Source organism: Camelus ferus, chromosome 3 (genome assembly GCF_009834535.1).
Source record: "Camelus ferus isolate YT-003-E chromosome 3, BCGSAC_Cfer_1.0, whole genome shotgun sequence".
Lineage (NCBI taxonomy): Eukaryota > Metazoa > Chordata > Mammalia > Artiodactyla > Camelidae > Camelus > Camelus ferus.
This window is the reverse complement of record NC_045698.1, coordinates 13,508,261-13,580,349: the sequence shown is the minus strand read 5'-3', so window position 1 is coordinate 13,580,349 and position 72,089 is coordinate 13,508,261.

Genomic DNA, 72,089 nt, shown 5'->3' with positions numbered 1-72,089 from the left:
ATCACTGTATTATCATGATGTCGGGCTGACAGTGTGGATTTCATGGAAAGGAGTAGGGGGAGAAGGGAACTTCTGAACTGGAACCATTTATGGCTCAGATGAATGTCACCATTTGATAATAAATGTGCAGCCATCAACAGAAAGATATTCTTGATCACAATATCTTATCTTCATTCATATTTATTGTCAAATGCTGACTGAAAATTAATATTGCATATTTTTCTTGTGTTGCTCATTACATGATATTATTTTTCCTTAGTACTAAAATAATAGTCCTTTAAAAAGGCATAGGGAAAGACTATGCACACACACACACGCAAACACACACAAAAAATAAAAACAAAAATTGATGACTTTACTATAAGGAAACAGACTTCATTTTACACATTCATTGTTATAATGAACAATTGAATTTATTGAAATAAAAAATGTTCACTAAAATGCTTAAGAAAAATAATTATTCATCATTGTAATGGGTTAACATCCTGTAAATGTATATGCATAAAAAGCTGTCAAATTCTCATGGTTATTTCTCCTTAAAGGCATTTTAAATACACAAAGGATTTCTTTGTAGTTTACTTTTGATTTCTCTTTATAGAAGCATGAGTATGAAAAAGGTTATGACAGCATAATAGATTTTTTAAAAGAAATAGTGAATATGAAACTTTCATGAAGAAACCTATTAGTTAAGATAGTCTAGTGTTGCCACTAGTGTGAATTTTATTTGAATAACTACAGACATTTATGACCTAAGAATTATAAATTTAACATCAGATATATTAATATACTTAAAACTGTCAGTGTCAAAGATCAGCCAAATGTTGTCATCAGGATAAGTAGAGTCAGTTAATTTATCAGTATTTGTTTAATCCATCTACTATATTACCTCTACTTATGACATATTGGTACAACTCATTGGAAGGTTTCTTATGTACACAAGTAACTTATAAGAATTAAAGCAGATTAAAAAAACAGTAAAAACTTTTACCCTGGAATTTTCATTTTTGTAAAAGTTGTGTCACACTGACTCCTTTTCTGCTTCATTTAGACATTCAGATGTGACAGTGACATTTTATATCATATGAAGCAATATTTCATCTTTAGGACAGGTCAAAGGATAGTAATGATAGATTTATGGCTGTGCCAAGATCATTATATGGGATAAAAATACAGCAGAATTTCAAGAAGTCCTTAGTCAGCTCTTTGCATAGCCAGAACCTTACATCTTTGGAGGTGACTTTGATCTTAATCCCTGTTCAGAGCATTTCACATCACAGCTACATTTGTCTTATTTCATATAGAGCAGTTTCAGGACTGAGAAATTTTGCAAAACCTTTCTGGAAAAAAAAAAATTGCCTTGAAGATTACACCAGGGACAGACAAATGAACCATTTGTTTCTTTGTCCCATTTAAGGGTAAAGACCATGCAATGGGCACCAAGGGAGAAATAAGCAGACAGGACAGTCCAAACTGGGAAGCACTATGGTATGAAGCAGTGGCCGAAACCCATTTTCCCCTGAAACAATTTAGTGTTAATTGTCTTGCAATTATAAACTAGTTTCGATAAGTCTATTTTTATTTTTATGTGTAATTTCTAAATGATTCGTTAATATTATATAACATTCATATTCTCTAATGTGCATTGTATGAGTGGGCATATTTTCTGGAAAATAATACCTAAATATACTGATCTGTGAGCATAAAGTATAACGACCAGTAAATTATATTAGATATTCACACAGATTCACAGAGGAAAGCATTTCTGCTTATTTATGGGCTGCTTGTTAGTTTTCTTGCATCACTGTAAACAATCTAAATTTATGAAACGAGTATTATTTGGGAAATGTTTATTCATTTTATATACATAAATATGTATACGTTTATCCATGCAATGTGATCCTAATAGACATATATGTCACAAAAAAGCAGTGAATATGGATCTTGTACTTGGAATTTAATCAGCAAGCATGATAGGGCATGCCAATAAAAAGACACAATTAAATAGAAGAGCGATACCTGTCCTAAGATTTTCAAAAGTAAATACATGTAAATTTTATTCTGTTATCATCTCATTTTGATTGTCCTTATTTCTCCCCAATATCCTACATAAAATGGACATTTTCTACCAATTAAGTAAAAATATCTGCATAATTAATACATACTAGTTGGGATGCATTCAGTGTTTGCAAGGAATTAAAAAATATGAGGCTAATTTTTTTAAAAGGAGGGGATTATTAGTCATCAGACAAGAAAGGTTCTCAGGACCAAAGACTTAGGGAGGCTCTTGCTCTGTTAAGGAACTGGAGGCTGGGCCGAAACGCTGACAACAATGCCCTGCAGGCTCACTCACTGTTCTGCATTTGATTTTTCTCCTTGAATCTGAGTTGCATCTCTCTTTCTCTTCTCCATTTGCTCCCTCCCTTCTCTGATCATTGTAGCTTTTTTGGAAAGAATATTGGAAAAGGTGCCTATTGAAACATTGGAAGGAATATGATAAGTCTGTGTCGCATGATTTGGCTGGGACCAGGTGCTTGGATCAAGAAGGAACACTTGTACCTGGGATGGCTGGGACATTAGAATGATATTTTATAAAATTACCCTATTTAGGAACTTTTAGAAGCTTGTCTTTTTTGCTACTGCTTTTAATCAAGGTCATTTTAAAAATCATTTTTTATTATTGCTGTTATTATTTAAGCAGTAATAATAATATTTCATGTAGTAATGGTGTACGCATTATACACAATTCCAATTCTATGGAAGGATATATAATGAGTTACAGTCCCCACGTGACCACTACCAACCACTAAGTTTCCTTGGCTGGAGCAAAGACGTTTAAGTATTTTGAGTGTCTTTCAAGTGTATTATAGGTTATTATGAACTGAATGTGTCCACCCAACATTCCTATGTAGATGCCATTGTACCCACTGTGATGGTGTTTGGAGGTGGGGCCTCTGGGGACTACTTAGGTCTAGATGAAGTGGGAACCCCATGAAGGGATTGGTGTCTATATAAGAAAAGGAAGAGAGGCCAGAGCTTTCTCGTTTTGATTTTTGCATAAAGAGCGGAACACGATAATCATTTTCCTTTTCCTTGCTTGTTATCCATTTTCCAATAAAGGTTGAAAGTATTTCTTATCACTTCATAAGATGTTGCCTTATTCTTTTTAAAGGCTTTTGTGTTTCATTGCATAGATAAATATGAATTTAGAAAAATCACCTATCAACTTACCTTTCCATTTTAACAAATAATGTTATCACCAACATTAAAATTACTTCTGTGTTCTTATGTATTTTTCACATATCTGAACATATCTCTAGGATAATTCATATCAATTGAAATGTTATGATTAAGGGTAGTCAATTTAAATAGATGCATATTGTCAAATCGCTTTTGATAGAGAAAATAATATTTCTCTTATGAGAAAATAATATTTCCCCAAACCTTCACCAGGACAGTGTGCTATCTGTTTTATCTTTACCAATTAGTGAAAAATATTTATTACATTTATTTTATAACAGATTATTGGTGAGTTTTCATATGTTTGAAGAGATATTTCCTTTTTTGATAATTGCTCATATTATCTCTTTTTGCTATCATGTTACATTTTTATAGTTTTGTATTATTTCCACTTTAAAGAAACTAGTTTTTTTTTTTTTCCTGTGGTATACATATCACGCACATGTATTCCCCCTAATTTGACACTTTTCTTTTGGATTTGTTAGTGATAGTTTGAATTTTGCCATGCAGAATATTTGTATTTATATAGCAGGTGTATCTATTCTAATTTTTAAGATTTTTAGAATTTTTTATACACAAATTCTTTCTCAACTCAAAGTATTTTTAAAGACAATCACATGTTTCTTTTATCATTTCTAATTATAATATTCAATAGCTTTCATTTAGATATGGTGTGAGAGATGAGAAAGGGTTCCAGGTTTCACTTTAAAATTTTTTTTGATTACTTAAGTTTGTTACAAAATAACTTAGTATATGAATCATCTATACTGATTTGAAATCATGTATTTCCATCAGAATCTATTTCTATTTTTAGAGTTTTATGTTCTTTGGGTGATTTTTAAGTCAAGATATTTCTATTGAACATTTAAATATATAATTTATAATACCGGATCATATCTTTTGGGTTTACTGCCTGTCTGCATCTTCTTCTTATTATTATTATGATTATTACTACTTTTTCTCATTATTCTTAGTTTATTTTTATTTCCACAAGGTCTTTAGAGTCAGCTTGTCATTTTCCCCAGCCCCAGGTATGTATTTATCAGGAACAAATTAAATTCATGCATTAATATAGAAGGCTTTTTAAGTATAAAAATTCATTTCTTGCTAACAGCAGTATTTTGTTTTCTCTGTAGTTGTGCTGCAAAATCATTGTTTAGTTTCTCCTGCAACATTTAAAAATTTATCTTCAGTTTGTCAATATATTTTTGTTCATACCTTATATGTTAAACATTTGGTAGCGCATCGTTCTCACTTGAGTTGTAGAAACATTAACAAACATAAAACAAACTATAAGAGTAATATATTTATTATGTCTATACTTTGAGTCAATCAGTTTGTATCTGTCATTTTTTAGCCCCACAATAGTCAGTAATGTATAACTTTACTGGGCTTTGATCTCTATGCATCTTTCTTGGGGAATTAATTGGAGTGACTATTGATAGTGGACCAGTGCTTAGAATAATCTTAGACCTTAGTTCAATATCTTTGCAAAGGGTTCTCAGACCCCCATTCCTAAGTTCTTCATTTTCTGACATTTATGTATCTTTAAAACATATCTACAGAATTCTTTAAAAAATCCATGGGCTCTACCTACTTCTGCTCATTAGTAGCCCTTGTTCCATTAGTGTCTTTTACACAAAAAAACCCAAACACAATAAAGGGTGAAAGAGACTAATAAAATATTACCTTACTTTTCAGAAATGGGAAAAATTTCAAACTTACCATCAATAAGCACATTCAAATAGAAGCATTACACACCAGAAATGTTAGTTTCTGTCAAAATATTCAAGTTCTATGATGATTACCATATATAGGTATTCAGCAAAATCATCTTTCACTATGGATTCATATCTTTAAAATATCCTTTTCTTCATATAATGGTTTGAGTTTTTTTAACACTTTTTCCTTTTTTATTGAAATATAGTCAGTTTATAATATCAATTTCTGGTGCACAGTATAATGTTTCAGTCATACATATGTATACATATATTCCTTTTCATATTCTTTTTCATAATAGGTTACTACAAGACATTGAATATAATTCCCTGTACTATACAGTAGAAACTTATTGTTTATCTATTTATACTTAGCAGTTAGTATCTGCACATATTGAACTTCCAATTTATCCCTTCCCACTCACTTCCCTCCCTGGTGGTTTGAGATTTTGATTTAATTGTCTATTAAATAAATTATGTTACTATACAGCCAAGCTAGCTTAGGTTTATTTTATTCATGGATTAAATAAGCTAACAAGTAAAACTAAATTTCCAAAAGGACAATAATTGTTCCTCCTTCCCAAGATAACATGCTAAGCGTCTATATATTGGCTGATATGAATGAGATGATTGGAGAAATCTGAGGAAAAGGAATGACACCAAACCTAACTTAACTTGAGATATTTCTGATTTATAATTATTGATGGCATAAAATGTTAATATCTGGAAACAGACAACTGAAAATAATCAAACATAACTGTGGTCTTGTAATTTATTTATACATTGTAATTTATTCAATAATGAAGTCAAATTGTGGTCAAATAATAGCCACTGGTGAATCAAAGCAGAATGTCATGATTACACTTAAAGAATATATTTATACGATTCTCTCTGGTAGATGAGTTTCTGCCATATATGAATAGAAACAAAAGCAATATGCATATATCATTGTGTATGTACTGGAAACATCCTTATTTGATTTCATTTTTTCTTCTAATTATAGACAAAAAGGAAACCTGAAAAATTATATTTAGTAAGAATAACATCAGGAGACATTTTAAAATGGATTTTTAAAGTAAATTCATTTAAATTAAAGCTTGTAACAATTCTTAACATTAATTTATTTCACAAAATATGGATTGACAAGCTGATGTCTGACAGAATAAGTAACACGCTGAATTTAACTTGATGGCCAAATATAACAGCAAGTGTAAGCTTGTCAATTGGGGTAGAAGAAACTATATTTCTGACAACCTTTCACAAGGATGAAAACACATGAAACACCTTAAGAAAATAATGCATACCTAGAGTAAATAGCTTCATCTAAAAAACAAATGCAGCTTTTCTATTAGAGTCTAGCATATTTATTTTCTTAAGGTTGGGATTGATTCAAAATTTTAAAATATTTTATTATCCACCAAAAGACTTTTCAGAAACAGTTAAGCTGTATCACTATAAAATTTGCTCTGAAAACTCATTTTGAAACAAGAAAGCATAATTTTGGATAAAGCTGAAAAGAACATACTGCCTCCTATTACTTAATGAAATGAAGGAAAAAAACAAAAAATATATTAAATTAAAAAAATTTTAAAAAGAAAAAATAGCAGGCTTTTTCATGAAATTTGTGTTTCCAGGGATACAGGAAAAATTTAAGACATATTCAAAGCCAAGTCATATCTCCATAGGAATTTTTTACAAAGTTGGGGTAAAAACATACACACAGACATACAAAAAAAAAAACACAACAAAAAATCCCAAAATAAAACAAAATCGGAAGTGATGTCAGAGTCTTGAGTTTGTAATGAAGATGAGTTATAGCCTCAGTGAAATTCCTCACCTTCCACCACCAAATCACATGAAGCTTAAAAAAAAAAAAAAGTGAATATCAAGTAAGGATGCCAGGGAAATGTATTCTTAAGAAAAAGTGTTAAATGAGACAATAAATGAAAGATAATAAATAGAATGACATAAATCGTAGACAACAAGCCTCAGGAAACAAGTTTAGTGATCAAGAACATTAATTCCAGATATCCTTAAAAATTAAGAACCTTAAAGGTCAGAAGAAATACAATAGAAGAATGAATTTCAGACACAGAGCTAAAGCTTGATATAAATAGAAAAGATTCTGATAAAAAGAAAATATGATCATGTATAAGTATATACATTTATGTACATATGTACAAATATATACATAAAATAATTGTGCAGAAACTATCACAGCATTGTAGATCAACTATACTTTGATAAAACGTTTTTAAAAATGAAAATAAAATTGTGAATAAAAGATGAGGGATAACAACCGTAAGTAACGTCCATTAACAAGAAAAGAAAAACTTTAAATATACTAAAACAAGACTATGCTACTTTCAGGAATGTTTGGCTAGAAACACTCTTCTTCCCTGACATATAATGATAAAATACGGAAATTCAAAGGTAATTTAAAAAATTAGATATCCAGTTAGCCAAAAGATCTAAAACATATCACATGCAAGTGAGGAAAAAGTAGTCACATATCAGAATTTCCTCTACAACACAAATACAGGAGAAAATAGTACAACAACTAAGAAGTTTAAAGAAAAAAAAACATCTATTAAATGCTAAGGTTACATGTATTCAGATGAGAATATATATATTTGAAGCTGGAAGTGGGCTTTGAAGAAACAAGATGCAAAGCCTGAAGTTAAGACAGAATATTCTGCTGATACCCAGAGCTCTTCCTTTTAAGGTCTAGTGGCAGAGTGAAATGCCATGTCCAAAAATAATATATTGAATCAGATCAGTCGTGACAACTATGTGTTATCCTCTATTGAATATACACGTGCATATAAAAATAACAATTCTTAGGACCTTGCTCTACTGCTGGGAAGACTACTGTCAGATTTTCAATTCAGAAAGAGAATTACAACATTTGATGGAAAAAGAACAGAAAGACCACTTTCCTGCAGAGGTTAAGTCAAGAAAAAAAGATGAGTTAAAAAGGGCCACGTCCTCTGACTTGAATTTTTCTTCCCTTGGCTAACACTGTGTTGCAATTTTTTTTTTCACATTTCTGGAAGGTTTTCTTTTTCTTTCTCCTTCTAGCTGCTAAAACCATGGATTCCTGGTAACATTTTGGGTCTATTTTTCTTCTGCTTCAGGAAGAAAACAGATCCTCTTCGGGAAGGAAAAAGATCCTAAGTGTGATTCTCTATAGTTTTAAAATCTTTACATCTTGGTAGATTATTATATAGATGTTTTTGCATCTGCATGCTATTGATTACAATGAAAAAATTGTTTTCTGGTAAGAGAGAGAGTAGGAGAGTGGGCAGATAACATTGAATAAGCAATGCTTCCAAAGCTTGTCACAAGGGTACCATATTGATGATTGGTTCCATACCTATACATGTGAAGTATATTAAATTAATTTGAAATGAAAACATTATTCTAAATCATTGGTAAACCAGTATTAGGTCATAAACAAAAATTATCCTTGTAATTAACCAAAGTTATATTTCATTCCATGTCTATAAACCATCCAAAATAATCTTATAAGCAGTTAATTATCCCATAGTATGGAAAATTCAGCTTAAGTAATTGGGTGGAGTTTAACTGAAGCAACACCTGGCAGATCTCTTCAATGAACTGAAGAGGAATTTATTTGTGTATTTTTCCATTTATAATTCCTTGAAGGAGAAAAATAAAATGAATAATAAAAGCTAATAGGATGAGATTTTTACCATACCATAAAAACCCTAAGAGTAATAAAGAAAGAATTGCCTCTTTTCCCCCCATTTAAGCCCCTATACTAACTACAAAGGGTAACTAATGCCCCACTTTACAGGTGAAGGAATTAAAGCTAGAAATTACCATTTGCCTAGTATTCAAAGGCTCAGATTGATAATGCGCATACACAGAGCCTAGGTTGGACTAATAGAAAACCCAAGCATTTGCTAATGGCTTTGTTTGTTTGTTTGTTTGTTTTTTAACATCCTTCCTTTCCAAGAGCTAATCCATAATGTCTAAACACTTGACAAAGATGGATAGACACCAATATGTAGGAGACTGGATCAAATAACCTTTCCAGATCCCTTCCAAACTGAAGATTCTATAGAAAAGTTACAGATCAGGACCAGCTCTCTATGGAGTTGTCAAAGAGAGCCAAAAGACTGAAAACTAAAAGGAAGAAATAGCCAGAGATGGCAGAAATATTGTCTTGCTTTGTTTTTTTTTTTTTTCTTAACAAACATAAGACATGCAAATAAAGCCAAGAATAGATGTACTCTGCTTCACTATCTGTCTGATGGCCAGCTGTGCAAACTCTTCCCATGATGATGTGGTTGTTAGAGGAAATGTAAGCAATGACAATGCATTATTTGCACATGGCCAGTATTTCCATCCCTTTCATGCTGTGTATCGTAAAATTCCAAAAGCCATTGTGCAACGGTTACTTTATTATCTTATTGCTCCCATAATGTTGGTGATCAATATCTAATATCTGCCCCTTGGATTGCCTCTGCATCTATTATCAGCTTTTTGATATATTGGTCTGACTGGTGTTGGATTAATTTACTGGGTCTCCTTTTGACAATCTTCAAATTCCTGAATGATCTGAATGGTCATCATAATTCCACCTCTTTATGCAGCACCACCCAGTATGTGAATATAAAACAGGTTTTTAAGAAGCCTTCTTACATTTCAGGCAATTACTCTAAACCTGAAATTTACAATATATGGTAACTTTGTCACACATTTCTAACTTTTGTCTGTTTTAAATGCCATTTTATAATGAATCTGGGGTAATAATATCAGGAGGGAGAGTAAGCTTGAGGCAGTGTCACAAAACATATTCTTGGATATCAACAAAAATAAGTAAATGTGTTGGCAGACTTGATTTAGAGGTCAACCTGTAAAAGTACAACAACAACAAAAGAACAAAACAGTGTATTTGGTCAGACCAGAAAGTGAAATAAAATAATGAATTTCAACACCACTTTAATGTGCCCAGTGCTCAATCGAACGTCATCCTGTTAGTCAATGAACTAGGATGCATTCATTAATTACTGTGATGTGTGGGATTCACTACTAATCTGATACCAAAAAGTAAAGACTGAGTAAGAACTTGAATAACCTAAAATAACCAAACCAGGGTGACTCAGCCATGTTAAAGTTGTCATGTTTAAGTTGCAATCATAACTTAAAAAAAAAAAAATCAGTGTTTAGAAATACGTTATGATGATGGTACAGTTTGGATAAAAGTGAACATAAAGGTAATTGAATTTGTCGTGCACTTTCACATTACGATATCATTACATTAATTTTTAAATATTTGATGGTTTTACAACTAAAAACCTATGAACCTGCTTGCTATAAAATTTTTTCTTACTATAAACTGATGATATTTGTATCTATAATTGTATCTATAATTTTATTAAGTATATGAAAAATGAGATAAAACTAATATCTTTATATTTGATGGACTCTGACTGTGCTCTTAGATGGAAAGTCAGCATACACATCTTTGATCAATGCAGATTCTATCTATTCTTCACTTTTGTTCTTCTGTGACCTCATACACTTTGGAAAACCTTCATCATTTTGCTTTCCTGACTGCTGAGGGTAAGATGTATGACAACAGATTTTGAGCAACGGTAGAATATCTTTTCCTCTATCATTGTCAGATGGAAATTTCATGTCGTTAGCATTAATAAAAATGACTTGAGTTTTTCTACCCAAGAACACAGAATGTCTCTCTAATCTTTTGTCTTCTTTCATGTTGTTTACTAAAGTTTTACAATTTTGTGACAAAAAAGACTGAAAAATTTACTCCTAGGCACTGTGTGTTTTCTATCTGTTGGTGATTTATAAAAATGCAATGGACTCTTGTGTATTTATCTTATCTACCTCTGATGAATATAATTTTTGTTCATCTTTAAATATATATTTGTTAACTTTAAGATCTCCCTCTTACTAGGTTTGCATTTAGACAATCAATCGAATGATTTTCAAATAAAGAAAGTTCAGTTTCTTCCTTTCCAACAGTTATTCTTCTATTTATTTAGGTTCTAATTTTCTCACTGGCATATATTTCCAGTTAGATTGCTGTATGGATAATAGCAGACTGCCATGACACATTCCCTGATTTAAAGACTATGCATTTAACGTTCTACCTTTACAATTTATGTTTGACGTAGGTTCTGATGAGTATAATTTATCAAGTTAAAGATTCATTTGATCCTATTCCAAGCTTGTTAAGGATTATTATCATAAAAGACTTTGAATATCATTTATTTTTTGTATTTATGAAAATTATAATATTTTATCTCATATTAAAATTCACTGGAGGATGTCCTACTGGTGAAGAAAGTTGCATTCCTGAAAGATCTAACAGTAGGATTTGTTAACTTCTTTATCTGCTCAGGATTGTGCATCTATGTTTATGAGGCTAGGACTTGAATAATTCTGGCTGGGATCAGAAGACCATGTCCTTAATCATTGAATCATGGTGCCTCTCAATGACTCAGGGGATACACTAGTATGTGTGTAGCAGGAGATGCTTGTCTGACATATAAATTATTAAAGTTAATGCAACTATAAATAAAGAGGGTAATGAATATACTGAAATCTTATCATAAATACGTTTTATAATATTGGACCCCAATTAAAGAAAATATTTCTATACATTTACATATATGTCTACCTCTGTATCTTTCCACATATACCTACATCTTTATATATAGATATATATGTATATATGTATCTATTTATATCTATATTAGCAGGGGTATGACTCAAGCATATAAGGAGAAATGCTACAGAAAACATAAATATGTGGATAATAACACTAATGGATATTGAAGCATTCATGTATAATTACTATATGTTTCATAAATATACATATATAAATGCACATTTAAAAACAGAATCCTGATGCTTGTCCCTGGAGAACAAAGTAATGGAGTGCAGCAGGGAAAGCTAACAAAAGGGTTATAATTTTATACGTATTTTTATTATATATGCATGTGTATAAATACATAAAATGAGAAGATGATTTATGTCAACAATGGGTAAATGATAGGTGTACAGATATACCCACTTAAGTAGTAACATTTTGTAATCTAAATAAAGATATAAAATAAGTAGAACATTATGAAACATGAGCTTATGAGACAATTATGATTTCATCTGTCTGCTATCCTTTAATAACCTCTTAATTACGACTTCATCCTCAATGTCAGGAGAGGAAAGGTTAATAATTCAGACATCTTAAAAATTAGTGATGACCATTATTTAATTGTCTCAGGTGGACTGTGTGTAAATTGAAAAAATTGTTCCATATTTCAGTTTACTATCTTTTCTATTTTCTTGCCTCTTATACAACACTTTAAACATTGAAAAAAATGTGTTTTAAATTAATAAAATCATTAGTTCTTCCCTAACTCAAAATAGTCTCCTTATTCATGGATATGATTCAGATTCATTTTACATTTAATTTAGACACTTTAAGGTTCCTGAGTTTGTTTTTAACATGGATGAAAAGAAAAACATAAGTAGAGGTGTTCTCTTACACATACAGCCCTCCTTATTTGGACTTCTGTATCCCACTCCTTTGGCCAAAACTAAAACAGCCTCCTGGAAGCCAGCTGGAGTAGTTCAGTACATTTCTTCCTGTGCAACAGAGGAGAATTGTGAAGAATCTGTAGGAAAAAAGAATAACAAACATTTATCCAATGGAGACATGCAAATGGCCAATAGGCACATGAAAAAATGCTCAATATCACTAATTATCAAAGAAATGCAAATCAAAAGTACAATGAATATATGTATGTTCATGTATAACTGAAAAATTGTGCTCTACACTGGAAATTGACACAACATTGTAAACTGACTATAACTCAATAAAATTAAATTTAAAAAAAGTACAATGAGGTATCACCTTACACCAGTTAGAATGACCATCATTAAAATGTTCACAAACAATAAATGCTAGAGAGGGTGTGGAGAAAGGGACCCCTCCTACACTGTTGGGGGGAATGTGGTCTGGTGCAGCCATTAAGGAAAACAGCATGGAGATTCCTTACAAACCTGAAAATAGCCTTACCCTATAATCCAGCAATCCCACTCCTGGACATATATCCAGAGGAAGCTCTAGTTTGAAAAGATAAGTGCACCCCAATGCCCATAGCAGCATTATATACAATAGCTAAGATATGGAAACAACCTAAATGTCCATGGACAGATGACTGGATAAAGAAGTTGTGGTGGGTGTGTGTGTATATATATATATATATTCCATTTTATATATACCGGAATGGAATACTACTCAGTTATAAAAATGGATAAATAATGCCATTTTCAGCAACATGGATGGACCTGGAGATTGTCATTCTAACTGAAGTAAGCCAGAAGGAGAAAGAAAAATATCATAAGATATCACTTATATGTGGAATCTAAAAAAATGACACAAATGAACTTATTTACAAAACAGAAACAGATTCACAGACATGGAAAACAAAATGGCTACCAGGGAGGAAAGGGGGTGGGGAGGGATAAATTGGGGGTTTGAGGAATTGCAGATACACACTATTATATATAAAATATGCAAACAACAAGGTCCTTCTGCATAGCAGAGGGAAATATATTCAATATCTTGTAATAAACTATAATGAAAAAGAGTATCAGAAAGAATGTATATATATATGTATATATATGCATAGATGAATCACTAGGATGTACATCAGGAATTAACACAACATTGTAAATCAACTATAATTCAATAAAAAGAAAAGGAGGGGCACTGCAGGTGACTTTCAGGATAAATGGCTGAGCCACTGAAACTGAAATAAATGAATTCTTTGCCTCACATTATTTCAATTTCAATCTGCCTGAATACAAATAAAACACTGAAATTGAATATGTTCTTGGAGAATGTACATTTGGATATTTTACTTCTAGTCAGTTGAATTTAATTCTACTTATGGTTTAAAAATTCCAACTGAAATATGAAGCGTGGTGATAATAGCAAAGTGGTCCCTAACTTGCTGATGAGGTACATTCTCACATTCTTCTGCTTCATTTGCAAACTCTGTGCAATGAGTTCAATTCTCCGACAGGTCACTTGTCATTCTTTCCCATTTTATTAAGATGCAGAGCAGTCCAACTTAGCACCAGGAATAATGCAGCTCTCTTATTTTATGTTACTTCTTTGGATTTGGTATTTTATATGACAAGGATCTAATCTACAATCCTTTTTAGCGTGTCACTATTTGAATGATAAAGGGCTACCTCACGAGCATTAATATAGTTGCAGCTGGTAATTGGGAAGCACAGGGCTTAAATGGGGAGCCAAGAGATACGAAATGAAACCGTTATTCACTGCAAGTTGGTAATCATACATGGTGTACACTATTCATTTTCAGATTTAATTTAAATCAGCAACAGTGGAGCTTCATGAAATCACACTTCAGAAACAGGTGAGCTCTTATAATAATATAATTATTTTGTTTTAAAAAATGGGAATATTAAAACTTCTGTAAAAGCTTATTAACCTTCTCAAGGCCATTCACATAGCTACTCATGGTAATATATTATAATGAATAACATGCTTTTTATGTTATAATATCTATATTTATATAGCTATATACTAACAATAAAGTAAAGTAAATTGTGTAAAGTCTCAGTTTGCTTAAGCCTTGAGAGGAGACTCCCCTTTGAGTAGGCTATGTTATTCTCAATACAAATTTGAAAAGTAAAATTTCCAGTTAAAGCATAGGACACCCAGTTAAATTCAAATTTCAGATAATCAATGACTTTTTTATGAGTAAGTATGCCCCATATAATATTTGTGAGATAGTTATGCCAAAAAACATATTAACCATTTATCTGAAGTTCAAATTTAACTGAATATTTTTATTTTCTAAATCTGGCAACCCTACCTCCAAGGTACAGAATGGAATGATCAGAATGGAAAATCTTCTAATTCACAAGACAGTCTGTAGGTTTTATTCATCTGTAGTTCTTTATGTATCATACCTGCTAATTCCTTGTTGGTTTCTGTATCATGAATATATCCTCCCATATTGTAACTTTCCTTCCATTTACTTAAAGTTGTGACTTGATGAACAAAGTTTCAAATTTGAATATAGTTAAATTTAATTAGTCATTTATTTTATACTTAATAATCCTTCTCTTCATCAAAATCTAAAAAATCTGCATTTCTTTTCTACTAAAATTTTGAAAGTTGATTTTTTAAGATTTAAGTCACAATCTAAATGGCATTGATTTCCATATAGAATGTGAAGTAGAAATCTAACTTCTTGTTTTACATAAGATAATCATTTTTCCCAGCTCACCTGTACCCTGGAGTGAGACCCCACATCTCTCACAGGCCAAAGATCCACACATGCACACGTGTGCTTCTAAGCTCTAATTCAAGCAAGTTTCATTTTCACTCCCAGATTTATGCAAAAACTGAGATTCAAGCACTGTGGAAATAAATGCTTCCCTCAGAAACCTCCACATAAAGTGAAACATTTATCCAAGATATCTGTTGTAGCAGGAAGTAGGAAATGTTTTATTATAAAAGGTAGTAAATGGAGTTGGGAGCTAGCTGGAGACATAAGAACAGAAAATATACGATACAGAGCTGCTTTGTTAAAATGTAGTTATTTGGTCATGTCATAAATAGCACAGGGCAGGTAAGACCACACCTTCTCTGATAACCCCTACCTGCCATTTATTGTTGTTCTCTGCAGCTTCTGGGATGCCTCTCAGCAGTGCCCATCAGCACTGTCACAATATTTTTTGGGGTGAGGAGACAGCAACTTTGAATTATAAATATAAATATCTTACATGTAAATATATAATATAAAATTTTATAAAACGTGTTATTGCTTCAATTGGCAAAGAATGTGACGGTAGTAGGCCAAAGAATAGTTATTCAACAGGTGCTAGAGTTCAGCACGAGAGCAGGTGTTACCAGGTCATACAACAGAAGGCATACAATGTCTGTGGGAAAAGTAGCCACTAAAAAAAGTGCAGGAAAAGTTCAGCCTCGCACAGTTTGGTGCACATGCCCCCAAATATCTGTTGATGATGGCCGTAGGGTCTGGGGGCAGCGGACTGCTCATTTTTTCACCTTGCAGTAATCCATATTTGATGATGCAGATTGAGCAGTTCATAGCAAAATCAGTCCTACTAGAAAATTGTGGTCATTGTCTTTATCTTTCTTATAAAACAAGGTTAGGAATGCAGTACCTGGGGTGTCCCTTAAAAAAAAATATAAGAAACTTGAATATACTAAAAAGTAAAATCTATAAATGTGGGGAGAAATCAGAGCTATCATCAGATGACCTAGCAGTGGCATGTGAGAGGTGAAGCTGTCATGGTGGGTATGATGCTGGAAGGACAAAATAATCACTTATTTCTGGTATAACAAGCCCAGAAGTTATACACAGATAGCTTGCATCATTCACCTATTTTAAATTTGCATTTAGATTTCAGGTAAAATTTATGCTCCCAAAAAAGTTGTGCATGTTTAGATTCTTAGATGCCCATGATTATACACTTGAAATAAAATGTTTTAAAAATAGATGATGAACAACCACTGGGCACTGAACTTAACCTTTTATTTATTTCAATTGCTTCAGGATTGCTTTTAATTAGAGGTTAACATTGAGACTAAAAGGGGCAGAATGAAACTCATCAGTCTTCATCAAGAGTCACTATGAGCACCAACAGCACAAACAACAAACAGAAAAAAATAATCAATTGAATTTAACCAAAATTTGAACTTCTGTGCCTCAAAAAATACCATTAACAAAGTGGAGACAACCTACAGCATATGAAGAAAATTTATGCAAATCACATGGTAACAGCCTTGTATCCAAAATATAAATAAAAAACAATTCAATAATAAAGAGTTAATCCTATTTAATAATAGACAATGTATTTGAACAGATATTTTTTCCAAATAGATACAGGTAAGAATATGGAGAAATTGGAACCCTTATAAAGTGCTGATGGAAATATAAAATAATGGAGTCATTTTGACAAATTCCAGCAGTTTCTCAAAGGCTGAACATAGTTACCATATGACCCAAGAGAAATAAAAATATATGTCCAAACAAAAACTTGTATACAAATGTTCAGAGCAGTATTGCTCAAAATAGCTAAAAATTAGAAATAACCCAAATGCCCATCAGCAGATGAATGGATAATGTGGTGTATATCCATTCAGTGAAATATTATTTGGCAATAAAAAGAAAGAAGGCATAACATGTACTACCATGTGGATGAACCCTGAAAACAGGGTACTAAAGAACTAGTCACAAAAGACAATGTATGTATAATTTCATTTACCTGGAAGGCTCATATTAGACAAATCTATAGAGACAGAATAGATTAGTGGTTGGCCGGTGGCAGTGAGGTTGGAGGAAACTGAAAAGTGACTAAAAATGGGCAAAGAGTATTTTGAAGAGAAGGTGGTGATGAGTGTTTTGAAATTGATTCTGGTCATGATTACACAATTTTATGAATGTATGAAAAACCACTGAATTTACATCCTCAGTGGGTGAATCCTATGGTACGTGAATTCCATCTCGAGTAATGGGTTACCAAAAAACAAAAAGATCACTATGAGCCTATGGAAGGTGCTCAGGGGCTCAGCGGAGCCCCGAGTCAGAGGCTTTGGGCTCACCTCCATCAGCTGGGAGAGAAGCACTCTCAGATACACCCCACTCAGTTGTAGCAAAGTGTGGGATGGGATGATGGGAACTTGCCCCTTTATTTCAGGCAATGGCTGTGGTGCAGAGAAACCATATTCAAATTCTCTTGAGGGACAAGCTAGAGCATTGGGGGCCTATCTTGACTGGTGTGGGAGATTAGTCAGAACTGGTTTTTGGCTTGTATGGTGAGACAGATGTGAATTGTCATTATGCAACGTTGCAATTGACTGTACTTCAATTAAAAAAAAAGCAAAATTTTGCAATTAAAACAGTCCACTGAAAAGTCAAGAGTCCATAAAATGCAACAAAGAATCAAGAAATCCATAGGAAGTGGTGCTTTGGTATGCTAATCTGTCCCAGATTGAGACAAAGAGTTAACAAGATCTGCAGAGAGGGACAAAGAACTGCCACAGCTAGTCTGGAAACCAGTGTATTCTCACCAGTAGCAAGGAAGGGGGCCTGGAATCCTGGCCCTGTGTTCTCCCAGCCACAGCTGCAAACCCCCAGACAGACCTGTCAGAGCAGCCTGACCCCCGTGCCTGCAACCGTTGATAACTGAAAAGAGCAGCCTGGGTTATTAGCCTGGGTGGAGAAACAGCACCCACTCTGTTATCAGGTGGAAGCATTTCCCCAGCCACAGTCAATACAAGTCTCCATAGTTAACTCTGCTTTCAGATGTTTTTCCTCTGTTCGATATTTTGCTTTAACAAAAAAAATTCTTTACTGTAGCAAAACAAACAGGCAGTTAGAATGCTAACTACGCTTCTCAAAGCAAAAATATTTTATTTGCTGAAGGTTTACTACACGAAATGGGTTTCTCCTCCTAGTGGAATAGCCGTTTTCACAAGGTCTGTAGGAACTCAAACTGGTGATGTCTGAGATTATTGATGAATTCATTTCAAACAATAAGATTTGGGGCAAAGTGTTTTATTTCTGATACATTCCACACAGCAACAACAAAAAATACCTTCTTGGTTTAAATGTGTATTGATGGATTCAGTGATTGGTAGGATGGTTGTATAAACTGAAATGTGTTAGTAATTATTTTTTAAATGAATTTATGGACTGAGTGACAAGAATGGAACAAAATAAAATTTTAAATAAATAAAAATGTTATCTTTGCACTTTTGTGATCTCAAAGCTGATGAATATTTGTGAATCAGAACTTGAGTAGCAAAACGTCTGCCTCACTTTCCTTTAATAGTAACAATTTTGTATTTCCTAAATTCCACTTTAGGAATAAGGGTGATACAAGATGAGGAAGGGAAAGAAAAGAAAAGGAAAAAGGAAACAATAAATAAATAAAAGCCGCCTTTCATGCAGCTTTAAAGACACTCATAAACTCTATGGCACTTTTCTGTATTTATTTTTCTCAGATCCTTGTTTCTAGTTCACCTTAAATATGAGAAACCATTTTGCCTGTAAAATTCAACTTGAGTAGAAGTTTTCTCACTTACCGTTACCATTCTATGAGCTTACAAAGTGCAAATGTGAAGAAAAGCTTCTCCATCACTAAAGAAAAACTGCTATTTCCTAAACATAATTACAAGCATTTTAGAGCCTGCCTAATCATGTCACTGATGAACAGCTTGACTATTTCACTTGTACTCGTAGAACAGATAAGCAGCGCGTTCATAAACCTCCGATGAGAGTGATCGTTTAACATTTTAGGGAGTCTACTCAAGCTAAACCACTTCAATAAACAACATTTATTAGCAGTGAATGTGTGATATGTTTGTATTCTTAAAACAGCCTGCCATTTGAAGTCAGAACTTGTGGACAATATCTACAGTACAGTTTTAAAGGAGGGGGTTTCAACTTTCTCTGTGAATCAACAATGTATCATTATGAATCTCCATACCAGGATTGTTCCATTCATATCCAGGGATACAATTTCAAGAGGAAAATATTGTCAAAATTTTAAAGAATTCTCCTGAGGGAAGGAACCGCTTCTTTATTCAGAAAACAAAATAAAACAAAAGAAAGAAACTCCCCACCAAACGTTAGTGAGGCTCCATCGAGCATAGCATAACTGGGAAATGTATAAACCAAGAGAAGTTAAATTTTTGTTTTGTTTTTAAATAAAGTAATAGATAATATGGAGTTGCCTACTGATAACACCTGTAAGGAGGTAGGGAAAAGCATCTAGAGAGAGGATGATCAAGAGAATGATGACCAAAAAATTATAAAGCAGCTTGGGATATTACAACTTCAATGGCCAGGAAGCCATAACTGGTTGGGGAAAACAGCCAATGAATTTCTGAAACAGTATGCAATATGACACTCTGATAATTCTAAATCTTCAGTAAACAAACTTTACATGCATAATCACATGATACAAGAGGGTTGAGGCAAAGCATTTGATGATAGCTCAGTGACCATGGTCCTTGATCTTGGGTAGAAGATCTTTAAAATAAATCCTTGAATTCCATTCCTTCTCGATATCTTCATTTTCAAGGTAAGATCAAGCCTGTATCCAGCAGGGTAGAGAAGAAATGAAGACAAAACATTCTTGATCACATACTTCACTCCAGAAACTTTCCTCCAAGTTTACCTCTTTTTTATTGGGGGTAGATTAGATAGATAGATAGATAGATACATAGATCGATCGATCGATCGATCGATCATAAAGGTTGAATGTGTGATAGTTATTGTATTTGTTTCATTGTTTCCAGTTGTGTGTGTCATTAATATTCTAGTAATTGGTTGACACAATAAATTTAACAATAAAACTAGGCTCTTAGCAGCACTCCACGAACCTAAGATGAATTTCATTCAATTTAAGACAAATTTGTCTCTCTACAAAAATAATACATAACTTCAACCCACGGCCCTCATTTGCAATAGCACAAGCTGTTGACAATCTACTGTCATTATGGAGGATGGGGGTGCCATGTGTGAACTTTGCTTTATTATCAGATGACAAATCTCCCAAAAGAGAGCTAAAGTGAACCAGTGGTTTAGGTAAACAGCAGATGAGACCAGAGTATGGATTCCCATGGCTTTTTGTCAAGTTAGTTAAAGTCTTAGGGGCATAGCTTCGCATTTGAATAGACAATCTATTTCCATTTCACAAGGGAATTGTCTCGGTCTTCCCACAACTTGGGAAACATTGATTTCATTGCAGGATATACATTTTGGGTTGAATAGCCAAATGTACCCTTTGTTGAGATTGTCTGTCTGTATTAGGGATCAGTAATTTTCTAGAAATGATGGCTAACTCTGTATTTGTGGCATTCAGTACCTGTAGAAAGTCTTTGTCCAACGCCCAGAGACCATAAATTACTAGCAGAATCTTACTGACAAAGGTTTCACATTTGGTATTAAGATACCTGTTATTTATGGCACCTGAGGAGAAAGCAGCCCGAATTTAAGGATTGCTTTCTGGTTGCTTAAACTGTGTTCAAACTTTCTTATTGCAGACAACCTCATTTAAGTTTGACAAATGTTAAATAATTTTGTATAGGCACTTTAATAGTATTCCCAGGGGTAGAATATGCTTCTTCCAATAACCAAAAAGCCCAATTATCTACTGGGTCTCCTTATCTGAAGTCAATGGTGATAAAGCCAGCTCTTTATCCCTTAAAACTGCTGATGATCTTTTGGGGATGCTAACACATAACTTCCAAGAAGTCACTAAAGTAACAGAACACAGAATTTTGCCCTCATTCAATGTGTTTTAACCTTTGATGAGCTAAGTTTGGATAGGAAAAAAAAAATCTAAATGGAAAACTTCTAAAGGCAATAGAAAAGAGATACAATTCAAATGTTTAGTTGCTTACTCTTTATATTTCTTTCCTATGAAATTTATTCAATTAGTGAGAGACTTCTGGATTTTATCACCTCAGAAAATTGAGTGAGTTATTTGATTAGAAAATCATAGAAAAATAAACTGCGTACTCTTGACTCAACAATTTCAACAAATAAGGAGATTATGAAACACTTTAGAGAGATGATTCTTATCATCTTTTTAATAGTTATTTGAAATTGAATAATTATAATCATTATAATTATTCTCTTTAACTTAGTTATAATGGCAAAAAAACATTTGAGAGAAATCAGATAGATATAATCAACTTAGAACTCATTCAGAAATAGGAAAAATAGTCAACAATTTAATCATTCCAGAAATATTAATCAATGGTCTATTGTATACTGAGTTTTGTTCACAGGGAATACAGATGTACTACACTAATGGAACTTAATTTCCAGTAGTAGGAGACATTAAAGAAAAGAAACCTAGACAGAAATAAGTATTTTCTGAAAGTATAAAATAGTGATGAGGTAAATTATAGGCTTAAGACATTAAAACAAAGACAAAATATGTGGCGAAGATGGAGCCATATTGTGGGGGTGGAAAGGTAGTAACTTGCAGAAGGAGCTTTAGAGAAAACGTGACTTTCTTGTGTAAAGAATGTCCTAAAAGCCCACGTTGCTACAGCACAGTGAGTAGAAGGAAGAGGGTAGAAACTACCCGTCCACTGAGGAACTACTCAGCCAGCATGGAGGTGGCTGGGACCAAACTGAAATGGATGAGTGGACCCAAGTCGCCATATATTAAATCACTCATTTTTTTTTCATATTTTGTAATGTGTTCTTTGATCATTGATTAAACCAGAATAACTCATTCTAAATCAGAGTGGGGGTTTTTGTTTGTTTATTTTTAACTCTGTATAGTTTCTTCTGCAATCTTCTTCTGGCTACTTAATTTACTTATAATCTCTGTAATTCACATGTGTGGAAATACAGTGTAACACAGAACCTTTATTAGGGTTATCTGTGAAATGGTCATTTGGCACTAAACAGTGTATTTTAAGGAATCTGGTAAAATCTCTCTTGGGCTGTCTCTTAGCCAACTGGGATAACTAATGTCATCCATCCTTTTTGGAAAATATTCATATAGGAGCATAGATAATCTCTCCAAGGTCTTGGTTCCAACTACAGAGTTATTTACAATGACAAAGGTATGGAAACAACCTGAGTGTCTGTCAATGGATCAATGGATAAAAAATGTGGAATAGACATGCAATGTAGTATTATTCAGCCTTAAAAAAGAAGGAAATCTTCCCACAGGCAACATATAGATAAACCTGGAAGGCATTATGCTAAGTGAAATAAGCCAGTCACAGAAGGACAGATGCTACATGATCCAATTTATATGGAATGTCTAACATAGTCAAATTCCTGGAAGCAGAGAGCAGAATAGTGGTTGTCAGGGGCTGGGGGTGAGTGTTAATGGGGAACTGCTATGCAATGGGTATACAGTTAAAGCTACACAAAATGACTTAAGTTCTAGAGGTACACGGTACAGCATTGTACCAATAGGTGAAATCACTGTATTGCATTTAGATCCCATAATAAGTGTTCTTAATACAGAAGAAAAAAGAAAGAAAGAAAGAATGGAAAAAGAGAGAGAAAAATGCTCACGAACGCCCACTGCACAATGGACCCTCGTGGCAGGCAGACCACTTCCTACAGCTGGCTGCATACTTTTGCTTTCTCCAATTGAGCTGTTTAATTAACAGCAGTCAGTTGTGCTGCTGTCATACCTGTTTATGTCAGTTGTACTTTTTATCGTAATAATTTTTGTTTAATTTTTTTACATTCTATTCCAGACAAAGTGCTTTGACTACACGTCAGATTGCTACTGAATAGATGTACATTTACAAGTTTAAAACAAATAAATGTTTAAAGTGTTGACCTGAGACAAATAGACTGACAGTTATTTCTTCAGGAAAAAAAAAGGAGGGGGCATTATTTGGAATCCGCAGAGAATTGCAATTCAGGGTTTGCAACTCTGGCAAATGAAGTGCAATTCTTGCATAAATGGAGGGAGAACAATTTATAGAAGTGAAAAGGAATGTGGTAGGACTATAATAACCATGCTTTTTCACTGGCTAAGTAAGTCCTTACCTGGAAAGAAGAGGAGTTTTATTCCTATTGGGTTGTGCTGTTAACTCAGGCCATGAGAGCTCCCTCTTCAGACCTCCCAACTCTATTTAATTGAAGTTTCTATTTATCATTTTTTTTTTTTTTGCATTTTTCCCTTTTGATCAAGATATTTCTCTGAAAGCATTGACAAGCAAGAGTCAGGTTTTCCTGTTTCAGGACTTTTTGTCCTTCAATACCAATAAGGACCTTTTCTGGGTGTACTGTCCCACACTGAAGGGAAATTGCACAGACTGGAAAACTATTGAGATCACATTCAAGTAACAAGTTGGGTAAGAGGGAGAGCTCTCAGGCCTCTTTTATCTAACGCCTATATTTTATCAAGATTGTAGACATTGGAGATCATCTGAAGTATATGTCATCATCAAAGGTTTGGCAACAAACTGCCAATGGGCCTGGTTCTAATACCTTGGGAAAGTTGTCCCATACGATGTCATCTGCTTCAATTCCAGGAAATGCTGACTTTCAAGTCACCAGATAATGTGCAAGTCTGATTGTAGTTTGATGCATTTTTCAGACGTGTCACATGTAAGACCATATAATTCAGCTTGTTGGTCTGAAGTAGCCAGAGGTAACAATGTTGCCTCAGTGACACCAAAAGGAGTGGCAACAGTATACCCAGCACAATATTTGCTGTTGCCACCTTTTAAATAAAGTCATCAGTAAACCCTGAGAAGTTAACATTCAGTGTCCAGAAGATCATCACCAGGAGTCAGGAGATGTTCCATCAGCATCATTTGTAGGGGACTTCATAGGTGACAGAGTGGAGAAGACTAGCAGAGCTAAGTTTATTATTACAGAAGAGTTACGTGAGGAGCAGTTAACAAAAGGACTTCACAGACTGTGAGGCAGCTGTCTGAGAAATGTGAAATGAGAGACATGTGATGAGACTCCAGGAGGGTTTCTACTGCATAAGGTACAAAAATGGTTAAAAGTGATCCCACACTGATTCCCACTGTACTTAATTGAAAGAATAGTGGCAGTAATGGCTCTAAGATGGTGGGGTGTCCCCACATCACAGGGTCCAGTTGCTGATTATAATATCCTATGGGTCAGTGGTGGTCTTTGCGTGATACCCTAAAGGCACTCCCTTCATTTTTATATACAAAAAAGGAAAACAAAGGAAGCTGATAATTGGGATGCCCAAGGCCAGATGGGTTCATCAAACACTCCTTTACGGCCTTAAAAGTCATGTTGTCTGGTTTTTCCCATAAAAATAGGTTGGGTTATCATTTGATATAGCATGCAGAGATTTGGCCATAAGACAGAAATTTGGAATCTAATTTTGGCAATGACCAACCAGCCCCAGGAGACCTTGCAATTGGTGCTTAGTTTGGGGTATGGGAAAACTTATGACACCATGAAACCTACCTGGATTTATGTGTAGCCCTTGTTCTGATATCAGATTTCCCAAATATTAAAACTGGATTTGGTCAAACTATAAGTTTTCTTTGGCAAACCTCTGTCCCTTTAACGATAAAACCTCTAAGGAGTGAATGTGTCTTCGTGTGAGGGGGCTTAGGAAGGAGAGGACAGAATCATATCATCCACATATTGTGACAAAATGAACCCCTAGGGGATGCTATATTATCCAGATCAGCCTTTAGGATATGAGAAGCAAGGATTCTCAGTAAAACCTAAGGATTCTCAGCAAAAACTGAACAGGTGAATTGTTTTTCTTCCCAAGTGAAGGCAAACAGTTATTGTCTAGCTTCATCAGCTGGAATGCTACAGAATGCCTGCATCCATCTATTACAGTAAAGAATTTACTCCTGGTGGGGATGGATGTTAGTAATGAGTGAGAGTCAGGAAGAACAGGGTGTTGAGGGATAGCAATGCTGTTTACTGCTCTGAGGTCCTGGATATTCCTCCACCCTCAGCCCTTAGGTTTTTGCAATGGAAAAATTGAAGCATTATAGGGACGAGTACAAGGGATAATGAAGACTTGAGCCTTGTAATCTCCTTTTACGGGTTTTGTACCTTGAAGGGCTTCTTTGCTTATAGGATATTGATTAACTCTGGAAACAAGTTTTAAGAAATACTTGAATTTTGATGAGTGGTGTGTTGTGTATTTTGTCAACATCAGTTAAAGATTTTGCCCATAAGGAGGGTAGTGGCTGATTCAACAGGGACAATTGATCAGTGTTTCTAGAACCCGCTCTAGGTAGCAGCAGAGATGGAACAGATAAAAGATGCCAAGGGTCATTTAATTCACCTGGTTGGCTGTTTTGATAACTACTGTCAAACTTTAGAATTATTTTTCCCTTTAGAAAGAAAGAGATTCCAGTATACCCTTTTCCAAGAAAACTTGGCCTAATAAATAGATAGGCGCAGAGGAACTAAGTAGAAAGCATATGTATTTCTCAAAGGGCCCAAACACAAGGAATCAGGTTCAGAGACAAGAATCTCTTTGGATTCATACTGATGCCCAGTATCTGAACCTGTTTGAATGGTTTTAGTACTCTGAGGCAGGGGCTATCTTACAGCAATGGGTCAAACACTGAGAGTGTGGCTCTAATGTCAGTTGGGCAGGAAGAGATTCACCCTCAATCTGATGAAATGTTTTCTCAACTCAGTTGAGAGGCAGGATTGGGAAAATCCCCTGTAGTTACTGGGAGCCCTGCCATAGTGAATTGCCGAGACTTTGGAAAGGCTTCTAAAGTTACCTGAAGCACTTAATTTCTAACAATCTATTTTCTGATGTCCTGGATCTTTGCATTAATAGCAGAAACTAGGATACTTTTGCTTTTGTTTAGGGGCCTTTGGTTGCTGAAGTTAAAGATTATGGATTTTTGTGGTCTTCCTTTTAGGCGACTCATCTAGAGTGAGAGAAAGCTGGTTTGCCAGATTTACTACATTTGAAGTGGACCTTTTTTCTCATTCCATCCTGGTGCTTTTTCCTAGAAGGGAAAGATCCTGGCTCAGCCCATTAATAAACATAGAGTTAAAGCTAGATGGCTGGAATCAACATCCGAAGAAAGACTAGAATGTTCTTTAAAAACAATCTGAAGTCAACTGTAATTATTATGAACAGGTTCACCCAATTTTTAAATGCAACCTTGGTTTTTGCTCCAGTCAACATGCTTTGGAAAATCCCTAAGAATTGCTCAATGAAGTTACCTAGCAATGGGCCCAGCCTGATTAGATAATAAGTTAGTTCTAATTCTAGAGACTTTTTCTAGAGAACTTTTTCTATTAGTGATTTTCATCCAGTGCTGGGCCTGATCTTCACCAACAAGCATATGAAACAGCTCATATAAGTCAGAAATCAACGTGATAAGTTTGAGTAACTATATTAAATTCCTCGACAAATCTGTGAGGATTATTAGTTACTTTAGAAAAATCTTTGACAATGATTCACAATTCAGCTTCATTTTTAAGCTTTGGGTAACATTTGGAAGCCTCTAAATCATAATTACAATAGGCATTCCATTCATTTCTGAAAATTTTAGGGCTATTGTAGTCCAATTCGGTTTAAAAAAATCAGTTGAGCATATCAAAAGTAACCTATAAAGGTCACTTATATATCAGTTAGGTTCATATAGTTATAAGGCAGAACCCAGTTTTTAAAGATAAAATTGACCAGAGCCCTTGTCTATGGGGGTTGCCTTCAAAATATTTTGATAACAAGGATCCCATTTCCTAGAGGTTTGTTCTTTAGAGTAAAAGAAGACTTTTCAAACTATTTACAGCTCAAAGAGCTTAAACAGTTCAAACATCTCAAACAGCCTACAGGTCTAATACCAGCCAGTTCAAAGGCAACACTTAGGTCTGAGAAGACGTAGGCTGAAAGTTTCTTAGCCAGTTCCAGAGCACAGTCCCTATTCCAAAGGGACGGACTAAAGTCTAAACAATAGCACAATTTCAGTGAAACAATCCTTGTCCCCAAAGAAATGAGCTCAAAGCTTCTCAGTCAGATTCAGTGGAAACAGTCTGATCTCAAAATGGGACCAGTGTGCTGAATGAGTACTTGCACATGGAACAAGGTCAGAAAAACAAAAGCTTTAAGCAGATCCTCAATAAAGCCTGGAGAGATTCAAATGCAAAGAGGGTGTATGCTGGTTTTTCATTGGCCTAGTCATTGCCTGGAAAGAAAGGTCTTTCTACTTCCTGCTTTGCTAGCATTGCAGAGAGTGAGGGGTCCCCCTGCTGGTCTCCCAGCTCTCTTTCATTGAAGTCTCTTTATTAATTTTCACAAAAGTGTCTATATGTTATTTTAATTTTTCACTTTATTTAACTTTTTTAATTAAATTGCTCTTTACTGATCCTAAGTAAGAGAGATTTTACTGTGTAGGATCACAGTTCATCATTTTCCCTGATTATTTACCATTAATAATTCTTTCTTTTGGGTCTTAAGACTCTGTTTATTTCTAGTGTCCCATTTAATTTGTGAAATTTCTGTGGGTATGAGGATCTGAAGTAGTACCAACTACATCTTAAGCCTGCCAAAACTGACATCCAGCTAGATAGCTAGACCCCAGTAAGATGGGCCACGCTGCAGATGCCTGGAATGAGGTAGGAAAACAAATATGTATAATATCACAGTTTTGCCCAAAGCCTAGGGTTTAAAAAGCAAAACACTTGTGTTTAAGAAAAATATGTTAAGACATTATTGGAATTAGAGGGATGTTTTATTTCTGATGTTAGTTAAGTATATGTCAGGTTTAAAAAAAAAAATGAGGAGGAGAAAAAAAAAAAAAGCTGGAGGACAAAACAGCAATTGAGCCAGGGAGAATCAGGTCCAATTACATTATGTAACCTAACATCTAACTTTGTATGTCAGCTCAGTGCTTGAGGGGACCAAGTTCACTAAGATGTTCCCTCCTGCTCAGGCAAAAGGCATTGGCAAAAAGCAATTCCAGGGAAGTTGTAAAATATTTGAATAGCTGAAAATCATTTGTTGGCCAGAAAAATTATTTCCTATTGATTTCCAAAAAACAGAATTTCTAAATTAAACTAGGCACCTCAGGCTTATTCATTATAGTTTTCTATAGTCTTCAAAGTTAAAAAATAAAGCTTCTCTGAATGTTAATTAACATGTACAACTGTGTCATATCTCCTGCCTCAAGAACCTAATTGTTGGAACCTTTACATGCCATCTTATTTAAGGTTTATCATTTAGGATATTAATTTTTCAAGGTCTTATTCTTGGTGACAAGCCAAGCATGTAAAATAAACAAGCTTTTATGGAAATACAACACTTGAAAAATATCACATTATATCTAGAAGTAAACCAAATTATGCAAACAGTAACATGTCATCAAGAAAATAGAAGGAAGATTCAAATAAATTTATAAATGGAATGAATTTACATTGTTAAAATAAATATTAAGGACAATTGCACTTTTCCATAAAAACAAGATTTTCATTTAGAAACATTATAAATTTATTAAAGATAAAATTCTAATACTATTGGTGAATAATCAGGAAGTGAATCTGAGGGAAGAAACAGGTTTTAAGTATCTGCATGAATTCTGATGCACTATTAGGAAAACAGAAACCAAGTAGAATTCTATGACTCTGGGTTTACAGGAGACTGAGTATTTTGAAGCATTCATAACTCTAGCATGATGTATCCTTTGTTAGCACATGGAACAGTGAGGAAAGAGCAGCAGTAACAATAGCAACAATAAAATCTCTCATTAAAATGTGCACTCGTTGAGCCCCCAAACTTTGGGATGGATAAAATATTTAAGATGTATACTTATATATATATGTGACTATTACATTTTCAGCTTGCCTGTGGAGCCTCTAAAAGACCTATATTTTTTAACATGGAAGATAAACACCCTTAGAGAACTCATAGAGAAGGAGGAGAGTATGAATAATATAAACAGTAAAGACAGTGGAGAGTAGCAGTGATCAGCTTCAGAGAAACAATGATAGCCAGAGCTTCAGGCTGTGATTGTGGGAATGACTAGAAAATAAAGCTTAGACTTTCTGAAAGCAGCTTTAGCTGAAAATAAAACCATAACTCAATTCAAAAATCTAGATAACACACATGTCCCTTATCTGTCGTTCTCCACCCTTAAAGTAAATAGTCTTAGGTGCAATTTACAATTGCAATTCTCTCACCAAAATAGTAACATACTTTAAAAAGTTTCCTGAATATCTCCAGTCTGGGTTTCTTGATTTTCTCCTAGAAATATCTGATGTGCAGGGTAGATATGGATAAAGGTAGAATATTCATGGTTCACTTAAAACTTTTATTCACAATGAAATAAAGTCTTTTGTACAGTAAGTAACCCAATAATAGCTAAATTAAATTAAATTAAATCAATTTTCACCTATGGAAGATGGATATATACACACATAGAGGCTGACATATTTACATATGTGTATAAAGAGATAGATAAATATAGATTTATAGACATATTCGTATTGTTTGTTACTGAGTCCAAGCTCACACTGCTCACTGAACAATAGGTCAATAAATCAAAAGACAATTTGCTGGGCAAAGAATAGTGACTTTATTCAGAAAGCCAGAAGACTGAGAAGATGGTCAATGAGTGTCCCAAAGAACCGACTTCCCTAAGTTAAAATACAGGCTTCTTTTATACTAAAAGGGGAGGGAGTGTGGTTGGTTGGTGGCAAACTTCTTGGTGTCAGAATTCTTTGTTCTTGCAGTTGTCCACATAGGTCAGTTCATGATGTTTCTGTAAACCTCCAACAAAACAAATGTTATTCCCTGTTCTGCAAATTTGTATCTCTATATGAATGAAAAAGTGTTATACTGTTAAAGGTCAGAGTCCTGAGAATGGGCTATCCTGTATATTTCAAGCTATAGGCAACATTCCTAACTTGTAGCAAAAGCAATAGGATGCAAAGGTTAAAGTAAAAGAAACAGATCCAATGTGGAGTGAGATTTGTTCCTTCCCATTACGTTTACAAATCTGCAGGGTCTGTGCTATGTATTTGCCAGTGTGTGTGTGTTACTTTTTAACCTAATATGAATAGGTCTTTGCATTTTTAATATTAGTACTTATCAGTACTTGTACGTGAAGAGTATATGTAAAGATCTTATTTCTGTAATTATTACACACACAATCATATGTTGAGATAAAATATTAAGTTGTAATTTTCTTTATACTTTCATTTCTATGTAGCTCTGCACTTCCTTTTTCTTAACCAACGTATAACTTCCCCTTCTTTTTAAAATTGTTCTCCAGTACTCTCATTTACTTTATTCAAGAAAGGTGTCCTTAAGTCATTCTTCACAGGAAATTTAGGGGGGAAAAGATGAAGAAAAAGGAGATTTATCGATCCAATATTTTCATGTGGAAATACTTAGAAATTCTCCCTGGCCCTTCCACATTTCCCCATGCCTTCCAGCTAGATGTATGGGCTGCCTTTTGTCTTGTGCTCTTTTCAGATATATCTGAGTGGTGAATAAACTTTGCAGGTAAAGATAACGTCCTCTTCTGGAGCAAAAAACAGGCATACTACTAAAATAAAGACAATACCTTCCTCTGGAGTAAAAGCAAGCAAGCTTACTCCCAAAATAAAACATTTTGGCACCCTAAACTCAGCATTTCCCTCCTGTAATTCATGACACTGCATGGACAGGTGCCATCTGGACTTCTTTACATAGTCCTATGGGAATTCACACTTAGGGAACTGGCACGGAAATGGTGGTAACTCTGACTACTGTCACTGCTGTGAATGGTAAATAGTCCCTCATGTCTCTTTCAGAAATTCTGTGTTTTATATAAGCATCCGTGAAATTGGCACCCCTGAAGCTTGACAGATTCCAAGTGGGGTACAATTTCAGGCATCTCATAGTTCCTGGCATTTCCCAGCCCGTGGAGTCCGTTGCCTTAACGAGGCTCGTAAAGTCTTGTGCGATGTAGTTCCTGGTTGCTTCTTGTCTGGTCTGACCCTTTGTTCTGGGTGCCCTCCCCGAACTGGCCCCACTATAGTTATTCCTTGTACGTCTATATTCCTGCTACTCCGTCCTACTTTCATTTTGTCTCTTCTTATATACTATTTCCTTTTTCTTATAAGCTCTGCCTTGTATTGTACTTAAATACAAATGAGAATTTCCTTTGATAGATTCATCTTTTAGATTTTTTAACGTATTGGCCATTTGACACGCTCTTTGGTCAATAAGCATTTTTGAGCACCTTCCTTATATTTTGGAAAATTTCATCTTATGAGTGTATAATTTTGCGTGACCAGGGCCTGTAATTCATTTTTTCCCCAGCCTCTTGTGTAACTATGCCAGTCAGATATACCTAAGTTAGCAAACCTGTAAAATAGGCCGTATAGAGATTTTATCCTGATGGGGTAGCAGGAGGGTTATTCAGCTTTCAGAGTCAGCAGTGGCAGCAATATTAGTGGCAGGATCCAGAGTCCAGTATGAGTAATGGTGTTTTAACATCCATGTTCCCTGACAACAGAAATGTGTCACCAGCAGAACAGCCCATGGTGTAATTTGGGATATGTAATTTTTTTTTAAACTCTCTAGCATTCAATTTTTATTTTCAAGACAATGTAGAAATTCACTAAATACGGACATTTAAAAATAATTTTTTGTTTAATTTGTATGGGATAATTTATATTGCTTTCAGTAAAGAACGGTGACTGATAAGTAAACTAGTACCAAGAATGCTGCAGGTAAAAGACCACCCCCCAAAAAAAAGCAAATGGAGAATTTTTGGACCTGCTTGGTTGTGATGCAAAGAAAATCATGCTTTCATTACAGAAGAGCACATTATGGACCCATCTCATACAGAATTAAGCAGTTACATTATCACATACAGCATTTAGAAAGATGAGCAAAATGAAGGCAAGATTTTGGGAACATAATATCAATTGATAAGGAATAGTATCAAGGATATAAAGTATTAAAAACTACAGAGTTGATTTCATCCTTTCTAAGTATACAGATAAGTTAAATAATGAGAAAGAAAAGTCCTGAATTCTCATATGAAAATAAAGTCAAAGGCAAAGAGCCTATCTCTCTCCTGAAAGAATCTTCTCTCTCCCAGATACAGTGTTCAAAAGCCAAAATTCACGTTGTGGACTTGCTTTTTTGGGCTGCCAAATTAAATCAGTTTCTTTCCCAGTCTCACTGGAGTTACTCCATGAAAGGTAAGTTATGGGTTCGTCACCAGTTGTGGGTTCTGGCCAGCAGAATTCCCACCGAGATGGAATGAATTGCTCAAGACTCTGGGGAAAAGTCAAGAGAGGGAGAGGGAGTCGGGAGCCAACTCAACGAACCTCTCAAATGCTCCCATATTTATTGTGTACAGTTGATGCAGGAACTTAGGGAAGGACAGGGTGGGATCACAATGAGTACAAGGGCTTTGTTTATTGTTGGTGTTTGGCTCAAGGTCAGAAGACCCTTTTTGGTGAATCACAATCGTGTTGAGCCTTTCAGCTTATCAGGGAGGAAGTACGAAAATCAGCTGCTTAGCAACTTGGACTCAGGCGGCTGTGCCTGTCTCAGGTTGCCCCCTCAGGGGATCTTACCCGTCTTTGGCTAACCAGCCTTCTCACCTCTGAGTCTGCAGCTTTTTATAAGTTGTTTACCATTCCAGCCCAAGGCTGTTTTGGGGATAGACGACTGTCTAACAGCAGTCTTTTATAGCCGAGGGCCTGGGTCATTGCTAAAACCTCAACTATGCAAGCAAGGCAGTTACTAAGCACATCTTCTTTAAGGAGATAAGCGGCTAGGGTCTGTTACAATGTGTTAACCCAATCATGGGCTCCCATAGTAAGTCATATCAGTCATATCATAAGACTTGAACAGTGAACAGGGGTCATAGGCAAAAGATTTATGAGAATCAAGTCCAGGAACCCAGCCGATCATATTTTGTCAGCCAAAGTAGTCCTGTGTGATCATCCTTTTAGCCGTTTGATAAAGCCATGTCTGCGTTGTTTTAGAATGCTGACCTCACCACACCCGAGGCGGCTGACTCGCAAGGAGAATCCAAATATCTTAATTTCACCTCCCCTTAGTGTCTCATTTTCTCTAAACCTATAATAAGAGCAAGACCAGAACTTACCCGTGGGGACTAATTGTAATTGCAAAGTCAAACTCAGGAAAAGACTGCTTATTCACAAAAAGAATAATTGAGAGATTTCCTTATCTATATTTATATGTATGTGTGTGTGTGTGTTTGCTAAAAACATACCATGAACTGTATGTGTGAAATGTATTAATTTCCAGTAAACATAATCAGAAAGAAAACCTTAATTTTAGATTATTTAGACTAAATATTGATTTTAATGCTGCAGCAGACACCCTATGTTGATGAATAAAATCGGCACACTTCTCAGAAATGTTGCCCTTGGGCAATTCAAACCATGCTGTCTAGAGTCCTTTGGGAGTTAGAATCCTTCATCTCTCAGGCCTTAGCCAATGACATACTGTGAGCTGGATAGAAAGTTCTGGCCCCCTGATGGAGTAGGGAGCATTTTAGCATTACAGTATTCTTGAGGGCACTCGGATAGCTCCTCCAAGATAAAGTAACTGTAATTAATTGCCTTACCACTAAAAAGTAAGGACACACATCTCAACTTCTGCAGTTTGGAGATAGTATAATTCTGCATTTGGAAATACTCCCGTATTCTTTTATTAAGTGATGTGAATGTCTCTAGATTTCCAGTGGAATCCAATCAAGTGCAAGCAAAATATCACTTTAGCCATAAGATTTATCAGATACTATAGTAATGGAAGTATCCATGGTAGATAAACTTTTTGTGTAGTGTCTCTGGCAAGCCAAAAAAAAAAAAAAAAAGAATTTTATTGCTAAGCTATAGGATTCTGTAACCATTTGCAACAGATAATGATACAATATTCAAAAGCAGCTCCTGTCATGCTAGTAAGGCTTGGTAGAGACTGAGCTCCTGGCCATGGTTTGCAAATGACCTTGCAAGTCAAGCTTCCCCTCATTTGCTACATCTTTTCAGATTCACTACAACACTGAGCTGTTGAGTTGGCGTGGCAGTATCCATCATAAGATGAAAGTCACACATTTGGTACCCGGCATGTGTAAGCTGTATAAACAGGTAGTTCAAATACTCACTCATCACTGTTGTATCAACACTGTTTTCATACCTACAGCCTCATGAAATATTTCTTACATAAGCTGAGTGTAGAACGAACATTTTAGACTTGGTCTGTAAATGCATTAACTTGGCAGGTTGTTGTGGGCTGAAAAGGATCCGCTGCTGTGCTACTGATAGACATGGATGTGGTCTTAAGAGCCACTGGAGGCAGGTTGTTCTCTAGTGCTTGGCGCTTTTGGCACTACACCTGGTCGCTTACTTGCTGTGGAGAGAAAGTGTCCTGAGTTTAGGATGCACAGTGGATTCACATGAATTTACAAATGGCTTCACTGGTTAAGAACGTGGGAGAAGTCAGACTTACAATTGTAGACCAGATGTTCGGGAAACAATTATATAGACAGACTAATGAAATTGTATATGTTTTTGTGTTGCACATTAATACATGCCAGAAAGCATTGACTATAGAAAAAGCACAAAAACAAAGCAAAACAAACACACAAAAAAACCCCAGAAAAACAAATGGACAGAGTGTTTTGGCCAAGGCTTATAGTTCTCTTCCCTTGGTCACCTTACAGACTGTGCAATAAAGTACACAGGTGGCCAAGGTCAAGTGAATGCCAACGCCCATCAGTGTGCTGATCAATAAGGCTGATCCAGCTACTAGTGCTCTTGAATGTCTGAACTGCCAGTAACCGTGAAACTGAGCCCCATAATCTCTACATTTGCACAGATGTACAAGACGCTCGTCAGTAAGTTACGTATATAACTGTTCTAAATTTTATTTGAGACTACATTTTTATAGCTTCTTCGCCTTTCTTATCCTGCTTCCTTCACTTCATTATCAATTTTTGCTGTAACATTCCATTAATAAATCAAATATTTATAAGTTCCCATCTCAGAATCTGCTTCTAGAGAATTTGGCTAACACAAGCACACTTACCAAAGATTGTGATTGCAATCCGCTAGTTCAATACACAGACAGATGTTCTACTTGTTTGCTTGGTTGATTAACTGAAATCTCTACGCAACTGTGGTCTCCTATAAATGAAGCTGAAAGACAGAAATTACTTGCTGAGAGGAGAATGAAGCATCTAAAGACTTAGGGAAATAGTAATATTACCTAACCCCTTAATGTATCTCTTAAACAGGTCCAGAAGGTACCATTTTAACCTTATAGTTGATAAATTTGTTGGCCAGAGGAGTGACAGCATCTTTGTAATGTGCCACCATGGTTGTTCTCTGTAGGTGAAATATATTGCAGTTGAAACAAGATTTCTTATTTCTGTAAAGATAAGGGATTTGGGGGCTGCTGAGGCCAGGTGACAGCTGTTAGCCTTCAGAGACAAGGTGAATATGGTGTCTGTATTCAGGTTGACCACTGCTGAGCTCTTTGGTGGTGGATAATCCATTGTTAGGTCCCTAATTTATAAATGAAGCAACCTGCAAGATATTACTTGATCTGTTTAATAAGGAAACAACACTGGCATAGATTTAATTTGCCTTGAAAAAGACAATGACCTTTCACTTTCCAGACCCAGCTCAATTCTCAGACTCTGAGTCATTGGAAGAAAGGGAGAACTGGGAATCTTTGAGAAAATATCTTCCAACAACATTAAAACTATGCACTGAATATCTTATTAATAGATAATATGCATTCAGAATATTCCTGAGGGAAACAATTCACTGGAGAAAGAAGATATCCAGATCCTATGGAGATTACTGTGTAAAAACCATGAGATACTCTCATCCCTTACACAATACCATAGTAGTTGAAAAGGAAGGAACAGCGTGTCAGGGTAAGAACATCCCCCTTATCAAGGATATGTTGAGAATACTCTCCATTAACCCACCTCTGCAGTGGCTCAAACTCCCACCTTGAATAAGTGACCTGCCTAGTTAACAGCAGGAGAGCACCCTGTCCACCAGCCCACTGTCTCTAGAAATATGGCTGTAACCAGGCCTCTTAGAATGTGTAGACCCTCCCAGTTCCCCCATCTCCACTCCTTTGGCGGTCCCTGTGGCCTGGAGGGAATGGGAGAAAATTTTCATGGATGCATGATGTGCAGATGCGTCTGGCCCATCCACATGAACTGCAATCATTATTCAGTCCAACACTGCTGCCATCTGGATGGAAACAGGAAGAAACCACAGCAGCCAGTGGGCTAAAGGCCAGAGAGTTTGGTCGGTGAAAAATCATGAGCCCTGACCATTAACCCTTTGTACTGACAGTTGGGCTGCTCTAATGTGATTAACCCCATGGCTTGGAAAATGGGAAGCCGAGGAGTGGGTGATTACGAAGAAGCCCTCATGAGGTTGGGCTATGTGGAAAGACCCTATATTTGGGTTTTCCTGTAAGAGAGTCCTCACTGCCTTCCACTTCCTGGCTCATAAGGCACTGACACCTCCAAATAAATAGGAAGCTGAAGCCATATGACATTGCTTGGGGATGAGCCCTGGCAACTGATCCTTCAGTGGATACAGCAGACTAGGTGCGCAGGAAGAGCAGTCTTCATAGTCCCTCAGTGGGATGATGTATTGCTAAGGATGTAGGATCGCTCTTTAAATAGAGTGATTCTGTTAATGCAGCTACATCATGTCCTGTGTGTTCTGAACAATGTCCAAGGTGAACACCAATGAGGCCATCCACTGAAGTTCTCAATCAGGGAGGGACTGGCAAATGGGTTACACTGGCCCTCTCCCTCCAAATGAGGGTTGTAAATATGCCTAAATATGCCTTGGTTTGTGTGGACATCATGTCTGGTTTAACCCAAGTTTTCCCCTGTCACTAAGCAAACCAGGCTGTTGCCATTATGGGATTACAGAAACTGAGTACCATGTATGAATACACTCATCAAATAGCAGTAATTGGAGGGTGGTCATATTTCAAAGGTCATGATGTACCGGACTAGGCAAAAGATCATGACGTTGATAGAAAGGAAAAATGGAATATTAAAGCAGCAGATTAAATTACAAACAGATAAAATCTCCTTGGCCAGGTAAATTAATGTACTTCTCCCAGACTTTAATACATTTGAACAATCAGTAGGGCCTCTGGCCCCATATGCCAGACTAGGGATCCCTGATAAAACACCTAACACCGTAAAGGAATGGAAGTCATGGGAGACGGCCATTGCCTCAACTGTCGCCATGGACCTTGGTGTTGTGCTTCCTGCTGAGAACACCACGCCCCAACATGCCTGGGAAAGGTGCTATCTACTGAATTTGCAATGAGACGCCCCACTGGGACGGGTGAACCACTTTCCTCCGCTGTGTGAGGGAGAGCTACTCAGTCTCCATCGGGATCCTGTTGTCCTGAAGCAATCAGAACCTGCTGAAACTTGCTATACCTTGAATGAGACATGTGCCACTGAGAGAGGGGCAAGGGAGAGGTCCTGGTCTGACATCACCACCTGGATGCTGAGGTGCTTATTAAAGGCGTTATTTTCTTGCCTGTGTAATGTACATATTTATGTATTCTCTTGATTTCTCTTTTTTGGGGGGGCACAATATAAGCATGCCATCATATTCTCAGGAATGGTTAACTCTTCGTTCACTAAGAACACTCTCTCTGTTGTTCTCATGGCTTTGTTGCCATTGCTGCAGTCTTGTGTCTGTTTAGGTGAGATGTTATGCAAGCTGAGGGGTGGAGAGGGTTGGATAATTGTCAGTATAATTGATAGACCATCAATTATATATACTTGTCCTCTGTTTTGGCAAAGCTTATCTTCTGAGACCCCATTAACTCTCAAAAATAGAAACCAGGATGTCACTTCTCTAATATTTAGCTACGGCTCTGGCACATAATGTCAAATACCTCCCTTAGTACTTCTTTCTAGAACTTCTATTCAGAAACTAGTGTCTTATAGGACCAAGTCTCCCACTAATTTTATTCTGAAGAATAGAGCAGCAGTGTTACCATTTTCAGTCCCCACACTGAACGATGTCAGTGCTCAGAAGAAACAATGAAGAGTCTTCACTGTGACAGTAGTTGTGATGCAATTTAAGCAACACTCCTTGTTGTGTAGCCGCCAAACTTGATTCTTTGGGATTTCCTTGAAAATTTGCAAGGGACCTAATGCCATTTAATAAATGTCCTTTCTAATAAAACTAGCTACTGTGAGTTTATTATTTTTAGTTCAGAAATCATAATAGCATCATTCTCTTAAGCCTCATTAAACACATTGCACAACTCCTAACATCACCTTGCTGTATTGTCGTTTCCTATCTCTGTCTCTTCAGCTAGAAGATAGACTTCACAAGGGCAGGGTTAAATCTAATCTCTTTTTGCAAAATTTTAATCTTGCCACGTAATACAGAGACTGGCACAAATTAAACTCTGACAAATATTTATTAGGTGATTTAGATGAACTGTAAAGTTGCAAACACATGTAAACTATAAACGCTCACACATTTTGATGTGTATTTGCTTCATCATAATGTGACAATGTGTTTTCTAATGGATAATTATCCAATATTTAATAGGAAATTGAATAGAAACATTTCCAGTAGAATGCAAGGTAAATGTTTCTATAAACGTTGCATTCAGCACAATTTGCTCTAGAAACAGCAGGGTTTATGGGGGAAATTTGGTTTAGGGAAAGATCACTAAAGAATAAATGCAAATTTGTAAACAGAATAGTAAGAAAAACAAAAGCCCTAATAAAATTCATAGCAAAAACCTTCTAACATGTTAATTTCCTAATAAATAAATAAGCACCATGATACATAAAGGATATTACACTTAAAGAACAGGTGAAACCACTTGAGATTTCTCAATTCTGAGACACAAAAGCACAAAATGCACAAAGATTGGGTCAATGCATGCCATAAGCATTTCTAAAGCAAAGCTCAAGGTTATTGTGGGCTCCATATAAGAAATTCAAGGTGAATGGATATACAAATGACTGTATTCTGCTGTTTCTTGTTTAATTCAGTTGTTGTACTCCACATCCACCTGATGTTACTTAATGTTGCAAAACATTAGTGAATTGGGAAAAATAACCTATTAATCAGTGCAATTTTTGCATTGTACTGATGTCTTCTTTATATTTGCCAGTCACATTCAAGTCTCTTGAGACAATTTCCAACTAGCCCTAAACACGATAAAATTATGTGTAAATTATATGACCTATGAAATGAATATCTTGAACGTCTTAAAACAGTTTAGGATGGATAGTTTTAAATTATAAAGATGGCTTTCACTTATGGCGTGCCTACTGTGTTTCAGATATTTTGCTAGAAACATTTTCTAGTTGGTAATCCCCAAAACAAGCATGTATGTTTACTATTATGAACAGAAGCCATTCTCAGACTTGAGGCTCCCCCTCATTCTCCAAATTACTCAGCATCCTATTTTCATGTATCCGAAACTAGAAGGCAGGACATTCTGGGACAGTCACTTCAGAATTTTATTTCAGACTTGGAGCTACAATTTTCTTATATACCTTTTATTATGAGGCAGCTCGATTTAAGGAACTGATTATAGGGAGGCAATAAAAAGATATACCCCAATCCGAGTATCAATCAGCTAACAGAAAGGCAGAACAGCATATCTATATGTGAAAAATAATTACCACCCACCACACCCACACCTATTGTGATACCAGTTTGTTCAGTTTGTGTAGAATTTGAATTGATAAATTCTGCAGTAAAATCTCCTGGAACTTATATATCAACCTGTGGATGCTTTTTATAGCTACTTTCATTTCCCTGTTATATGTCCTGAAATATAAAATGCTGTATTTCCTAAAACATAAAATGTAATATTTTCTGAAAATAAAAAATATTATATTTTCTGAAATATTAAAAATTTATGTCTTCTGCTTTCCATTCATGGACTCAGACTATTTAAAATTCCACACTCCAAATACATCATTTCATTAATACTACCAAGTCTTCAGCAGAAGAGTAAAATTAGTTGTTTTTCTTTTCTCCATAAAATTGTACCTAGTAATAGAAACAGGGCAGTAAAGAACAAACCATACCTAAGGGTTGTGGAAAACCAGAAAATAATTTCCCAGATAACGTAAGATTGGTGAAGGGCTCGGGTAAGCATCACGACCCCCAGGCTTTACAATAGAAAAGACTTTAAGTTTCACTACCCTTCTACACTTCATTTGTTGCAAGATCAGAGCATGTGTTTACCTTCTCAAAATGTCATTGTCCACATCTATTAAAGCTGGTCATTAGTCATTTCATTCTTTCGATTTTCTTATTCTTTTTCTTTTACCTTATGTTGGATGTGCCTAATATTACAACACACATATGCACACACATTTAAATAATTTTCTCCTCCTCTCTCTCTTATTCATCCTCTTCTTATATATTCCATTGGCTTGTACTACATGCCAATACCTTCCTGTAAGTTAAATAGTACCCCTTTGCTATTTATCCAACAAACATATAATTTATTCTTGAAAAATATTAGGCTTTGTGATAATTTTCGATCAAAATGGATAATTGGCCTCAGATAAAGCACTTTTAAATTCCAGATAGGCAGAAACTCAATACAGGCAGACCCTGTTTGATTAAGCTTTACTTTATTGCATTTAACAAATACTATGTGTTTTACAAATTGAAGATTTGTGGAACTCTATGTTTTAGATGGCAGTTGGCATTTTGTAAAAATAAAGTGTTTTTTAATTAATGTGTGCACAATTTTTTAGACATAATGTTATTGCACACTTACTAGACTGCAATTTGGTGTACCCATAACCTTTATATGCACTGGGAAACCAACAAATTTGTGTGACTTGCCTTATTGAAATATTCACTTTCTCACGGTGGTCTGGAACTGAACCTGCAACTTATCAAGGTCTGCCTGTAAAAGAAAATTTAAGATTCATGGGGATAACATAAGCTATATTAACACAAATTTTCATGTGCTGTTTCTATTAAAGGAAGTGGCTTTTGACACTGAATGAATATTAGAATCTCTGGATAAATGTTAAAAATATTGTAGCCTGGCTACATTATCAGAAATTTTAACTTAATTGGCTGGAATGGAGCCTAGTAATTCTTATATTTTAAAGATTAATATTTAATTCAAATAGACACCAGATTTGAGAATTACTAAGGCCATTAATGAGGGTTCAATACAGTTTTTAATTACTCAAATCTTATTGACATTCAGGACTGGTTTGTTGAATTCTATTAGGCAACTTTCTAAGGTTCCTGTGCTCTGGTGTACATCCTGTTGATCTCGTCCCCTGGACTGATGACAGAACTTGTATTATGGGATTTCACTCTTCTGAACAGCTTACGTCATCTGAGACTCCAATTTAGGAGACTAGATGGAGAGATTTGAAGCAAATGAGATCCTCCTTCTAGCTTTGAGAGGGGCTTGTTTTGAAAGGGGCTTGTGAAACTAGGACCTGAGGGTAACTTATAGTTGCTGAGAGCAAACCAAGCAAACCCTGGCCAACAGCCTACAACATGACAACAACAGCACTTCTGTCTAATAGCTTCAAGGAACTGGATTCAGCCAACAATTGAATGAGCTTGGAAGAGAAGTCTGAGGTTCAAACCAGACCACAGGCCTGAGCAACAAATTGACTTCTGCCTGGTCAGATCCTGAGCAGAAGACCCAGTTAATCTCTGCCTGGACTCCTAACAATTCTCATAATAAATGTGTGCTGATTAGCTGCTAAGTATGTAATGATTTGTTAAAAGCAGTGATATAAAATGCATGAGTCAAAAAATACCTATTTTTGTATTGTACTGGTATCTGAGTGATTTCCTTGTCATCATTTTTATTCAGCCTGAGACCATTATCCTATCATCTTTTCTTTTAGTTTTTGTTCAACTCCTAGTCTTTCAGTAGTTATTAGCCAAGAAATGGTGATGAAAGAAAATCTGATGACAGAAGATTTTATGAATACAATTAGCGGGTAATTTTCAATTCAGTTATAATCAAGATATCCAAAAAATGCAGATATTTTCTAACCTGGTGTAGGTACAAAAGTCTTTAAATTTTAAAACAAGGTGGAGGGAGAAAAGTGCTTATTAAGAACTTCAGTCACACAAGTACAATTTTCTTCCAAGAAAATGCTACTTACGCTATAATATTGTAATGAAATAAGATGGTTTATGTGGAAACAAACCCCAGCAAGTACTGCTTAGCAACAGTCATCACAGTGGGTTTGACATATACTCAACATGTTGTATTGAAACAACCAGAAACGTTTGAGGACAGAGCTTTGGTTTCCTTTCTCTTTTTCATAGACTTTGTGAATCTGAATATTCCATTAAATGTCAAATGGCTATATTTCATTATGAATATGCTATTGACCTCTCACTGTTATGGATTAATGTTTGTAAGGACTGGGATGGTCCACTTCAGGGCTCTTCTCTAAATAATGCACTTCAGAAGCATTCACAGTTTGCCTGATTTTTCTCATGACATTGATGCCAGAAATGTTTTTTATTGTTTTTGTTGTTATTTCTCTCCTAAGAACTAAAAATTAATATCCCTTGATGTTGTAAAGGTCAGAATTATAACTTAACATTTAAGCCCTTTTACTCATCACCCGTTTCCTGTTTCTCACCTCCCGTAATTTACTCATATTACTCCAATATCTCAAAACAGTGTGAACTAAGGCATTTTTAAAGCCCAAGATGAGTTAAAGAAATGCCTAGTTCTAACTAAATATTCTAATTACTGTGTATATCACTTGCATTTCCTTCCCCTCATTTTGTGAAACTAAAATAAATAGTATTACAGTAAAGTAGTTTTACTAAGGTGCACATATTAGAAATATCTTCTGCTTATTAATGAGAGTGTATTCAATACATGATAAATTTAAGCACAACCTTTTTTTCTCTAAACATATTTCCACTTGAAATATTTAATTATTTGTAAACTAAAATGCTAAGTATATCATCTTTTTCTTCAGTAGTGTCCTTAATATAATCTACATTATTTAAAGCTACATGGCAAGTTACTCTCTACGATGCCTTTTATTTTTGCCAAGCACTGGATGCCTGTATCCTCCTCTAATCTGAGCTGGCTACTGTATGTATTAAGACCAAGGTCTTGGATGGCTAGGTTTGGCTCCCATCATTGGTTCTCTCAGTCTGATGCCATTGTTTCCAAATATTTCTCTTTCTTAAATTACATTGTTTGAGGTCCTTCACGGAAGTGAATATTTTATTATGCGCTTATGTTCAATGAACATTCCAGGATATCTATTCTACATTTTAAAAGTGTTATTCTTCAAAATTGAAGGCAATGCCCCACTGTTTTCCAATATCCAGTGGTCCTATAGAAAAAAATCTGCTGTCGTTTTGATTCTTATTCCTTTGTTAAATCTACTCTTTGCTGGTGGTGGTGGTGGTGGTCTTAACACTCTTGACAGTAATCTTAATGTTGTATTAGAATGATCTTAATGAATTTTTAATATTTCAACATGTAAATTCTCAATTTCCAAGATTTCCTAATTATCCTCAGATTATTTTGTTATCAAAACATCCAATTCTAATTTATGTGTGAATATTTTCATGTATATGAAATATAATAAAGTTTCATTTATTTTAGTTCTCCAAAGTCTTGATTATTTTTATCTAAATCACTCAACTTGAAGTTAACTCATCTTGTTTATTCACTCAGCAAGTGGCACTAAAACAGAAATGTGCTGGCTGTGAGTGCAGGTTTGAAGCTTCTTGACCAGGTTTGTTTTCTTTAGGTTGACGTGAGAATAGGCAAGAAGAAAATTCTATACTTGAAGCAAATGAAAAATGGACTATTGTTTTTCCTTCTTTGTCTTGTCTGTATTTCAATGGTACTATGTTAGATTTGTTTTTAATTATTCCATGAGCACATAAACCTGCTCCTTCATCATCTCTGCAGTTGCAAGTACCAACTCTTTCTCTGCTTTCTGTCTTCTGTAATTTTGGAATTTTTTTTAAGTCTTTCATCTGTTTATTGGCAAATCCCATTCTTGTAATTGTGGAGTTCCAGTGTGATGTCCTTGACTAAGAGTGTAAAAAAAGGACATTTTTTTAGAGGAGACAACACATTTCAGAGTAGCCATAATTAACACTGTAACTATTTTTCTATCTTTTCAATTTAAAATGCCATATTTATTTCAAAATTAGCTTTTAAATAAATTGACGTCTATTTTTGTGAAATATTACCATTTATTCTTAGTGCATGTCATTCATTGTCTCATTAAGCTATAGTTCCTTTCTGTGAAGTTATATTGATGGTACATTGATTTTTATATGATTCAATTTGGAAAAAAAATGTGGCAGTGCTACATTTTTGCTTCTTGTGTTAAGAAAAATGAAGTCCATTAAATGATGCATTAAATAGTAATGAAGAGAAGATCAACTTGATATAATAATTACTGGAATGTTATTTCTCATTATGCCTTCATATTGAGTAGATTATATAAAATTTCTAGAATATAAACTCTTTAAAAGCATGGGCCACGTCTTCACTCATCATTTTTCTATTTGTGGTGAAAACACTGAATAGTGATCAATGAGTATCTACCAAATGAAGAACGTTATAGATGCTTTAGATTTAAAAGTCCTCTCTCTCTCTCTCTCTCTCTCATTCTCTTAGTCACAGGCACAGAGAGAAATTAAACATTACAACAAACACAGTCAGGCCTTTCATCTCTAAATGTATGAACGATTCTACTTGTAAATGGTACAATTAGAGACGAAATTCTAGTTAAATAAAAGGGAGAAGCAGAGAATTTAGAAGAAAAAATTAATCATGTAAATTATATGGCTGGCACAACAGGAAAACTTCAACCTCTTTCTTAAGCATCTGACCCACAAGAAATAAAATGGATCATTTTATTTTATTAAACAAATATTTATGTAATAATGCCTACTATGAGTCAGTCACTGATCTAAGCATGTTACAAATATTAATCCATTTAGACTTCACAATGCACTATAAGATTGTTAACTTCATGTTATGTATGAAAAAACTAAGGTACAGATGGTTTAAGTGTCTTGTTACTGGTCATACAGCTAGAAAGTATTGGAGCCAGTACTGAGCTTAGGTAATTAGAATTTAGCTTTCACGGGTTAACCCATTGGTCTGCCCTGCCCCATATGAGAATCTAAATCCAGATTATTAAAGTAAAAATACCCAATAGTGTAAACACGTTGACTGCTTATGTGATATACCAAGGACATCAGTATACTTTAATAAAATAAGCATTTGATTTGTCAGCTGGTGACCTGGCATGCTGTCTCCGAGTCAACCCTCTAGAAGAAAGTTAGTGAAGTCAAATGTGGATATACTTTTTTTGTGCTTTGTTTTCAACTGATGTCCCCTTGGTTTTTAGTAGACTAATCAAATCAAAGACACTAAAGCAGCACTAGCAACTGCTGTGAAATTATGTGTGTATATGCACACACATCTGTGTATACATAGATACAAACATAGTTACATACTGCTATATAGAAAAAGTTATATAAAAATCAAACCGTTAATAAGCAAATTAGAGGAAAACTCAAATAATGAATGGACTGATATTTAGCATATATCTTTAATCAAAAAGTCTTAACCTATATACACACCTGTCCCTTTTTATATTGAATTTATGTTCATACCAATTGGTAAACTTATTCAGAGAAAGAACCTTTAATTGTGCCACACAGACGCACTTGTGTAGGAGTATTTCTAATTCAGCCTAAAGATATGGGAATGATTAGAGAAGACATAATGCTTCCTAAATTATGTTATCTTCATTCACTTGAAATATGTCTGCTTTCATTCTCTCAAATTATGGAAAATTAGTTCATCATCTATATGTTGTTTAGTGTCAGAACAATATCTAGACTTGTTTCAATTTAACAGCTACGAAATTAGATCTATGATATATGTTAATAGTTAAGGACTTCTTGATTTAAGGAGTTGTAGTTTGAGGCCTTAGCACAATCTGATACGTTCCAGAGTTCATGAGCCCACAGTGCACAAATGGTTGCCTTAAATTTCTTCACACACCCTCTGACACCATCTGCAAGTTGTTGATGTAAGTGTGTTTTGTGTATATCGTAGTGTGTATGAGAGAGAAAAAAGAGGTTCATTAGGTTTCATCTTTTTGAAGTTCTCATGGTAGAGGAATTTTCAGTAACAAATTCTGTGGCAATACAGCTTTACGGAGATTTTAAGATTTAAATTTTATTAACTGTCACAAAAGGTCTTTGCCTGACTTGCCTAATATCTAGTCTTTTAATTTTCAATGAATTTTAAAGCATTCATGGTTATAGAGAATTCTTTTATAATTTATCATGAAGATAATTGCTATTTACATTCAACCCATTAAATAATGGCATTTACAATGCTGTAATTATTGTTTGAAAGTAATAACAATAATACTTTACCAAATGTAATTACTGGTGTACAAGAAATGCATAATAAAATTAACTATAATCTGATCATATAATTTATAATAGCTAAACAAAGATGATATTAATCAACTTTATTTATTTATTAACTCTAAAATATCTTAAAACTATAGATTTGATATTGCCTACTTCCTTCCCGGTTTACTGGAGAGAACTGATATTTACTTTGCACCACAAATGTGCCAGGACCTTCCAAGTGAGAGAAAAGTTAGTTTGGGCTCATTCCAAAAATAGCCCAAAATGCAAAAGAAGGAGAGTATAAGAATATGTCGGGATGAAGCAAAAAGATAAAGCAAAGAACGTTTCTTACAACAGTCTTGCAGAAGGTTGTAAGCGGCAGAATAGGAAGTCTGGGCTTACTTAGTTCCTTGGTGAAGGACCATCAAGAACAATTTAGCTGGGCAATAATAATAGGGTTAGAACTCTGTGTTATGCAGATAAAACTAAGAGCCGGGCAAAGGATGAATCTGGAGCAGGGGAAGATGAGAAGAATTATCCAGTCAGGAAAGTTGCAGTAGAAGAAGAAAAATTAGAAAGGTGACAGCGAAAATGATATTCAGTGACTTCACAACGATGGTCATTTGACTTCTTCCTCATTGTGTCATTTGACTTGCTAAGCAATCTCATTAAGAAGGAAAGGGCAGAGTACAAAAAACAAAAACAAAAACAAAAACATTTTTTTATTGTATTTCCTTAGTCTGTGAGAATAAGTGAAGTACTTGTCTTCGATGAATTGCTGAGTAGAAGCTTTTCTTTTGAAACCTAGATATATTTTTCTCAATAGGAATGATGTTTAAGTAAATGTTTAATAAGTGGCAAATGATTGGTCATGAGAGAGAAAAATGTCAATGTTGACTAAAAGGAGAAAAAAACTAGCTTTATAAACTGGGAGAATGCTTGTCACAGTGAGGAGTTTATTATTGGAGGAGGAGGGGTTTGGAAAAATTTTGTTTATTTTTTATGTATTGAGAAAAAACATATAAATATATTATATTTTTCACACTCAGCTCTCTTGCCTCAAATATTTTAGTTATGGATTTCTAAGCTGCATAATACAGGGCTATGTACGCGGGAGTCATGTGCAAAGTGATCAACTACTCATGGAATAAACAAATGTCAACACAACAGTATAAAAACACATCTGTAAGATGCCAGTATTTTCATCACCTTCCATGCATTCTCTTCATGTATTTTCTATCTGTATCTATGTCTACAGCTATCTATCTATACACACACCATATTTTCCAATAAAATTACATCAGATGATTAATTCTGAATCCAATTCTACATCCACTAGAACACAGAGGTCCAAAAAATAGTTGAAACACAAATATAATTTACATACTGTCTGATTCCATTCATATGACATACTGAAAGGCAAACTTCGAGAACAGTTATCAGATTAGTGGTTACAAGGTTGGTGTGGGAGGAGGAAATTGAACAAAAAGGGACACAAGAAACTTGGAGAGATGGAAGTATTCTATGTTAGGATCATGGTGGTGGTTACCCAGCTTTATGCATTTGACCAACTGTACATCTAAAAGAGAATTTAATTTTTGTATGTGAATGATACCCTTTATGAACCTAATTTTGAGAAAAGCATGTCATTTGTTATCTATCACCCCTTGGTGGAAAATCAAAATAAACCAGGTGAAAACATGTATTTTTTAATTACCCAAAGTAAATTACTGTGTACCCAGCTTCCTCTCTTCATGAAAATGTAACTGGCATTGGTGGCCGTTCATCTTAAAAAGAAAGAAAAATCATAACCACTAGGATTATGATCCAATAGTCTGACAAACTGTCAGATCAAGCAATTCTCAAGCCAAGCAAATTCTTCCAGGCAGAATCTTTACTGGGAGGCTGTCTCAGGTAAGAGGCTGATACGTGGAAAGATGAGTTTCACTCCTTTTAAATTTGTACTCATTACTACAAAAATGTTGATTAACATGTAAGTGTCAGACTTTATTCTAGATGCTTGGTACAGAGAAGAAAACAAGACAAAATCCCTGCCTTCATGGGGCTCATATTCTAGAGGAGGAGACATACGATAAACTAATAAAGTGAAACATGACACAAAATCAGCTAGTGAAAAAATTAAATCAGAGCTTCAATTCAACTACTCCTGTTGGACTAGAAACTGGCTTTCATTCTCAAAATACATTTTCAGCAAAGCAACAGAATCTCTGCGAAGTTTTTAAGTTTTACCGGTGAACAGACGATCATCCATACATGACCCTAAAGTGCAAAGGGAAAACTTATTTATGGGGATGTTGAAGACAGCGTGTCAGAAGCCTTCTGTTGGCCTTTGATTTGGAAAAGGAACATCGTGTTTTACATATTTGTTGCCATTCCCATATCTACCCAAGAGGTAGATGTAATATGATACGCCAGGCACTGTTCTCAGTGCTTTCACACGTATTAGACAATTATATTCCTAACAGTAAGCTGTGAGGGAGAGGTCCCTCTCAGCATCAGATGCAGGGCCAGTTGAGGAAACCAAAGCGGAAATTAGTAAAGTGACTCACCAAAGGTCTCTTAACTTGTAGTAGCTGTGTCAGCACCTGGTCCCTGGTAGCCTGGTCCCTGGTAGCCTGGTCCCAGAGTCCACGTATGCCTCTTCTACGTCTTGTCTTTATATACATCAGCAGTTAAGGCTGTAACCTGTTAGGGTACCTCTCACAGTGAGCCCCTGTGGGAGACCATTGCAGAAAAAGGAGAACACACTCGAGTTTCGGACAAATTCTTCATAAGCACAAGAAAACTCCCATGGAGTTGGTGAGGGATGCCTCTTCCATACCACACAAAGGAAGACTTTTTTTTTTCCTTTATATTAAATAGCCAACATTAATAAATATATCTAGAATGTGAGAAGTAGGGCTTGGTGTCTCTTTTATTCACTACTGTCTTCACACCACCCGAGGACAATGTCTGGAACATATAATCGTTCCATAAATATGGGTCTTTGAGTTTCACTGCCAGGTATTAATTTCTCGGATTGTTGTTTGTGGATTTCATGTTAAAGGAACCAGATTAGGCTCAAGATGGAGTCTCTCATGCTAAACCCCACGTTAACAACCCCAAATTTAACTAAATCTCTATCCTTGACTGTCCCAGAAAAGGGAGCCTCAGGTAAAACAGTTGGCACTTAGCTGCTCAGCACAAGTTACCTGACCTGGTTCCAAGACTTCCTTTTGCTCCATATAAGGAAAGTAACCTCGTTTTAACCAATCATCAAATACCCGGTATAGCGTCCTTGCTCCTGCTCTCTTTGGTCTATAAAAATCTTCCGCCTTGTGCAGTTTATCGGAGCTCTTTTCTGTCTGCTAGATTGGATGCTGCCCAGTTCATGAATCATCTGCCTGATCAGTAAATTGTCTGTGGAAAATTTTATTTTAACACTTGTAATTTTGTATCTTGTCATCATACGGCCATACTTATTCCTGGTCAGATCTCCGCTGATTAAAATGGGGTTGGAAAAAATATCAGTGCATTTCACAAATTTCGTAAGGTTGCTATTATGAGAGTCTAGTAAACAGCACTGTGTTATTTCCACTTCAACATTTTTCTATTTTACACACATTTGGGATTTGATTAAAGAGAAATCATAGTCTAATTGCTGGGTCCTTTACTTGTATGCTTGGGATTAATCATAAGAGCAGAATACAAACACTCTTGTTCTCTCCCTGCCGTGTGACAAGACTGTCCTTTTTGATCCTCCTGAAAGTTAGGCATTCTCCTGGTGACTTGTGCAGGCAATAAAAAAGATTGGAAGCAATGTGAGTATTAAAGTGGAGACTGTAAAGCCAAAGAATAAGTCACCAAATTCTCATCATCCTGCTTTAAAAGTCCTGTGCATGGCGTTGAGTTTGAAACTCCAACTAGCTGGGTCCCTGAAATCTCAGCGTGACCTCGGTGAGCAGAGGCCACCTTGATTCTCTTCAAGGGGCTTGTAACATGAAAATGAGATTATCTTTACTTGTCTACATCCCTGAGATTTGGGAGTTGTTACTGTAGCCTGTCATGGCATAAGGAAGAATATCCTATCCCATAGTTAATAAGATAATAGACACTTCTTAAAATTTAAAAATCTCCCTCATCCAAGTCCCCCACCTGCCACCCCTGGAGGAAGGTGGTCAAAAGGCACAAACTTCCAGTTATAAGATACATAAGGACTGAGAATGTCATGTACAACACGATGCCATGGTTAACACTGCTGTGTGGCATGTTTGAAAGATGTTAACAGAGTGGATCCTGAGTTCTCAAGACAAGGGAAAAAAAATCTTTTCTTCTTTTTTTTAATATGACTTGATGGATGTTAACTAAACTTATTGTGGTTATCACTTCACAATATATGTAAAGTCGAGTCATGCTGTAGACCTTAAATTTATATAGTGCTCTGTGTCAATTATAAATAAATGTGAATCTCAAGAAAATTGGAAAAATAAAATAAAATACCAAAAAAACCCACCTCACATCAGACCCTCTGCTATGCTATTTCTATATCTCACCTCAGTGATGATAAATAACAACCAATAATTACACATGAATGTGCCATGTGACTGCCTTTATAACAGTCGTGGGCACTGGCGGGATGGTCACACCAGTTTCACAGCTGTGGCCATTAAAGCCCACGAGAGTTCTCTGACTGCCCAGGGGCCACAGCTGGTGGTCTGTCTCACCTCAAAGCCTGCGCTCTCTCACTCTGCTCTATTGCCCCCTGGCTCACCTCACAATTTTAAGGCACCCTTCTGCCCTTCGTCTTCAACTTGTGACAAGTTTTTGGCTTCTTTTAGAGCAAATATCTTAAAGGAAAATCAATTGCTTGCATTGTGCCTCTGGGAAGTGACAAGACATGACATGAGGAAGAGTATCAGATATGCAGGCCATTCATTCAGGCAAGAGCAGGACCTTGGCAAGTAGTAGGGAATTACCTTGGCGGGAAGGAGCCACAGAAGGTGACAGGGAATGTTTTCAGTTCTTTAAAGAGTGCAGAGGGAAATGATTGCATTTCATAATAAAGTCAAAAATTCAATTTTTGCTCCCCACACTGATGAGAAAATATTAATGTTGGCAGAACTTCAATTAATCAAAATCCAGCAAAACAATATACTTCATAACTGCAAATTCACTTTTTAAACTTCACTTCCAATAGAATGAAGTAAAATGCATTAAAATATGTAGGATTATGGTTTCATTACAGAAAGCAAATTCTATTTTTAGTTTCCACTTACTGTTCTGTAAATATATATAGTGGTGGGCTGAATCATGGCAGCCAAAGATATGTCAGGATTCTAATCCTCTGAATGGTGGATATTATCTGATATAGCACAAGAATAAATATTATCTTTATTTAGATGTGACTAAGTTGAAGTTCTTAAAAGAAGAATTTCCCCAGGATTATCAGGATAGGTCCCAAACGCAAACTCTATGATCCTGACACACATAGAGGAGAAAGCTTTGTGAAGACAGAGGCAGAGATTGGGATGATGTGACCTCAAATCCAGGAATGCCAGCAACTCCCAGTACCCAGGAGAGGTAAGAAATGGATTCTCCCCTGGAGCCTTTGGAAAGAGTGCAGCCTTGAAAAATTGTGGTTTGGGATCTGGTCTTAAGAAATGTGAGAGAATGAAATTCCATTGTTTTTTAAGTTAACAGATTGGTGGGAATGCGTTACAGTAGTCATAGGAAACGTACAGATTTTGGTAGCAGGAAGCAGGAAGTAGGGTGCTGCTATCACAAGTACTTAAGAGTCAGGTTTAGAACTAGGCTTTAGGTAATGAGAAGAGACTGGGAGGTGCATCATAGCCAAAAGAAACTAAGACATATGTTTAGATATTTTTAACCAAAGATTTATACATGTTTTTATCAACATGCCCACAATGGACCTTGCGGAGAATACTAAAACTCACAGTAAAACAGAACAAACACCTAGAAAAAAATTAGGCTGCAAAAAAATAAATAAATAATACATGAGAGAAAACTGATGAATCAAACCATTCATTCATGTCAACCACTTTCCTAGTGGCTGCATAGAGTATAACCATTTTCATAACACTGTATAATATACAACTTTGCCTTACCAATATAGTTCATACATACAGATTTTCTTAAATTTCATAATAGCTTTATTTTCTTGTTAAAAAAAATTCCCCAGATTTGTTAAGGTATATTTGACAAAAAATTATACCTAGTTAAGATGTACAGTGTGATCCAGCAGTCCCACTTCTGGGTATATATCCAAAGGAAATAAAAGCACTATCTTGAAGAGATGTTTGCATACTCCTGTTCACTGTGGCATTATTCACAGTGGCCAAAATACAGGAAGTGTTCAGAGACCAATAAATGGATAAAGAAAATGTGGTACATACATACACAATAAACGTTTTCTTAATGTCAGTTCCCATGTTGAATATCATAATTAAACATTGTATGCTTTTTAAGAGCTTTTAGTACTTCTCCTAAGTTTTCTTCAAGAACATTTGTACCAATTACTTCTGACAATAGACAAAAGATTAAATAATTCTTATATGTTCTACCCCAACCATGAATGGATAATATTCTTTAAATTTTTGCCAATTTGTAGACTTCACCATTTTAATTAAATCAATTTGATTAGTAGGGGGATTGAAGTAATTTTAATATACCATGTCTGCCTTTGAAGATGGAAAAGGCATCACGTGTCGAGGAATGCAGATGGCCCCTGGAGGCTGGAAAATGTGAGGAGAATCCTTCCCAAAAGCCTCTAGAAGAAAAGAAACTTTGATGAACTTTGCTTTTAGCCTGGTGAAATCTATTTAGAACTTCTGACTTTTTGGATTTTAAGGTAATAATTTTGGATTGCTTTAAGATGGTAACTTTGTAATATTTGCTACATCAGCAACAGGACCCTAATACCACCTACTACCTACATATCTATAATTGTTTCTGTGTCTATATAATTGTTCTAATATTAAGCTAAACATGACTTCATTCTGTTTCCAACTTTAGTCCAGTAAAACAGGATAATTCTAGCCTTTACTTTTTTTTTAATTGAAGTATATTCAGTTTACAATGTTGTGTTAATTTCTGGTGTACAGCAGAGTGATTCATACGTTCATACAAAAGTTTTTCTATTTTTTTTTTTGTTATAGGCATTGCAAGGTATTGAATATAGTCCCCCATGCTATAGAGTGGGATCTTGTTGTTTATCTACTTTTTTGTATAATAGTAACTGCAAGTCTCAAACTCCCAATTTATCCCTCCATCCTCCTCTTTCCCCTCTGGTAACCACAAGTTTGTTTTCTATATCTGCGAGTCTGTTTCTGCTTTGTAAAATAAGTTCATTTGTCCTACTTTTTAAGATTCCACATGTAAGTGATATATCATATGGTATTTTTCTTTCTCTTTCTGGCTTACTTCAGTTAGTTTGATGATCTAGCCTTTCCCTTTTGATGATTTGAAATTCCCCTCTCTGACAATGAGAAGGCTGCCCCCTTACAAACCATCATCCATTTATTTGTTCAGAACTTAACACTGCACCCAAATGTTCATAGCAGCACTATTTACAATAGCCAACACATGGAAGCAACCTAAATGTCCATCAACAGATGACTGGATAAAGAAGTTGTGGTATATTTATACAATGAAATACTACTCAGCCATAAAAAGTGATTAAATAATGCCATTTGCAGCAACATGCATGACCTTGGAAAATGTCATTCTAAGTAAGCCAGAAAGAGAAAGAAAAATACCATATGATATCATTCATATGTGGAATCTAAAAAAAAAAGAAGACAAATGAACTTATATATAAAACAGAAACAGACTCACAGACATACAATACAGACTTGTGGTTGCCGGGGGGAGGGGGTTGTGAAGGGATAAACTGGGAGCTCAAGATCTGTAGATACTGACTAGTATATATAAAATAGATAGATAAACAAGTTTATACTGTATAGCACAGGGAAATATAGTCAACATTTTATAGTAGCTTATGGTGAAAAAGAATATGAAAATGAATATATGTGTATTCATGTATGACTGACGAATTGGGCTGTACACCAGAAATTGACACAATATTGTAAACTAACTATACCTCAATAAAAAAAAACTTGTATTCATGTAAAACAGTTTTAAACTTGTTAATGTGTAATCCACATGAAAAAACACAAATACCAACTGAGCAATTGTCATATTCAAGAGTGAACTGAATCAAAGTAAAAATTTCTCAAAGCTTGAAACCTCAAAGTTTTGAGAAAGCAAGTCTTGTAGATCTGAAACACTCTAAGTTTCTTTAAAACATAAAAATAAAAACAAACAAACAAGCAAACACACACAAACCATGGAACAATGAAGGTCTATTCAGAATTCTTAGTCAAATATAAAAATTCATCCCTGTCCAAAGTCCAGACTAAGGCTATAATCTTTCCACCCAAGCTTTTTTTTTTTTTTTTTTTTTTTTTTTTAACAAGCTTCGTATTAGCTCTCATTAATTTAAGAATGTGAGGCTTTGTGAGATGGCAAATAAATCATTCTTAGTAATTATGCCAAGGAAAGAACTTTGAGTATGGTTACAGACATGTGGAAGTGACTGGAGTCAAAAAAGTAAGACGATCAAAAAGTGTATGAGGAATGACATATTGCCAGTGAAATACATATCTTAAAACCACCATTTTCCATGGGAATGTCAAAATGACTTATGGGTCCTCAAACTTGAGAAAGTAGGAATTAGGAGAGTGATCATTAGAAATAATTGACAAGGAAGTTAGTTGCTCCCCAGCTGGGTTCCAGGGACTATGGACAGGGTAGTCCCTCCCAAGAGAGCAGATCATGTTCTAGTTAAAAAACTTTCTCTTCTTCAAGATGGAGGATTTGATGATCTGTCAAAGGAGTTTATCCAGTCTATGTACAAAAATGTTTCTGCATTTCCATGCTTCTCTTTTAAATTGAAACTTTTTAGTGCTGTTATTCCCCCCACCCTTACTTCCCTTTGGGGCGTGTATTTTAGGTCAGAGTTTACCAGATCATGGAGAAACCCACAGAGAAGTGTCGGAAGATCCTGGAACGTGTGCACGATGTATTGATTGAATGGGATTTGGGGTTGTTTCCTTTGAGAGAGCTTGAGATTGCTCGAGACACAAAAGGAAAGGCACATGAGGATATCTGTAGAATAGAGGGCAGATTATAGCAGACACTGTCCACCAAAAATTGTAATCTCTTTTCCACAGAACGTATTTATCGCTTGTAATGACTAACCAATCAGGAAGCCCTTTTCCCAGTTCCCCGCTTCCTCTTCCTCACATCCCTCCCTCTCGTTGGGGTTAAATGACTAGTTTGCTGCAATGAACATATGCTGAAGTGGTGTGTTTCACTTCTAAACTGTGGCTGGTGCGAAGTCTGTGTCCCAGGCATCCTCACTTCGTTGCTGGTCAGCTGAGTGTTCATGCGTAAAACTGCCTCCAAGGTCAGATGTGGCAGATGTCAGTTTCCAACTCTGAATAGAGCAGAATTCCTCCCTTTCCTCTTTGTCGAAAAACCGTATGGGTCTGCAATGGGGGCAATAATTAAACTGTTGTTGTACCAAACCTTTTAAATGTAGCAGTCTTTTTTACAGCAGCTAGTATTATTACATAAATATTACAATAATGACACAACATGTTGGTTTCATTTCTCCTTCATATAGTGGCAAGAATCTATATTTTAATTTTGAATTAGTCCTATCAATTTGTAGCTTTAGGCTAACCACAAATAAAGCAAATAAATCAACATATTTTTAATGCTATAAAATCATTGTTGCATACATATATATGGGCAAGTTTGTAAGATGGAAAGAGCTTTCTTATTATTATATATTGTATTTCAAAAGTAGGCACACATGAAAAAGTCTTTATTTGTATTTAATCAGAGGGTATTTGATTGATAGCTGAGATGAATTAAATTGCATTGTGATTTTGGAACAAGGGAAATATGCACATCTGTGACCATCTTATAAATGGTAGCAGCTACCAAAATTACATTGGGCTCTTGAGGGTTAGAATGTTATTAAATTAGGGAATGTTTAGCTATTATTTAATAGCAGCATAATCAGTCAAGAGAATACACGTGATTTGACAGTGATCTTTCGAATATGTGTAATCTAGAGTTTATGTGTGCAAAAGATTCAGGCAAAATTATTACATCAGTCACAACATTTTTGGCTATACTTTTTACAAAGGAATTATGAATGTTTCTGTCTATCTATCATCTATCTATCATCTATCTATCTACAATCTGTCTTAATATTTTTTCTGCAAATTGAAAGAAAGTCACTTAGCCTTAGATATTGTCAAGATAATTTACACTTCATAGACGTGTATGTAAATATTGGGCATACTTTTTTACATATTTTTCTTTTGTATGAAATGAAAGTCTTATGACATTAGGTAAAATAATACGTTTACCTAGATTGCCACTACATTTAGTACAGGATGAAACTTCAGTTTCCTTGTCCAAAGAAGTATCGCCTTCTACAAACAAATCAAAAAAAAAAAAAAAAAAAATTAGTCGACCCTTAGTACTCAGATGCTGGTTTGCATGTTTCTATGAAACCAAATACATACAGTCAATCTCATAAATTAAAAATTGAAGGCATTTAAAAAGAAAATATTATCTCTGGGAACAGCAGAAAACTTAAAGTTAAATGCACTTGTTCACAGGTGTTCAATAGACTAAAAACTGAAAAGTTCACTTTTCAATGTCTCACACTAACCTTATTTAAGTATCACTGAGACACTTAAATTTGATTTTATTTTCTTGCCTCTCCGTCTCTGCTTGCCATTTGATCAACAAGCAATCACCACTTGTTCTTGAACTATTTTTTCTTGAAGCATGTTTATGGTTTTTAAAATGTATTTATTTGGGGTGATCTTTCATTTGAATCACCCTGAGGAAAATGGAATCAGAGAAAGATTCTTTATCTTTTTAGTTTATAACTGTCATAAACATGCTCTCTATTAGCTGTTATAGCATGGCAGACAAAAATAAAATTTAAAAACAACCAACCAAACAAACAAACAAACAAAACCTTAAGAAGTTCCTTTAAGAATGCATCCCAAGATCAATTTGTTGGCAGCGCTCATTTCTCCTGATTTTCCTTCTCTTCTCACTGTGTCCCCAGAGGCCTTTCCCCTCTGTGCCTGTGAAAACAGTGTCATTTCCTTTCCTTAAAGGCATACTAGTTGTATTGGACATGGCCGACCAAATGACATCATTCATCTCTACTTACCTCTTAAGAGACTCTATCCCCAAACACAATCACAGTCTGAGGTTCTGGGCGATTATGACTTCAACATATGAATTTGTGGGGTCCAATTTAGACCGTAACAGATAGATATGTATGTTTTTAAAAATTTTAAAAATATTTAAAAAAAAATAATAAAGTGTAAAGAAAGTAGGAATTTCTCAGATGCCAGGAACTAAGGGAAATCAATAACACTGAAAAGCAAGAACACTAAAGTCAGTTTTCGGCATAAGAAATTTTGAGTTTTGTTTTCTTGGCCTTGTGAGAAGCAGGGGGCATGAAACAAATTGCAGAGTTCATACAAGTTCTGGAGTCTAATAGAAACCACCTCCTGTGGAAATATGATTAAAATTTTACATCCTGAATGCAAAAGAAAGCTAAAATGTAAGTGTACTCCCCCAGAGGAGATATAAAAATTTTGGTTTACTTATTTAGACATATGGAAAGGACAGTTGAAAGTGAAAGATGGTTGATAATTTTTTTTTAATATTCAGTTCTTAGATGGGAATTGCTTAGCAATTGCTTATTTTAATTATTTGAAGCATAAATTATATACAGCATAGTCTACAGATTGTATAGTTTGATAAATTTTACATAGTTATACACCCAACACCTGACACCACAGTAATGATATAGATCATTTCTAGCACCCAAAGGCTCCATAGTGTTTCTTCCTTATCAATACCACACTCCCAAAAGGCAACCAATAGTCTCACCTTTATTACTGTTGATTGGTTTTATCTGTCTTTGTACTTTAATTCAGGACTGGGAGTAGGGCAAGGCAAATGATGCTTTTGGCCTCTAAAACTTCAGTGATCAAGATAAATATTTTAAAGTAATATTTTTTAAAAAGGAAAATTATTGAAAAAAATCTACATGACAAAATACGAAAACCCTAGATTTTGTATTGAAAATCAAATCTTTGAATTTAGCTATGTTGGGGGGGTATACATCGATAACTCAAAGGGAACCTTCATTGCTCTCTTGTTTAATGATGAACGGTTTTTATTTGCTTATTTCTGTTTGAAAGCATTCTTTTGTGAAGGGTCTGTCCATGACTTTGACCATTTTTAAAACAGCATTTTCTTATTAATCTGCGGGAGTTCTTTATATATTCTGAATATAAATTCCTTATCAGGTGTATGCATTGAATATGCATGTTCTGGTTTCTTTCTTTTTCATTCATTAAGATTTCATCTTAATCCCTTCAACCTATAAATATATTACTTACTTGCAAAGATGCTGAAGATGTGATTAAAGATTAATTTAAAGGTCTTGAGATATAGAGGTTATCTTGGGCTGTCTGGTTGGGTCCAGTGTAATCATGAAGGTCCTTATAAGAGGGAGACATAATCTAAGAGTCAGAGAAAGAGATGTGACAACAGAAATGAGGGCCGTGATGACACTATGTTGCTGGCTTTCAAGATGGATGAAGGAGTCATGCTGAGTTATTGATTCTCCCCTGGTGTTTTCACAGGAAATTCAGCCCTACTGACACATTGACTATAGGACTTCTGACCTCCAGAACTCTAAGATACTAAATCTGTGGGCTTTTTGGCCATGACATTTGTAGTAATTTATTAAGCAGAAATAGAAAACTAATACAGATTTTGGTCCCTGAAAGTGTGGGGCTGCTGCGAGAAAGATCTAAACATTTGGTTTAGGACTGAATAATGAGTAGAGCATGAGGAATTTTGAGGAGCATGATAGAAATAGTCTAGGTTGACTTGAACAGACTGTTAGCAAAAATATGAATATTAAGAACTCTGCTAGTAAGAACTCAGGAAGTGAGGGCATGAGGGCATGATAGAGAAAAATCTACATTGTCTTAGAGAGTACTTACATCAGCATACACACGGTTTTGGTAGAAATGGGGACATTGAAGGAACTGCTGGTGAGGACTCAGAGGGAAATGAGCAACATGTTTTTGGAACCTGGATGAGAGGGAGTCTATCACACAGTGGGAGAAATCTTATTTAGCTGAATTCCATCTGGTAGTTATATAAAAGGCAGAACTTGTAAGTGATGGACTTAGATAGCTAGCTGAAGAGATTTTCAAGCACATTGGAAAGGGTGTGACCTAGTTTCTTCTCATTGCTTATACTTAAATTCTGCATCCATAGGAAAGGAGAGGAGAACTGTTAAGCAAAAAAGCCGCCATGACTTGATGATAATGAAAAGGATGGTAAAATTAGGAGATGCACTGTCTGAAAGCTGAGGATGTGGCTGGGCAACTTTGGCTAATGTCTTTGAAGGACCAAATTTAATTACCAACAGTCTCTATGAACAAATTCAACATGTGATTCATAATGCCCTCAGCCACATCAGCATAGAAACCAGGAATTGCAGGTAAGATTATCCAGGAAAGATCTATGAAGGAACCTTTTATCTAATGCAATGAATTTCCCTAAAACACACAGGAAACTCAGAAGGGTATTACAACTGTTACACCAACAGAAACACTGCAAGCATGGACTAAAAGACAAAGAAGGAAAACCAAAGAAATCTCTAAGATTCCCAAAGTTCTACAGGAAGGGAACAGGTGAATACAAATTGTCTGATGTAAACACATGACGTCTTCACGAAAAAGGAAGGATGATTCCAAGGCAAACCATGAGCCAGAGCATGGACCTCTGAACCACAGAAGATTATTACCAAACCTTGAAACTGTTAGCCTAGGCTGATTTCAAATTGATGAGTGACTCCTTTTATCTCTCATTGTTTTCATTTTTGAAAGGGTATTGTATACAACTTGAATACTACACCTGTCCCGCCATTGTATTTTGGGAGCAAGTGACTAATTTTTTAGTTTTATGCTCAACATATGGAGTGCAATTTTGTCCCAGGGTCAGTCTGACCAGAGTCTCATCCACATCTGATTTAGATTATGAGATTTGAGGCTTCTGAACTGATGAATATTAAAGGAAATCTTGGATAAGGAGTTGATACTCTAATGGGTTGAGACTTTTTGGGATATTGAGGTGAGGTGAATGCATTTTATATGTGGATGGATGTAAATCATTAGGGACCAGAAGACATCTCTGAAAATGTCTACATTTTAATTTTTTGACTCTGTGCATATGTTACTGTCGGTGGAAAAAAATTGCAGATATGATTAAGGATCTTGAGATGCAGGGATTATTGTAGATGATATAATAGACCCAATAAAATCATAAGTGTCCTTATAAGAGGAAGTCAAGAAGACAGAGACAGAAAGATTTAAGGATTCTATTCTGGTGACTTTGAAAATAGAGTAAGTGGCCATCAATCAAGTAACACAGGTGGCCACCAGAATCCAGAAAATACAAGGAAATGAATCCTTCCCTAAATTATCCAGAAAGAACACAGTTTTTCTTGTATCTTGATTTTAGGAATTCTGGCTTTCAGAATTATGAGATAATGTATTTGTGTTGTTTTAAGCCTCTATATTTATGGCAATTTTTACAACATCAATTGGAAACTAGTACTCTCAGGTTTAAGAGACATTTGTTTACTTCAAATCCGTAAGTGTATTTCCCTCCAATAAGAATTTTATTGTTTTTGCCTTTCACATTTAGTTATATAATGCACCTCAAATTGCGTGGACAGTCACATAACCCAGAACTATATCACTTCCATACTCAGTTACAATGGTGTTTTTGTTAGGAACAGATTACTGCACCTTGTCACTCTGTTTCTAGACTCTGTCTTTATTTTGCTGTATTGGTCCATATTTCTTTCCTTACACTTTATTAATTATTGATATCTTATCTCTGATAGGAATTGTTTTCCATTTTTTATGTTATGATTTATATTTGTCCTAGTTATTCTAAGTCCTTTGACTTTACATATATTACATGTATAGATAAAAATGGGAAAAAATAGAGTTTTTCAAAAATAAAACCTACTTAAAAACATTTCAAAATACTCTTCACCCATAATGTTCCACAACACAGAAGGAATGATAAACAAAGATGATGGCAAATATGTCGTTAATTCTAAGTAAACATTGACTGTTTTAAACCAGAACAACATATTTATGAGAACAAAATAAAACTAAAATGCATCACAACAATGGAATATATATTCCAGAGAAAAAGGTTAAAGTATTCTGAGTTGGATGATATGATTGAGAATGCTAATGATTATAATCCCTTTTCATTTCATATGCTAAATAAGCCTATTAAAATTTATAGGCTAAATAAAATATTAATAGCAGACTATATAATTTTTTAACAAGTAGAGGTAAAAATTTAATGTAAATAATAATCCAAATAAAGCAAATAAAAGAGAATAGATAAAGAGAAAGCTGAGGTAAGACAAAAAGAAAGCCAAAAATATAAAATATTAAAAATGAACTAAAATGGGTGACCTAAATATAAGGATGGCTGACTGATACCTGGTGAGCATTGATCTTAGCTTCACTAGGTAACTTATATTTTAACCTTTACATATTTTCAAATGATATGGTCTCTCACCACCATACTGTTCATTCTCAAAACCTCAGAGTCTATTAGTTTAGCTTCTGATGTGGAAAATACATTTATAATAGTTAGTCATTAGATTATTTTGGTCTTATTTTTTAGTCAACTGGTTTCTTTTTCTTATAGTCCAGTATTTGCAACATTTTTACTGGCTCCGTATGGTGGCTCATATCCATTTACAGATGCTAAGAGGAAAAAGAAACTAATAGTAGACACTAATTTTGAGAGTACAAAGCATCATGGAAACACATTAAACACATCAAAAGAGTATTCTGTGTTGAAATGATAATAAAATAAAAAACCAAACCAAATCTAAAATTAAGTTCAAGTAATATATGTGCTATAAAATAGTGACGTTATCAAAAATTTTTTAAATATAAAAGAACCTTAATATTACCTAGTCAAATATGATTGTTTAGACAAGTGATTTATGGCTGGATTTTCGTAGTAACACTCATATTTTTGAAATTTCAACAAAATAAATTATAATATAAGAAAGTTTGACACAATTTCTACTACTGAATACAAAGTAAACAACATGTTCATTATAAGTTGCAAATTTTATGGCCACGTTGAGATAGACCTTGTTGAAATGTAATTGACAAAATTAGGTTAACCATTGGGACACGATGTAAAGTTTATTTTTTAAGACTTTTGAGGACTAGAAAAGTGTCTGAATCTCCAGCACAGTTGCTTATATAAAATGTTTTATAGATAAATACTTGCTTAATAAATAAATAGTTCTGTTCACAGATCCAAATGATAGGTTTTAAATCAGATTTTCAGTTGTAATGCTTATGATGTTACAGGTTTTTTCATAGACAGTGTTTTTTTTTTTTTTTTCCCCTCAATTGATTAGAACATAAAACATTACAGAACACTTAAAATGTGGTGGGGATTGATGTTTTTCGATACTAAATTTTTAACCTGTTAAGTTTATGGAATCATTTTTAAAATTCATGTTTTACTTTTACAAAACAGCACAAAAATGTGGAGAATTGACACCAAATACTTATAAGCCAAGGGGACATTTCTTGAAGTTAGATAAATGATTGAGCAATATTAAATTAGCATCCATTTAGTTTAAAAGTATCTATCATTATTTTAACCAACGTGTTTTGGTAGGCAAACACTGTATACATTTTGTGAGAACAATGAAAACAAAGTTGATGTAAAACTCAATTGATGGTAAGGAGCTGTGAGTTTCAGTTTATGTCCCTCCTGATACTGCATTTTGTTTTACTATCAAGGGAAATGTTCTCCACTTCCATGTGTGAAACACCCACAAATGTTAATGCCTATAAAATTAATTTCGGTCTCAGTCATCTGAATGTCCCATTTGGATTTTTCTGCAGAGAAAACAACATATGCTGTAGCACTGTTTTCCTTGATTAGTCTGACTTCTACAAAGCATTCGTTTCCTTTCTTAACACACTTGTTGCTTCTTCTGAAATATTATATAGTTGAGTTGTTCAAAGCCCCAGTAGAACAAAGTATATAAATTTCAAATTTGTTTCCACAGAACTGCTTATAATGGAGACAATCTAGTTCCCCCCTAAGGTTTGATCAACATGTTTTTTTCCAATGGAATTTACCAGGCTGTGTTTATAACACTATGTTTTTAACACAGTGACACTGATATTTCTGTGTTACTCTGGGAATGAATAATACTCGATTACATTCTTCACTGTCATTAACCCTTAAAATATCACAACAGAATATTATCTAAATTAACATTTATATTTTGGATGTGATATAGACACATTTGAAATGTCACATGACAAAATATTTGTCTACACCTAATTTTTCATAGACAAGAGTGAAAAAATGAAAATGTAAAAGCAAAGTATACATAGGAAACTATAGTTAATATCTTATAATAAATTATAATGGAAAAGAATAAAAAAGAATATAGATATATACACATATGTATGTATAACCAGATCACTTTGCTGTACACCTAAAACTAACAAAATATTGTAAATCAACCATACTTCAAAAAATTTAAATTTAAATTAAAAAATTTTAAAATAAATGAAAAAAATACACATTAGTCTTCTTTACCAAATAGACTAGAGAGACAATAATTGACTATTGGGATAAACCAGTTGATTATGAAAGACATTTTTCAAGGCTACTTGTTATGAGAGTTTCAGTTTGTTGTTTTCAATAATTTTGATAATAGTTAAGCACATCTGAACATAGAATACTAATTTTAAAAAAGTGTTTTAAAACTACACAATGGGCAAATAAACAATTTTTAAAAAATCTTAGGACACTAATTCTGTCTGTTTTAACTATGTATTTCTAATGTGACACACAGTGAATAAGGAAGAAATGATAAAATATGAGGCATATGGAACAAAGTATTTCTATTGCCATCAACCCTTCACCAACTTAAAATGCCTTATTTGACGTTGACATATATCCAAATTCAGTCCATCTACTAGGAGCAAACTCAGGGATTATCTCTCAAAGTGAAATTTCCCTGTACCTTTCAGCTGTTTTAAATTCACAAAGAAGAGCTACTCTAAACTACTCTACACTATTAATTTCTCTCTCTCTCCCTCTCTTTCATCAGATTTACAATATTTTGTGAGTGCTCAGTAAAATCAGACTTGAAGGACCAGGAAAAATGTTTATTTAATCCATGCATTTCTAAAGCAACTAAGACAGATATATCATATTATAACTATAATATTTGCTGGGTGACTATGAATATGTCAAGGGACTGATAAAAAGCCTATACTAGAGAGTTATGACCTCATTTTTAAAAATTAAAGGCAAACTTGGGGATCAACACAATATAATTACGATAATTTGCATATTTCTTCCAAATGTGGTCAGTTAAAAAATACATGCATTAGGGCATCAAAGAATAAGAGGTCTAAATTGAAATGTTGTGCTTCAAAATTAAATGGTAGACTAATTCATATACTAGAGCATGTTTTATTATGTGAAATAAACATGGGGAAAATTGTGTGTACCTTGTAGAAACGAAGCTTTGGCCTAGGTGTACCTCAGTGGGCGCGCCCGCTGCACAAGACAGATTGTTGTCTGAGTGGAAGACTTCATGGCTGGAGCTGACTTAATTCCTGACCATGGTAAAAAAGGTAGCTCCTTATATAACATCAGTGAAATGTGTTAGAGTAAACTCTTTGGCAAGATTGAATTTAAAATAATTCTGTGCAATCTGTAAAACACTCCTCCATCTCAAGCCCTGTAGTTGGCATCACTAACTTCCTATTAAAATATGGGCAGCAGTGCTGAGAAAGTAAAGAGAATGCAAGAGCACCAAAAGCCAAAAAACTGAAGTCATAAACGAGAATCCACAAAAGGTGGTTGGCAGTGGTTGATGGCTAATAGGTGTGTGGGGGAAAGAAGACAAGGCATATAGAAAGGGCAGGTGCAAGGGACAGCCCTTTTTTTCTGAATGCATTGTCTGTAAAAATTAATCTGGAAGCATGTTATTGCACTATTCATCATAAGCTTTGCCTGTATTGCCAGCAGAATATTATGTATGTTCATTTGTCATATCAAACACACAGTAATGCCATAGCTAACGATCTAGATACTGACATAGATAATAAAGGCATTGGATTAATTCTGCTCTCTGATGTAATCTTTGTATTCAGAGCTTCCATCGTCCAGGAAAATAAATAGACAAAAGTAGCCATCCCAAATTTGTGGGAATATATTCTAAGACAAAAGGATAATTTCTATCATCTATTCAGATGTTCCAAATCTTTATGTCAATGGTAATAGAAAATAGAATAGCGTTGTGGTATGGAACCAATGTAATTTAAGAAAATAACAAAAATAACTGACCCCCAAATTGTTTGAATGTAGTCCATGCTAGGAGTCAGAGTAGTGGGAATGCAGTATTTTGTATCTGATCCTTTAAGACAACTCACATTTCTGACTCTCTAAGTAAACCAGAGGACCAGGTAATCCGATGGGAGGTAATCTAACATCAGATGATCAGGTGCACAAAATAGCACTACTTGCTTGAGATGAGTATTCCTAAGAGTTGCCTTCTAAGCGAGGAAAGCTGGAGTGCCCACGTGACCACAGATGAGCAAAGGACACTTCACCCACTGCACCCGCGGTTCACTGGCAAATGTGGATTCTGCAGTGAAAATGAAAAATTTTAAGTATAAAAAAAAGACAAGCTTTTAGAAATTATCGAAGAGTGTGAAAAATAATGCATGTGAATGGAAAAGTAGGAGTATATTCTAAATTCTTTTCCCCTAAATACAACTAGGGATTTTTTTTTACTGTTTTCCTTAAAACAAAGAAAAACAAAAGTAGTGTATTTTAGACATGAGCTCTCCACCATCTAAAGGTAATGAGAAAGTATATGGATTACTATTTTTTTTTATATACATACAAGATGCCATTCAAATATAAAGACCACAAAACTGCTTTGGGGATTTCAAGTGAACATAGCCAACACAGCTCAGTGGTAACAGAAACGAACTCTAAAGCCTAGTGGCTTGGGTTCAAATCCTGGCTTTGCCATTTGACAGCTGCCTGAAAACTTTTGGTAAACCACTTCAAGAAAACAAAAATTTTCAAAAAAAAAAAAAAAACCACTCCAATTAAATCATAAAAAAATGAAAACTATCAAAATGGGAAATTTAGAATACATATAAAATGGTGTGGGTTTAAGTTAGTTTGTTAATGGACAATGTTAAGTATAAAAGATTGGTGCAAATATGGGAAAAACACAGTTACTACTTCTGAGGGGTGACCAGTTGTTAAAAAAATGATACATATATAGACAATGTACCCTAATAAAGATCATATTTATTTGCCTTTATCACCAACACACAGGAAAATTATGCAGATTACAATAGATTTTGTACCTACAGAGCCATCTGAAATACATTTGTAATGTTATGCTTCCTTTTGCTTGTTTTAATTAGTAACTGATGATTTTGGTGTTGCTTTGTTTAGTAAAACTCTAGGGCTTGTGCCTAGCCATAGAGTATTTTATTTCTTATTTTATGTCTTCCTTTTTATCATGTATTTGTCTTGATGATTGTTGTCAATGACATACTCACAGCAGTTTCTATGTTCTGTTTTATTTATTTCTTATCCTTCAGAATCCTCCCTACCGAATAATTTGTTTCATTCACACGGGCACATTTAATCATTTTTCCATCAGTTTAATTTATTTTATTTTCAACACAGTCGTAGTCAGAGTCTTCTTAGTTGTGCTTTCGTCCCTGTCACACCATCTGCACTTTTCAGAAGTGATGGAGTAAATAATTTTTGTAGAATCTCTCAAAGCTAAGCAAAACAGAGCAAGCTCCAAGGAATAAAAAATAACTAGATGGCTGAGACAGAAAATGACAATGAAGCATCACTAATATTTGTCAGTAGTGGAAGGAATTGACAATATTTTATTCTGGAGTTTACCTTGGTTTGAATGTAGAAGAGTCAGTGAAGTATATGTTTATCACCATGGGGAATATTTGACCTGATACTTAACATTTCTACCAACACTTTGTGATCTCTTTCTCCCTCCCTCCCTCCATCCATCCATCCATCTGCCTATCCAACTGGAATGCTTTATTTCACCAAATTTAGATATAAAATTGGGTTATATTTTGGTTAATTATCAAAGTATATTAGCTCTGAGATTGTATCAGTTGTAACAGCATAAATTTCATATTTTCTTCTCTGTCCAAATGAGCATTTCTGAGATTCTCCTAGGAGTGTATATCCATCCATTCTGTTCGCTTTTTCTCATCTTTCCAGTCCAATGCCCTACACTACACCCTTCACCATTTTTCGCCCTCTCGTGTTACATGTCTATGGCGCTATATCCTGTCCCTTCATGGGGCTTTCCTTGGGGAAGTCTCTCTTCTTGGTCTCCAGAAGGCTCCCTTCCTGCGTAAGCTAGCTGCGTACTCTAGGATTTCAGACTTTATCATGCTCTCTTTTTCTCAGACTGTATGTTCACCTGGCTCCTGTTTCATGTCCTCTCCAATTAAAATCATCCATTTAACACCATAGTATTTCACACTGATAATGTTCTTTGCCAATAACTGTCACTATATACATATATATTTATATATATAAAGCACAGACAGGCAGAGAGAGAAGTACATATGTCCCTACAAACAATCATGCACAGCTAAATGTGTGTGTAAATATGTAAACATACTGTGGGCAGGTTTGTGTTTTCTATAAGAACAATGACCATACAGTTTTTTGGCAAGATTAGGACACTTGGCTGAATGTGAAAAGAGTGCTATTAATAATTATGCTATGATTGTGATTAAATCAAACCTGAGCAGGCTGCACTGAGGCATATGGTCATCCTAGCCATGGGTGGATGTTTGTTTCATATGAGCTTAAGTAACAGCTTCATGAAATATGTCCCTCCAAGAAAAGGGTGGTCTCAATGGAGACACATTTTAGACTCTCAACACTTGTTAAAGGCTCTAAAAATGCCATTGTTCTAGTTTTAAATATTTTAAATTTCAGCCTCAAGGTTAAATAATAAACGGAAAAATAACTTTCAACATCTACAGATAGTTTTTCTCAAAATAGATGTGATCATACCTCAGGACACTAACATTTTATTAAAGTTGCTGGGAAATGTTGATATATATGTAAGTGAAAGTGCATTACATACATCATATTATGCTCTTATCTTTTCACTTAAATCAGGTCATAAATATGATGCCATGGCAATTATACTTTTATATCTGGAGGCTCTGGGGAAGGTACTTCCAAGCTCATTCAGGATGATGGCAGAATTTAATTGAATTAAACTTAATTCAATTTCTTGCAGTTGTAACTCTCATTTTCTTGAAACATGACCCCCTGGATCTCCAAACCAGCATAGTACATTGAATTTTTGTGCTTCTAATCTCTCTCTGCTTCTGCTTTGAGGGTTTTACCAGTAAAAGTATTCTGGAATACATATATATATATATATATATGAAAGAGAGATTTTAAGGAATTGGCTTACAGGCTCATTTGATTATGGGAACTGACAAATCCGACATCAGTAGGACTGGCTGACAGGCTGGAACCTCAGGCAGGATTTCTATAATACAATATTGTTTGTAATATAGAAATTGTTTGACCAAACATCTAAGCATCAAAGCCTGGCCAAGACGACACATAAAATTAACCATCACAGGACTTGTATGAGTACACTGGGTCTGCCCAAGCAATCCAGAATAACCTCCCTATTTTAATGCCAACTATTCAGTAATTATAATTACCTTTTCAAAGTCTCCTCTGCATGGAATTACTTTGGAAGCTGTCATTATACTTAATACAATATGACTTAACATACTTTCAATTTTTTTAACAGAGAGCAAAGCACAAACGATACTGAAACGTGGTAGAAGATGACTTCTTATGCACCTAAGAGTCAGAGCATAGAGTGGTCTAAGGAAGTCATGATCGCTCTAAAATATCAATGTGTTTTATGAGATTTAAAGGATCTTTTAAATGGGGCAGGGCACAACACAACGACACTCAGACAGATGAAAGGCAGGTTATCACTTATGTACAGCTCCAAATAAGAGAAGGCTGCCAGGCCTGGACACACAGAAGTCTACACAGAGAAAGGGCAACAGCATACTGGAGCTGTGGGGACATTGTACATATGGGAAGTGGGGTGAAATTAGCTAGTATCAAGGGCTCCATGTGGTTTGGCTGATTTAAAGAATTGCAGTAGGCTCTGAGTCACAGGGACTGTCCCTAACTACCTGGCCCTTGACCCTGGAGCAGTTAAGGCTGGTGTATGGTGGCCGTGAAGTGTGAGAGTTCCATTAGAGGAGTGGGTAGGAGTGTGGACTTAACTGACTGCTCAACCAGGGAAACTGACAACTTCTAGCTGAATCATGACAGTACAATAAAAATGTGGAAAAAAAAAAAAAAAAACCTCTGTTAAACAAGAATATGATGTTCCTTGTCTACATTTTTCTAAGATGTTGTTCTTGCCTGGATTGTTCAAAGTAATTCATCACTGTTGTCTGCTTTCCATTAAGCAGGACTGGGAAAAAGAAAAAGGGAGAAAGTGCGTTCTCGGTAGACATGGTGGAGAAGTTGCACATATTGCTTTTTCTCAGAGAAGACTGAACAGATCTTGATCACATATCCAGATCAAACTATCAAGCATGCCAGGAATTTACAATCTCATCTTGAATATTTGCATAGATCAAAGTCCTATAAACTATCAAAAAGTCAAAATAATGAGGGACAAACGCTAGAGTTGGTAACAGTGGTGATGAAGAGAAGTAAGTAGATTAAATACATTTTTGTGGTAAAAGTCATTGGGCACTAAAGCTTCTTGGGTAAAAGGTAAGAGGGAATATCTCAGTATTCTGAGTTATACAATGGGATAGATGATGAATACAGATTGAGATGGGAAACACTGGGTAACAAGTCTGAGAATTAGATTTAGAAAAAGAGAAGCACAAAAAGACCTTACAGAGGAGGCTGAGAAATCCCTGACAAAGGCAATTAGCAAAACCAACAAATTCTGATGTCAGAGAATATAAGAATTTAAAAAATATGAAATCGAAGTCAGTGGTATAGAATGTTGAAGAAATATTATCAGAAAAGAAGAAATGATTGATACATGTTGAAAGTATAAGAAAACAATGAACCTACAATGATGATTACAATCCTTTCACAAGCAGTGAGTTTAAGTTGATTTTGTGACCAAACAATGTGACTACATTACAGGTAAACAACTAATGAATAGCTGTTTCCATCAGTGAGCAGGAAACACTTTGGTTCACACCATCCATGTCTAATTAAAACATGCTGTAAGATTCTTCCGTTTTAATCATTATTAAAAAGAGTGTTCATGACAAACTATGAGTGCAATTTTTGACATTCACTCTCTTTATTCTTAAACTATGCAAACAGAATTAAAAATTTTCTAAGCAGCATAGAAATGCCCTTTTAAAGCATTGATTCTTCCAATTAACTCCAGGAATCCAAGAATATGGGTGAGTCATGAATTCATTTTGGAAAAAAAAATGTATTTATTTTAACTAACCTCTGAGTGCATTTTAGTATTTCTTTCATTTATCAATAAAGGGCTGGGGAAATCACAGCAGAACCTTTGGTTTAATGGAAACCATAAATATTTTCATATCAGATATTACATAGATTATAATATAGCATATATGTTTATCCCTATTTTGAAATTATGTTTTTATTACACCTACCATTAATTTATTTTACTGCATTTATTTAAAATGTATTTACATTAACACACCATATTTAAAATTTGACATCTATACTTCAGTATAATTAGTTTACTTTGTAATTCCTTGTATTTTATTTCATAGATTTAAAATGGGAAAGCATCCAACCTATTTTAGCAACG